Consider the following 51,000-nt stretch of genomic DNA (forward strand, 5'->3'; position numbering starts at 1 on the left):
AGATTGGGCGGGGGCGGGAATCGGGCCGCGCCGGTTGGTGGGACCCCCCGCTCAATTCTCCGGCCCGGATGGGCTGAAGTCCCGCCCAGAAATTGCCTGTCCCGCCGGCGTAAATCAAAGCTGGTATTTACCGGCGGGACCAGGCGGCGTGGGCGGGCTCCGGGGTCCTGGGGGGGGCTCGGGGCGATCTGACCCCGGGGGGGCCCCCACAGTGGCCTGGCCCGCGATCAGGGCCCACCGATCCGCGGGCGGGCCTGTGTCGTGGGGGCATTCTTTCCCTTCCGCCTCCGCCATGGCCTACACCATGGCGGAGGCGGAAGAGACTCTCCCCACTGCGCATGCGCGGGAAACTGGTGGCAGCCGCTGACGCTCCCGCACATGCGCCGCATTTCCGTGCCAGCTGGCGGGGCAACAAACGCCATTTCCGCCAGCTGGCGGGGCAACAAACGCCATTTCCGCCAGCTGGCGGGGCGGAAATCCCTCCGGCGTCGGCCTAGCCCCTCAATGTTGGGGCTCGGCCCCCAAAGATGCGGAGCATTCCGCACCTTTGGGCCGGCGCGATGCCCATCTGATTGGCGCCGTTTTTGGCGCCAGTCGGCGGACATCGCGCCGTTGGGGGAGAATTTCGCCCTGGGTTAGTTTCCATCATTACACAGGCAATTTACAGTTTTGTGTTTCCAGCAATTGTCTTAACTCCTCCACTCCATCTGTATGGTCAGGTGACTTGCCCAACATTCAGTACTGGATGACTTTCAACTTCTTTCAGCTAAGACTGTGGAGACCAAAGTAATTGTCAACAAGTGCAGCCACAAACTCCTCTCACCAGCCATTTTGCCTCAGATTAAGCCAGACATGTTTGACCTAACACCACATTTACTCTATCATAAGGACTACCAACCTCCACCTCTGGTTCATCATCTGCATTAGGACTGATCTCATACATCAGCTTCTAAAACCTCAGTGCATAGCCTCATCACCTCCAAGCTCCATTTTTCCTTTTCTTGCCTTGTTGTCCACCCATTATCCACGCCTTATGAACTCTTCTTCATTCAAAGCTTTATTGCATGTATCCTAATCAGCACCAAGCCCTGCACAACTATATCCTTGTTATGGATACAGATTTCCATCCTGCTGCCTTCAATTTAAATTTTTTGTCCTTGCCTTTAAATCCCATTATGGTTTCAACCATCCCTATCTCCATAATCTCCTGCTATTAACCTCCCTCTCCCCCTCACACAACCACCACCAACCCCCCACACTAATGCTGCAGGATCCCCATTCCTCTGAATTTGCCTGTTTTAACCCTCAGCTCTCTTCACACCACAGCTGATAACTTTATTTTAGCCACCTTAGTCTGATTCTCTCGAATTGCTTCCTTAAACCTTCTCCTCCATGTCACTTTTTGGAATTGACCTCTCTGATCAACTGTTTGGTTATTCTCACCAACTTATTCTTTGGTTTTGCGTCCTCATGTGCCTGTATAGTTGTGCCCTGAATTAGTTATATAGATTAAATGTATAAAAGTAGGTTGCTGCCATTTTATACCACAAGACTGACTTAATTGAGAGGCCATAAATGTCCTCCTAAGCTTCCACTCAGCTCTCATTCTAATTCTCTGTCCCCTATCACTTTGACCTCTCTGTTGATCTTCTAAGCTGTTCTAATGAAGCTCAAGGTCAGCTCAATGAACAGAACTACATCTTTCAACTAGGCACTTTACCGACTTCTGGAGTCATGTTATTATTCTGCAGCAGCAGTTGGTAATGATTCTGCTCAATCACTTAAACCTTCTCAAGACCGTCTTTGTTTCTTTACCATCTATACCCATGACAATCTCCGACTGCCTTGCACCATCACCCCCTTTGTTATTTCATCTTTCCTGCCTTCCACCTTGTCTTCTTTTTTTCCCTACCCATTTTCCCATGAATGGCTTTGTAGGGAACTTCCACCGTGGCGGTGTTCCCATGTGTCTGCTGCCTTTGTCCTTCCAGATGGTTGTAATAATAATAATAATCATCATTTATTGTCATAAGTAGGCTTCAATTAAGTAACTGTGAGAAGCCCTAGTCGCCACATTCCGGCGCCTGTTCGGGGAGGCCGGTACGGGAATTGAACCTGCACTGCTGCCATGTTCTGCATTGCAAGCCAGCTATTTAGCCCAGTGTGCTAAACCAGCCCCTTCGTGTTCATGGTTTGGAAGATGCTGCCTTGGCGAGTTCCTGCAGTGCATCTTGTAGATGGTACATGCTGTGGCTACTGTGCGTCAGTGGAGGAGGGAGTGAATGTTTGTGGATGGGGTGCCAATCAAGCGGGGTGCTTTGTCCTGGATGCTGACAAATTTCTTGAGTGTTGTTGGAATTGTACTCATCCAGGCAAGGGGAGTACATGTGATCACACTGACATAAGGTAACTTCAAAGATGTTTTGCTTGAAAATTTACACTGTGACACAAAATAGACTGTCTGACAAGTCTAATAATAAACAAGAAGAGTATTTATAATGATAAACGTACATGCTAGTTGATTGATAGGTACAGCGCAGTGATGCATCAAAATGATGACATCTCCATGGCAAACAATTTGTAAAATTGCAAAAGAAGTCAGTTTTATTTTCTAATTATATCTTATAAAAATGGAAAATGTGGACTGCAATTTATAAAGAGAATGTGCCAGTCTAATGAAGAAAACAAATGAATTTCATTTCCATTATTAAAAATATCACAGCTCCCCAGGGTCCTTATTGGGAAGATTCAATGGATAATTGAGCAATAGTGACGAGGAAAGTTCAATTCATTGGGTGTGCTAAGTTAACTGTTCAGGAATAAGGGTGTTATAAAGTTGGTCTCAGAGAAAGAAAGAGAAAAAATACTCCTCTTCTGACTACCCTATAGCCACCATGGATGTCAGGATAAAAATAGAAAATTCTGGATAAACTCAGCAGGTCTGGCAGCACCGGTGGAGAAAGAAACAGAGTTTAACATTTCTAATCCATATGATCCTTCTACAGAACTGGGAAAGGAATAGAAATGTGCTTATATACTTGAAGAGGGGGGTGCAGAATGGGAAGTCAGAGATGTGTCACAGTTGAGGAGAGATTGACCAAAATGACAAAGATAGAATAAAATGTTCCCCTTAGTAGAGGGACCAATAACCAGGAGGTGTAGATTAAAGGTAAGGGGCAGGAGATTTTGAGGGGATTTGAAGAAAATCTTTTTCACCTTCAGGGTGGTGGGAATCTGGACTCACTGCTTGAATGGGTGATAGAGGCGGGAACCCTCACAACATTTAGGTGAGCACTTGAAACGCCATAGCATGCAAGGCTGTGGGCCAAGTGCTGGGACATGGGATTAGAATAGATAGGTGCTTGATGGCCAGCACAGATGTGATGGTCTGAAGGAGCTCTTGCTGTGTTGTAAACACTATGATTTAGATGTTATGGACATAAGACAAAGGGACTGTTAATGGTACCATTAGGGACTGAAGAGTGTTCATAAGGGCAATGGTAGGAGAGCAGAATATGTTAATAGGAAAGCAAAAATAATTGCTTAGTGGGAGCAAACCTGAATAACAAGGGACAGTGCCCATGTGGGGGAGGGATGGGGTGTGTTGAGACAGGTCAGGGAAACTGAATACAGTAAACAAAAGTGGGGAGTCAAGATGAAGAGGAAAGTTCACAGTCAAAGCATGTGATTAATAACATTTTTTATCCCGCTTCTGTTCTGTAGAACAGTCATCTGGACCCGCGATGTTAACTGCGTTTCTCTCTGCACAGATGCAGCCAGACCTGCTGAGTTTACCCAGTATTTTCTGTTTTTATTTCAAATTTCCAGCATCTGCAGTATTTCGCTTTTATATGGATGTCAGGATGCCTGGTGAAGATCAATTGAACCCAATTGTCTCAATCAATAGAAATCCTGACAGACAAATATGTTGTAGGTGTTATCACAGAAAGAATATTTGCAAAAATTTTGACCTTCAAATTTAAGAATATTTGCACATGAACAAGGTTTAATCTGCCCTTAAGGGAAAAAGAAGCATTCACAATGTTGAACTCAAGCATTGACTGACATCACAAGCCCAATGTAAAATCACACAAGAGAAAGTACTGATCAGGGTCAGCAATAAAACAATTTCCTGTACATGTTAGCAAATAGAAAATCTCAGCACACAGCAACTTCACATCAACCAGTTATGAATCCTTGCTAGATGTGTATAATTTTAAATATATATATTTAGACTACCCAATTCATTTTTTTCCAATTAAGGGGCAATTAATGTGGCCAATCTACCTATGCTGCACATCTTTGGGTTGTTGGGGTGAGACCCACACAGACTGCTGCCCCATAGCACCAAGGACCCGGGTTCGATCCCGGCCTCGGTTCATTGACCGTGTGGAGGTTTTACATTCTCTCTGTGTCTGAATGGGTCTCACCCCCACAGCCCAAAGATGTGCAGGGTAGGTGGATTTGCCACGCTAAATTGCCTCTTAATTGGAAAAATTAAATAAATAGACCAGCATAGCTGAACTATTAAGATATCAATATAAATATTAAATTATTGATTTTACTATTAGGGCTCCTTTCTATTTTTGCCTTCTACAGTAAGTACCAGTAAGGATGCAAAATCATGGTCCAGTAACACAGGCTGCAACCTATTAAGAGTATCTTTGTTGAATGCGCCACATGGAAACTAGGCCCTGGAATGTCAGATCAAGTATTTTGTATATTAGATCCCAATTCATTGATACTTATGAAGTGCTGCCAATTGCAGTTATGAATCATTGACCTATGCTTGGCACAATGCACCAGAAAAATTGAATAGTTGTTGTTAACCTGATGTGACATGCTGTCATTGCCAAACAAAACTCCCATAGCAAAATGTACTCTTGGTATAGTAAAAGGAAAGACATGCTGAAGGTCAGTAATGGCCAAAAAGCATGATGACACAGTTCAGTCTTGTCGGGGCATCTTCTGTCTCTGTCGTTAAGTAATTATTCTATGGTCTCATGGTAATTAAGGAAGTGTCAACAACCTGACAAGCACATCCAATATGACTGAGCTGCATCAAAAATGCATTTACCATTGTTGATTTAATGCAGTCGAATTATATTAAGGTACAACCATCACATTGAATAATAGCAAAATTTTAAAACTGAATTTTCACTTAACATCTACAGGAATGTTTTGTTTGCATAGCTCATTACTTAGCTTTACTCAAATGCATAAAATGAGCAGATGTTATAGTAGATATTGTGGTGCAATGATTAAGATTTCTCTATTCTCAGGCTTTAGCAGTTATGTATAATATGTACAATGTATAATTGGGAAGTAGGGTAGGATTCGGGTGATGACGTTTGGGGGCAGTGTCAGGGGGCAATTTCGAGGGCAGTACTGGGGAGGTTCCCTGTGTCCATAGGGGTGGGATCCCTGTATCCGTTGTGTATGGGGGGGGGAAGGGGTTCCTCATGTCCATAGCAGGGGATTCCCCGTGTCCATGGGGAGTGGGGGGGGGGGGATTGTTTCCTTTATCCATGGGGGTATGGAGGCTCCCTGTGGGGGAGCTCTCCGTGCCCGTGGGGGAAAATCCATTCTTTTCTTTGCACTTTTTTATTAAAAGGGTTAAAGGATCTCTTTAAAGCCAAGTTTGCTGGCAGGACCTCCTGAATAATTTTTAACTAAGTGTCAAAAATCATGGCAGAATAAGCCGGTCGCAGAGTCGGAAAACAGTACACTGCTTTTCTGCCTGAGTTAACACTTAATTTTAAAATTTCCAATTCAGGGGCAATTTAGCATGACCAATCCACCTACCTTGCATATCCTTTGGGTTGTGGGGGTGAGACCCACACAGACACAGGGAGAATGTGCAAACTCCACATGAACAATGACCCATGGCCGGGATCGAACTCGGGTCCGCGGCGCTGTGAGGCAGTAGTGCTAACCACTGCCACCATGCAGCCCGTACAGCTACAACATTGGTATCTACTCTGTCATGTGGTCAGATGTGGAGATGTTCGCTGATGACTGCACAATGTTCACCACCATTCCCTATTCCTCAGACACTGAACCAGTCCAAGTGCAATAGCTCGGCTTGGGCTGACAAATGGCAAGTGACGTTTGCACCACACAAGTGCCAGGCAATGACCATCTCCAATAAGAGAAAATCAAACCATCGCCCCCTGACATTCAATGTCATTACTATCACTGAATTCCCCACTATGAACATCCTGGGGGTTACCATTGATCAGAAACTGAACTGGACTAGCCACATTAATACTGTGGCTACCAGGGCAGGTCAAAGACTAGGAATCCTACGGTGAGTTATTCACCTCCTGACCCCCCCCCCCCCCCCCCCCCCCACCACGTGCCCCCCCCCCCCCCCCCCCAAAGCCTGTCCACCACCTACAAGGCACAAGTCAGGAGTGTAATGGAATACTCTCAACTTGCCTGGATAAGTGGCGCTCCAACACTCAAGAAAATCTACACCATCCAGGACAAAGCAGCCTGTTTGATTGCTCCCCCTTCCACAAGCATTCACTGTTGTGTGTACTATCTATAAGATGCACTGCAGGAACTCAGCAAGGCTCCTTAGGCAGCACCCTCCAAACCCATGGCCACTACCATCTAGAAGGACAAGGAGAGCAGACACATGGGAACACCACCACTTGGAAGTTCCCCTCCAAGTCATTCACCATCCTGACTTGAAAATATATCGCTGTTCCTTCACTGCCTCTGGGTCAAAATCCTGGACCCCCCTCCCTAATACACAGTACCTACACCACATGGATTGCAGCAGTTCAAGAAGGCAGCTCACCACCACCTTCTCAAGGACAAATAGGGATGGACAACAAAGCTGGCCTTGCTCGCGAAGTTCACATCCTGTAAAAATTAATTAATGAAAACCTTTAACCATCACCCATTGTCATTTAATTTATCCTGCTTTCCACCCTCTCCTCGACCTTGTTGTTTCCTCCTCAGGATTTTATAAGCTCTTGGGGAAGGTTTGGGAGGCAGGTGGGATGGCACTGGAAAGCATCTAGAAGGCAGCCCAATGTCATCTCCCAGCCCCCCACTCCTCCCACTACAGCATATTAGCAACAGAGAAAACATGGCTGTTGCTGGGCAGCCAACTGTGCCAGCTAAGTGCCATGTTAAGGTCTACCACCAACTGCTACCTTCCCCAGGCATTCTACCATTAACAGGAGGGGCCACCAAAGAAAGGGGGGACTGCCAGGTGAACCTTGGCTCCCCCAGCAGGTTCCCACAGTGGGAGGGGCGGAGGGTGACTTCATTTTGGTTGATCCATGGCCCAAAGGAGGGGCCCCTGGGCAGTAACAACCACCCTTGTGGCTATGAGAATGGCGCTGGTACATCTCACCCACCTACTCTGATCGCCAGGGCCTGCCTGCCTGATCCAATCGATATAGGAAAAAGAACTTAGCATGTCTTCATGGCCACCTCCACATGGGGGCACCTGATCCTCCTTCTTGCATCCTCTCATTGGGCCAGCAGCAGCCTGTTAATTAGCCGCCATCTGTGAAATGCCACCCTGGGTCCTGCTGCCCGGCAGCACATGGGTCAGGTCCTGATTTTGGTTCCAGCAGTGAGATTTCTTATCTTGTGAGAAAATTCCAGCTGTTAACTCAAGCTCTCTCTCCACTGGTGCTTCAGCATTTACTGACCTTTGTTTCAGATTTCCAGCATCTGTAGCATTTTGCTTTTGTTGTACTCTGTAGGATCCTCCTTAGCAGGACTGTCATTCTTTTGATACCGAATAAAAAGAAACACAAATTTTGAACAAAAACTATCCCCAGCCACAACTGAACTTCTTTTCCACTTGAGTTAAATGCTCCAGTATTATTATTTTTATTTTAAAATAAATTTAGAGTACGCAATTCATTTTTCCAATTAAGGGGCAATTTAGAGTGGTCTATCCACCTACCCTGCACAACTTTGGGTTGTGGGTGTGAGGCCCACGCAGACACGGGGAGAATGTGCAAACTCTACACGGACAGTGACCCAGAGCCGGGATCGAACCTGGGACCTCGGCGCCGTGAGGCAGCAGGGTTAACCCACTGCGCCACCGTGCTGCCCAATGCTCCAGTATTACTGGTGGCCGTTGAAGTTTTCACAATTTATTTAGCAGTGTTAAAAGGACAGTAGACTAAATTCCAAAAGATTGTGTTTTATAATTTATCCTGGTTGGAGGAGTAAAAGAACTTGAATTTCCTGGGTGCAGGGTCCCTCAATCTACACGGGACCCTCCCCATTAGTCAAATTAACACCCAGGCCCTCATCAGCAACTTCCCCCCTCCCACTTATTCGGAGGAGATTTTACTGCCAACCATAGACTGACACAAGGCGTCTCCTGTAATAAGTGGGCCCAGCCACCATATTTGCGGCCGCAGTGTATTAAATACAGACCGGTATTTCTTCATTTGCAGTCTCTTCTTCCTCTTGGACAATAGGCTCCCACATCAGTTCTTGACCAGGTGCCAGTTCTTGGGTATCTGAAAGGATAAATGTACAAGGGTACTATTGGCATCAGTGAAAGCAGGAAAAGCAATAGGTAAATGCTCACACCATCTTCACCATGAGGGTGAAGTGGGATGTGAGAAGGTGATTCAGTAAGAATATATAATTATCCCCTGTAGTTTGAGCCCCCTGTGTCCGCCATGATCTTCTCTTTTTTCCTTATCCAATCCTGTATATCCCTTGACATCCAGGGGTCTCTGGAATTTTTGGTGCCACCCTTTACCTTTATGGAAACATGATGACCCTGTACTCATTCAATTGCCACTGCTCCCTGCTGATTTTCCTGTAAGTAGCTTGTCACAGTTTACTTTGGCCATATCCTGTCTCACTGTATTAAAAACAGCCTTCCTCCAATTCAGAACCTTTATTTCCAGTCTATCTTTTTCCTTTTCCATGATTACCTTAAATCTTTCCAAATTATGGTCACCATCACCAAAATGCTCCACCATGTCACTTCTACTACCCGCCAGGCTTCATTCCTTTGTTATGACACCCTGGGCTAGTGCAGCTCCATGTGCCCAGAGTCACAACACAAGTGAATTACCCAATAAAAATACCCAAAGTTTTGGCCCTTTGCTGCCCAATAATTACCGTCGCCAGATTTGTAAGTTTAAACACAATTACTGTTTATTTATAACAAGAACTATCATGAAATATGCAGTAAATACAACTGGTTAATGACAAGCCAATACGTACTACCCGCTTTAATAACCCACAGACACAAGACAGACAAACACAGAGGGCTGGAAAGGGGTAAAGAAGTATTTGCTTCAGATGATGGCTTTTTAGCACCCTTTCTTCGCAGCACTCAAGATTAAAGTCCTTGGATTGCAGTTGGTCATGGATTTCTTTGGGAGAGTCATTCATTCATTCATTCATTCATTAAGGGGCAGCACGGTAGCATGGTAGTTAGCACAATTGCTTCACAGCTCCAGGGTCCCAGGTTCGATTCCCCGCTGAGTCACTGTCTGTGCGGAGTCTGCACGTTCTCCCCGTGTCTGTGTGGGTTTCCTCCGGGTGCTCCGGTTTCCTCCCACCGTCCAACGATGTGCAAGTTAGGTGGATTGGCCAAGCTAAATTGCCCTTAGTGTCCAAAATTGCCCTTAGTGCTGGGTGGGGTTACTGGGTTATGGAGATAGGGTGGAGGTGTGGACTTGGGTAGGGTGCTCTTTCCAAGAGCCGGTGCAGACTCGATGGGCCGAATGGCCTCCTTCTGCATTGTAAATTCTATGTAATTCAGGGTGCCTGTAGTTTAGAAAATGTAGTACTCACAGGCAGCAGGCTTCCTGGTGAGACACCTTGGGCGGGATTCTCCGTCCCATCACACCAGATTTCTCACACGGGATTCTCCGTTTCGCTGGCTTGTCAATAGGGTTTTCCATTGTGGGGCAGCCCCACATCATCGGGAAACCCTCGGGCTGCTGGCAAAACGATGAATCCCGACAGAGGAGAATTCAGCCCCTTGTTTCTCATCAAACTGATCCTTTAGCTCGAAGACCACATTCAGGCCTCTATCTTTCTGGAGAGACACTTTATTTCACATCCTAGTTTGCTCTCAGCTCATGTTTGACTTCAGGCTCTGCTGTTTCGAGAGTACAGCACCCATAAGCTTTCTGGAGAGAAGGTCACTCCTGACAATGGCCTCTGGAGAGTATTAACTGGATCTTTTTGCTGAGGGTTCATTGGATCGCTAGTAGGATACCAGAATCAAAAGTGAAATTAAATTCAAGCCTGGGCAATCTGTAAAACATATCAGTGCGATTTGATCCGGTCACTACCTGTTACCGGGAAGAGCGCAGCCTTTTATGCCAATTCATTGGTCACCAGACAATCAACCAAACTGAGTCCTCACTGATGCTGCCCAGTGTGCAATCACCAGTTTAATCCAGCACACCCTCTTGGATTCTTCTGTTTGAAAGGTCCAGATTTCTTCTAGGTTGCTTGCCTTAAAGTGAAATGTCTAGCAATCATCCATAGATCAAAAGTGCAACAGCAAAATAAAAAGGGAACTAAGGGAATAAATAGGGAATAACACCCAAAAATAACACCCTAAAATTAGATCATGAACCCCCCTTTCTCTTGTAGGTCTTTCTACATGATAGCTCAAAAAGCTCTCCTGGCTGCACTTTAAGAATTCCACCCTCTCTAAGCATTTTACACTTTGCCTATCCCAATTAATATTGGGGTAGTTGAAATACCTTACTATCATTACCCGATTATTTTTACATTTCTCTGAGATTTGTCTGCATATCTGTTCTTCTACCTCTCCCTGTTTAGAATAAAGAACAAAGAACAATAAAGCACTGGAACAGGCCCTTCAGTCCTCCAAGCCTGTGCCGGTCATGATGCCACCCTTGGTAAAAACCCTCAGCACTTACTTGTGCCGCATCCCTCTATACCCATCCTATTCATGTATTTGTCGAGATACCTTTTGGACGCTGTTAATGTATCTGCTTCCACAACCTCCCCTGGCAACGCGTGCCAGGTACTCACCACCCTCTGTGTAAATAACATGCCTTGCACGTCTCCTCTAAACTTTGCGTCCTGGTGACTGACCCCTCCACCCCGGGAAAATGTACCTGTCCATCCACTCTATCCATGCCCCTAATAATCTTGTAGACCTAGATCAGGTTACCCCTCAATCTCCGTCGTTCTGATGAAAACAGTCCGATTCTATTCAGCCTCTCTGCATAGCTAACACCCTCCAGACCAGACAACAACCTGGTAAACCTCCTCTGCACCCTCTCCAATGACTCCACATCCTTAGAGGCCTATAATACACTCCAAACAATGTTATTACTCCCTTTTTGTTTTTAAGTTCCACCCATATGTCTTCAATTGAAGAGCCTGTTAAGATATCATCCCTCCTCACTGCAGCAATTGATTCTTTGATCAATATACCAAGACCAACCTCCCCCCCCCCCGAAACCCAGTCTCGTCAGATTGCACTTTGTCTTTAAGCGATGCAGGCTAACTTCAAGTCATGCACACTAGTTTCAAGTGCACAACTACCTTGCATCAAGCTTAGCGCTGGGCTAAAACATGCACTACTGTCATTAGCAGGCAGCGCCAAGTTGCATCATTGCAATCGTATATGGGTTATCGCATTTGCGGTCCCTGTGCCCAGATAACAGCCTAATTCAATCTTTCCCCCTAGATTTTAATAGAGTTGGCTTTGTAATAGTAAATGGAAGAAAGCATTCCTCTGCAATGCCACTGTAAATAAATAGAAATTACCATGTCTGATGGAAATCTAGGTCAATTCGATCCATTTCAGGATGTGACACAATTAGTGTGGAAGCAGAATTTGCCCAAATTGAATGGGTTAACAGACTCTGCTATAGTATCCCAGCTGCTCCTGAACGTACTGCCTTTCTTCCTCACCTCAGCTATCAGCTTCTCATTCTGTTTTTAGGCTCAGCAGTTCTCGCCACCTTACCTACCAGATTTCCTCTGTTACACCTGCCTGCACTAGAAGCAACAGAGCCAGGAGTTAAGAAGGAAATTGCTACTCGGGGGGCTTGGGGGGGGGGGGGGGTAAACAAAATGGTGACAGTCAGGAAAGGGCAAAGACATGCATTGTAGTTAATTTGAGCAGAAACAAACAGCTATTTTGTACCTCAGAGCCATACAGGATAATTCCATGAACCAGCAGACAACAATTTCATGGGTTCCAGCATCCTGAATGCATTCATAATATTCTTGAAATATATATTATATATATATGTGTGTATGTATATAATATATTTGTTTTCTGAGCTATTTATCTTCTGTGAGTATTACAACTTAAAGTCTTATTGCAGCTGTTCAAACAAAATGTCAAATTTTATTCAACATTGAACCTTTCACGCATTTCTAAAAGGAATTCTTGCTAGATAATTCAATGGAGATTTTTAAAATGCTTGACAAAATTGATTAATTGAGATATCTAATTTTAAGTATTTTTCTATTTTAAATCCATTTCAGTGACCATGCAGACAAAGAAACATTCGCACATCAATCTATTTAAAAACATTCCGAAGCATTTTAAACACAATGAATTGTTTTGGAGTGCAGTGATTGCATTACAGGGGTGCATTAACATTTTTTAAAGTGCCAAGTTGAAAATTGTGTATCATGCTGAATCTGCGATGTTTATACGATAATTGGTACTATGAGCAAATAAGAAAACAAACTTTCTAGTGCTTTGGAAAAAATATGCTTCCCATTTTTGTGCGTATTCATTTATGTTTGAATTTTGTCACCATCTTTAATTTGTGAATACTGTTTGGGAATCACTGCACAGCAAGCATGACTTTTGAGAAGAAAATGTCAGTCGGAAACATTTCAGTATCTGTGCACAGCTGATGCAGAAGACACTGATTTTATGCTCCATGACCTATAGCTGACTCCATTTGTTAGGCATGTAACTAGTTAGCGAAGTGGAAAATGATGCTATACACTTAATAGTCTGAAGTGGGACTCTAGAGATGCGCTATGCCTCAGATGAACAACAGAACATTTTATCCATTATTCTCTTCTCCGCCACTTTTTTATTCCCCGTGTATTGAGCTAATAAACCAAGTGCATAGCATTATCATAAAAGATTATTTTGTTTTCCGCTATCAGTGTTGCAAAATACTGCGTTGTTATATTTATTTTAAGCAAGCAGACTTGATCTCCTATTAACAATAATCTCCTAGGATTGACAGTTGGCTAGAAAAATACAATCCCACCCCAGGCATTTTATATGCAAGTCTCTTTTGGAGCTAGGGACTGAAAAGACAATTAAATTTTTGTGTGGAATGCCAGAAATGCTCGTCATATGGTGCATTTCATTTATTTTGCAAAAATACATATTTTAATGAAATATTAACTTAATGAAATATCACTTAACCATTATGAATATTGTGCACTATTTATTAAGATTTGTACTAACATATTGACATATTAAGTATATGGAATAGCCTTTTACTGTAGCATTTTCACAATAGTCTTAAAAATGAAGGACACAACACTTCAAAAATTCCACGAAAAGGTACTCAGCTTATTTTAAAATCAATTAGCATCAAATAAAGTATCTATGTGTTCCATTTACATGCCACCTATATAGTAATGAAATATTCCGAAGTGGTGGGGAGGATGTCAGTAGGGTCTGGGAAAGGGAAAAGGTTAGGGTTGAAGATTGAACAACAGAAGGTTCAAAGAGATTTTGAGCAGGTTCTAAAGTGTAATATGAGGTGTAAAAACCAAGAATTTGAGAAGAGGTTTACATAGTAAAGCTGTGATAGCTGAAAGCTACCTACCACCTATCGCAAACAAATTGATCATGGGGTGGGAAAATTTGAGGGGGTGGGGAAATTTGGGAGTGGTGGGGGGAATCTGGGTAAAAGAGGAGGTGAGGATGAGGGAAAGAGGTATGTTTGAAAGCCCAGACTTAGAGGGTACAAGATGGAACATTTTCACAGGAAGGGTCAACATAGAAATGGACCTTGTGGCGCATTGGTCTGATCTTTTTATGCGTGAGCTCCCACATCCAATTGAATTCTCCTGCTTGTTGTCCAGTACTACATGCATTAAATTTTCCAAGTACTGTTTAATTCTGCTTTTAAATGATTTTACAAACTGTTTCAATAATGGTATATAGCAGAGAATTCGACATCCTAATTGCACAACTGGAGTAGTGGAATAAAACGGTGATGGACCTTCTAAATTAGAACAAATACTTATACTGAATAAATAGTGTGCAGGTTTACTTACATATGGCATATGGTGCAGTGGTTAGCACTGGAACTGCGGCGATAAGGACCCAGGTTCGAATCCCGGCCCTGGGTCACTGTCCGTGTGGAGTTTGTACATTCTCCCCGAGTCTGCGTGGGTTTCACCCCCACAACCCAAAGATGTGCAGGTTAGGTGGATTGGCCGAGCTAAATTGTCCCTTAATTGGGAAAAAAATAATAATTGGGTACTCTAAATTTATATTAAAAAGATTTAAAGAAAGGTTTACTTACATATTCTATGGAGGGAGAGTAGGTATGTTCATACATAGCTGTAAAAGCAGTACAGGCATGATAATGACAGGAATGTGTCAACATGAATTCAGATGGATGACCTAAATATGCAGTTAACACCAATTGAACGTTTGCTTAAATTAATTGATTCATCAGGAACTATGTGCATCCAGAACAGTGAGGTGAAAAACAATATGTGGTGTTTCTGTCTTTTCATTTATACCTAAATAAACTGCAAAAGGTTGCCATAGAAATTGGGATTATCAGTACATTTGTTTATTTGAAGATTAAAGTTGCCAGCTACAGCTGTTTTAATTTCTCTCTAGATTACCGCAGAGTGGTGATGATTAAGTATGGACAAAGGGTGAATTTGGCAGTATTAAGTGCTAATAGTAGCTTTACACTTGGAAAATAAAATTCAGCAGGAATCAGCTCCTTAAAATGGCCCAAACACAGAAAATCACTGGAGACCAGGACTGCAGAGAGCAGGTATCATGTCAGACGTATTCTCACAGCCTATTCTTATTTCACAAGACTCTGCTGTTCAATTGTTAGAAATGCATTATAAATAGTTAGCAAACTGAAATCCAAGCATTTTTTTAAAAAGTACTTCTGACTCCTGCACTTTCCTTATAACATACCAGCTCAGTATCTCTAAATATACTTTTTAATATTGAATATATTTAATGTAAAAGTTGCACTACCTCTCATTAATGTACGATTTGTGGATTAATGGTGCATTAAAATTTCATTAAATTACAATGCAAAATTAATACAATAGCAACAATGGCAGAAGCACTTTACCCATTTCTAGACAACAATTGTGCTGACGTAAAGATTGAAACACTGAAGCATTTAAAGCAAATACTTAGTTCAGCAAACCATTGGAACATGAGAAAGTAGAAATTAAAGTGGAAGTGATTGTACATCGAACCAACAGCAACGCCTTGCACTTATTTAGTGCTTTTAACATAGTTAAACACTCCAAAGCATTTCACAGAAGAATAGTCAGGCAATAATCAACACCAAGCGAAAGACGAAGATGTTAGGAGGAATGAGCAAAAGCTCAGATGTGCAAAAGTATCAGGAGCAGGAGCAGGTCATTCAACCCATCACACCAGTACTGTCATCAGCTCGTGGCTGGTTTGATTCCAATCTCAACTCCGCTTTCCTGTCCGCCCCCACATGGTCCTCTTGTTGATCAAAAATCTAATTATCTCAGTCTTGAATAAATTTAATGATCCAACCTCCACTGCCCTCTGGGGAAGAGACTAATGACCCTCTGAGAGAAAAAAAATCTCCTTACTTCAGCCTTAAATGGGAGACTCCTAATTTTTAAAGGGTGTCCCCTTGTTCTGGACTGGGTCAGAAGGGAAGCATCCACCCTGTCAAATTCCATCAGGATCTTACTTGTTTTAATAAGATCACCTACTCTAAACTCCAATGAGTATAGACTCAACCTGCTCAAACTTTCCTCTTAGCGTAACCCCCAGGGGAGGGAGAAAGAAGCAAGGATAAAATACAGGGGGCGGGATTTATCGGCTGTTCATATCGGCGGGAAATTTCGGTCCCAAGCCGGTGACGAGGGGTGCTGTCAACCGGATTTCTCATTGACAACGGCTGGACTGGTGGCGGGCCTCCTCTGCCGCTGAAAAACACCCGGCGGGCTGGTGGGAAAATCCCACCCAGGATATTTGCGTACCACCACCACCTGGGAGATTCCTCCAAGCCACATACCATCCTGACTTTGAACTTTATTGCCATTCCTGCACTGTCACTGGGTCAATGTCCTGGAACTCCCATGTAACATCATTGTGGGTGTACTCACACCACAAAGCGGGTTTAGCTCAGCCGGCTACACAGCTGCTTCATGATGCAGAGCGAGACCAACAACGCAGGTGTAATTCCTGTACTGGTGAGGTTATTCCTGAAGGCCCTGTCTTCTTAACCTTGCCCCTCGCCTGAGGTGTGAGGATTGTTATGTTAAATCACCACCAGTAAACGGGAAGCAGCCTCTGGCCATCTGGGACTATAGCGACTTTACTTTACCTTAACACTGTAAGGATAGCAACGGTTCAGGAAGGCAGCTCACCACCATCAGAAGGCTGATTTTAATAGGTTAAGATGGGATCTGGTCAAAGTGGACTGCAAGCAGCTACTTGTAGGAAAATACATATCAGAGCAGTGGGAGTCATTCAAAAAGGAAATAGAGAGAGTACACGGCCAACATGTTCCCGTAAAGGTAAAAGGTGGGACCAGCAAGTCCAGACAAGGGTGGCACAGTGGCACTGTGGGTAGCACTGCTGTCTCACAGTGCCAGAGATCTGGGTTTGATTCCAACCTCGAGTGACTGTGTGGAGTTTGTACATTCTTCCTGTGTCTGCGTGGGTTTCCGCCGGGTGATCCTGTTTCCTCCCACAGTCCAAAGATGTGCAGGTTAGGTGCATTGGCCATGTTAAATTGCTCCTAGGTGGGATTACGAGGATTGGGTGGGGAATTGGGCCTAGGTAGGGTGCTCTTCCACAGGGCCGGTGCAGGATCGATGGGCCGAATGGCTTCCCTCTGCTCTGTAGGGATTCTATGATTCGACGAAACCCTGGACGTCAAGGGAAATACAGGATTGGATAACAAAAAAGGGAGGCTCATTACAGATACATGGGGCTCGAAACAGTGGATGCCCTAGATCGGTGTTTTTCAAGTGATGGGTCACGATGGTGTAGAATGGGTCACCAAAACTGATCCCCAAAGATCGCCTGACGTTTTTTCAGGCAAATTCTTGCTGAAGTAGAGCCTGTGACTACATGAGGCTGATGTAGAAGCTGGTGCCATGGACTTTCTTGCCTCCTTGGGTCACTGTTACAGTTGCCGTCACCAACACGGCATCCAGTAATGACTTCCATTTCTGCAGCAGCTGATCGACCAGGTTAGTCAGCACCTGCAGCAGCAACTGAAGAGTTTAAAAGAAAAATCGATTCTCTTTAAATTTATTTCCTGAAGATAAATAGAGTTAGTTTCCTGTAGTGCTTTGCATTCTTTTTTCCCAGGCCTGCATCTCCCACCCAAAGCCGATGACTGTTTACTGGAATATGTTTCCACAAGTACCCCAGTCAGCAACCCATTGCCAGAGAACTCTCATATGCAAGATTCAACATTGGTGGGAAAAATAAAGGGAAATCCCAAGGTGTTTTATTAGTATATTAAGGGAAGGAGGATAACCAGGGAAAGAGTAGGGCCCATTCGGGATCAAAGTAGCAACCTGTGTGTGGAGTTGAAAGATGTGGATGTGATATTAAATGAGTATTTTGCATCTGTGTTCACTGTGAAGAAGGATGATGTAGAAAGCAAGGAGAGGGACTGTGATATAATTGAGCAGATTCGCATTGAGAGCGAGGAGGTGTTAGTCATTTTAATGGGCTTAAAAGTGGATAAATACCCAGGTCCAGAACAGATGTATCCTAAGCTGTTGTGTGAGGCAAGAAAGGAGATTGGAGGGGCTATGAAACTAATTTTCAAATTCTCTCTGTCCACAGGGGAAATGCCAGAGGACTGGAGGACAGCTAACGTGGTACTTTTATCCAAGATGGGATGTAGGGAAAAAAACAGGTAATTACAGGCCACAAAGTCTATCGGCAGTGGCAGGGAAATCATTGGAAAAATTCTGAGGGACAGAATTAATCTGCACTTGGAGAGGCAAGGATTATTCAAGGATAGTCAGCATGGTCTTGTCAGGGGGAGATCATGCCTAATATATTTGATTTAATTTTTCAAAGTGGTGACTAGGTGTGTAGATGAGGGCAGTGCAGTTGATGTCATCTACATGGACTTCAGTATGGCTTTTGACAAAGTCCCGCATGGGAGACTAATCAAGAAGGTAAGAGGCCATGGGATCCAGGGCAATTTGGAAAATGGATTAAACATTGGCTTAGTGGCAGGAGACAGAGGGCGTTGGTCGAAGGTTGTTTTTGTGCCTGGAAGCCTGTGTCCAGTGGTGTGTCGCTGTGATCAGTGCTGGGTCCTTTGCTGCTTGTGGTGTACATTAATTATCTAAATGTGAATGTGGGGGGTATGATCAGTAAGTTTGCAGATGGCACAAAAAATGGTGGTGTTGTAAATAGCAAGGAGGAAAGGCTTAGATTACAGGGTGAGGTAAACAGGCTGGTCATATGGGCAGAACAGTGGTGTGTGGAATTTAACCCTGAAAAGGAATACACAATGAATGGCAGGGTGCTAGGTGATACAGAGAACCAGAGGGATCTTGGGTTGCCTGTTCAAAGATCTCTGAAGGCAGCAGGACAGGCAGATAAGTTGTTACGAATGCATATGGGACACTTGCCTTTATTAGTCAAGGCACCGAATATAAGAGCAGGGAGGTTATGATGGAACTGTTTAAAATGCTCATTAGGCCACAGCTAGAGTACTATGTGTAGTTCTGGTCACCACATTATAGAAAGACTGTGATTGCACTAGAAAGAGTGCAGAGGAGATTCATCAGGATGTTGCCTGGGCTGGAGCATTTCAGCTATGAAGAGTGGCTAGTCAGGCTGTTGTTGTTTTTCTCAGAGCAGGAGAAGCTGTTCACCAGAAGGACGATATTCCATGGGCTAACCTTTGACAACTAGTTTCACATTTTTGCCTCCCTAATGCCATTTATTGCTCTTTATTCATATAGACAGACATTTTCCATTTTAATATGGCATATATCTGGTGTTAGGAAAACAAAGGTAGTTTTAAGGGATTTATATTTGTTTGGGAAAAGATTAGAAATAAGGTACAGATTTAAATGTATTTAATGTAATGTTTCTGTACCTGGAAGATTAAAACCTTTGGTTAGATTCATGCTGCACAAAGGTGTTTGGATGTGTGGGAGTTGGTTAAATTCCAACTGTGTTTCTATTGTGCTTAGAGAGGGCTACAGTGTGAAGAATAGATAAAGGCATAAGCATATAGGAGTTGCTTAGCAACTGGGGCCTTGTAAAATAGAGAAGCTTTTAAGTTTTAGTTTAGCTAATTTGATTGCAGTTGGAAATAGGTATTGAGAAAGAAGGCAGCTCTCACAGCTCTGCTTAGAAAATCAGAAGCACAAAGGGACTTGGGAATACTTGTTCACAATTCTCTTAAGGTTAAGAGGATCAGGAGTTATGGGGAGAAGGCAGGAGAAGGGGATGAGAAAAATATCAGCCATGATTGAATGGCGGAGCAGACTCAATGGGCTAAGTGGCCTAATTCTGCTCCTATTTCTTATGGTCTTAATGTTCAGGTTCAGTCGGCAGTTAGGAAAGCAAATGCAAAGTTAGCATTGATGTCAAGAGGGGTAGATTACAAGACCAAGGATGTACTTCTGAGGCTGTATAAGACTCTGGTCAGACCCCATTTGGAGCATTGTGAGCGGTTTTGAGCCCCGTATCTAAGGAAAGATATGCTGGCCTTGGAAAGGGTCCAGAGGAGGTTCACAAGAATGATCCCTGGAATGAACAGCTTGACATATGAGGAATGGTTGAGGACTCTGGGTCTGTACTCGTTAGAGTTTAGAAGGATGAGGAGGGATCTTACTGAAACTTACAGGATACTGTGAGGCCTGGATAGAGTAGACATGAAGAGGATGTTTCCACTTGTAGGAAAAACTAGAACCAGAGGACACAATCTCAGCCTAAAGGGACGATCCTTTAAATCAGAGAGGAGGAGGAATTTCTTCCGCCAGAGGGTGGTGAATCTGTGGAACTCTTTGCCACAGAAGGCTGTGGAGGCCAAATCACTGAGTGTCTTTAAGACAGAGATTGATAGGTTCTTGATTAAATTGGGGATCAGGTGTTGTGGGGAGAAGGCAGGAGAATGGGGATGAGAAAAATATCAGCCATGTTTGAATGGCGGAGCAGACTCGATGGGCCGAGTGGCCTAATTCTGCTTCTATGTCTTATGGTCTTATGGTCTTATGCTAGAAGCAGTTGGTCTCAGAAGGCTAAAGAGTGAATATCTCTCTCAGCCTTGCTCAAAAAAAAGCCATACCATGGAGTAATGGTTAAGAAAACAGATGCCGAAACTCTAAAGTCCGGTTAGTTGAGGAAACTAGAGAAATGAAGAGAAGTGTCCAAGAAGTCTGGAGTTAAGCGAACAAAGACCGAGCTATGGTTTAGACGAATTCAAGGAAGAGTAAGCAAAGTGTTCTGAGTGAAATAGACAATTGCAGTAACCAGATTTAAAGTGCAACAGAAGCCTTCAAAGGTAAATCAAATGTCTGATGCCATTTTAGTACAGTATGGGAATCGAGAGTTGAAGCAATTGTGAGCAGTTTGCACGGCAATCAATATAAAGAAATCCTCAAGGGATTGGTCTGAAATTCTGGACTGGATTCACTGTTGAAAGTGAAGTGGAAGCTTTATTTTAAAGTGCCATTTGAAAATCCTGGTCCGGATTTTGGAATGCAAACCATTAAGGGGAAGCATAATTATGAGAGAAGATTTTAAAGCATGTTCTAGGGAGTGGTGTTTGGAAACTGTCATGTGACAATCATCTCGGGGGATTCTGAGGAGACATCCACAAAAACTCACTTGGGGTTCAGAGTGGATAGTGTATTTGCGTATTGTCATCTTGTGTGCTTAAAAGGGACTTTGTGTTAATGAGACCATTGTAGGTTAAGATTTCCTTTGTAATCCATGTTGATCCTAAAATCTGTGTGCAAATGTTAAACTAAGGGGGGGGTGTAAAGGAGTATTCTATCCAGATCCCCAGCAACGTGTTTGATTCTTAACTGCCCCTTCAAGGGCAATTAGGAATGGGCAATAAAATGCTGGCAGAACCTGCAACGTCCATGTCCCATGAATGATTCAAAAATAAAAATAAATAAAGTTTGGAAAGATGCTGAACACCCTACAATCTGACCAAGGGACATGAAAACATATTACTTATTGTTTCAAATATAATGCTGAACACAAAAACTGTCACAAAATAAACAATTGGTGCCCAATGATTCTACCACAGCTTCAGAGTGATGGCATTTAGAGCCTCTCAGACAAAATGTTACCTGAATCAGGTATCACTGGTGACATATAATTTGACAAAAAATAAAATACGGGAAATTGTGAAGTTTGATTGCTTTGAAAGTATGTAGAATACCTGTGCAGTTAAGAAAAGCCAATGCTGGAAAATTGGCAAAATGCAAGAGGCTAACAAATTCAGCTTTTTGCTCTGTTTAGTTGTATGGAACATGCATGGAGAAAGTTCAAATCAGTAAAAGAACATGCACAGAAATGTAACGCCAACCCTAACTCAGTTGAAGAGCTGAAATTAGGGACAGCCTTAAAAAACACACTGGAGCATGGTACACTGGAACATAGGAAGAGAAGCAGATGTAGGCAATTCAGCCCTTCGAACCTGCTCCCTCATTCATCAGATCATGACTGATCTCTTCCCTGTACCAAATCCACCTCTCTGACTGTTCCCCATATCCCTTTAACCCGTCTGTAAAATCAGAAAGATATCTATCTCCTTCTTGAAACCATTTAATGATTCAGACTCCACCATGGGGTAGCCAGTTCCACCAATTCATCACCCTCTGCAAGAAGTAGTTCCTCCTCATCTCAGTTTTAAATCTACCATCTCTCAACCTATATCTGTGACCTCTTGTTCTAGATTGCCACTCATTCTTCTGATCTCCAGCGGGTATAAACCCACACCGTTCAATCCCTCCTCATACATCAACCCGTTCAACCCCGGAATCAATCTGGTGAACCTCCTCTGAACTAGCTCCAATGCTACACATCTTTTCTCAAATAAGGAGACCAAAAGTGGACACAATACTCCAGATGTGGTCTCACCAAACCCTATACAATCACAACACCTCTCTACTTTTATACTCCAGTCCTTTTGCAATAAACGCTAACATTCCAATTGCCTTTTTTATTCCATGTTGTAACTGCATATCGACTTTCTACGATTCATGAACTCTGCCCAGACGCATTTTGAATCTACTTTCCATTTAGATAATAATTTGCCTTTCTGTTTTTCTGGCCAAAATGGATAACCTCACACTTATCCACATTAAACTCCATCTGCCAAAATTTGGCCCATTTTCCTAACCTACTTATATCATAGAATCCCTACATACAGAAGGAGGCCATTTGGCCCATTGAGCCTCTGAAAGAGCACCCTATCTAGGACAAATCCCCCACCTTATCCCTGTAACTCCACCTCAGGGCAATTTAGCATAGCCAATCCACCTAACTTGCACATCTTTGGCTTGTGGGAGGAAACAAAAGCACACAGAGGAAACCCACGCAGACACGGGGAGAATGTGCAAACTCCACACAGTCACTCAAGGTCAGAATCAAACCTGGTCCCTGATGCTGTGAGGCAGCAATGCTAACCACTGTGCCACCGTATCTGTAAACTCTATATGTCCTCTTCACTGCCTGCTTTCCCACCTATTTTCAGGATCATCTACAAATTTTACTGTGTTGCACTCTGTACAAGCTTGCGGATCATTTATATAGATTGTAAACTGTTGCAGACTGAGGACTGACTCCTGCAGCACCACGCTAGTTATAGTATACCAGCCAGAGAAGGACCTATTTAACCTGACCCTCTGCTTTCTTTCTGTCAGTCAGCCAATCCTCAATCTTCAATGAGTGCTCTACCCTCAATCCCCTGCAATCTCGCCTTCTGGATCAGTCTTTTATGCGGCACTTTGTCAAACATCTTCTGGAAATCTAAATATACGACATCCACAGGTTCCCCATTATCCACCTTAGTGGTTACATCCTCAAAGAACTCAAGCAAGTTTGTCAAGCATGATTTACCCTTCATAAAAATATGCTGACAATGGTGGATTGAGCTTTGTCTTTCCAAATGTTCAGTCATCTCCTCCTTAATGATTGATTCTAGCAACATCCCCACCACAGAGGTCAAGCTAACTGGTCTATAGTTTCCTACATTTGCCTCTCTTCCGTTTTGAGCAGGGGCATCACATTAGCCAATTCCTAATCCATCGGGACCTTTCCAGAATCCAGTTGAACAATCAGCCACCAAAAGTGACATGAAGGATATATAGTCCTGGTGCTTGCATACCTGCACTACTGCAATGGGAACTGTTTGAAATAACAGACAGGGTGGCATGGTGGCACATTGATTAACACTGCAGCCACATAGCACCAGCGACCCAGATTCAATTCCAACCATGTGTGACTGTCTGTGTGGTGTTCGCACTTCCTCCCCGGTGTCTGTGAGGGTTTCCTCCAGGTTCTTCAGTTTCCTCCCACAGTCCAAAGGTGTGCAGGTTAGGTGGCGATAGGTGGGAAGTGGGCCTTGGTAGCGTGGTCTTTCAGAGAGTCGGTGCAGACTGAATGGGCCGAATGGCCTCCTGTACAGTACGGGTTCTATGAAAACATTGTGACATTAATAATGAAGTGGAGATGCCGGCGTTGGACTGGGGTGAGCACAGTACGAAGTCTTACAACACCAGGTTAAAGTCCAACAGGTTTGTTTCGATGTCACTAGCTTTCGGAGCGCTGCTCCTTCCTCAGGTGAACATTAATAATGAACAGTAAGGTATACATAGAATCCCTACAGTGCAGAAGGAGGCCATTTGGCCCATCGGGTCTGCACCGACCCTCTGAAAGAGAACCCTGCCAAGGCCAAGCCCCCACCCAGGCCCCATAACCCAGTAACACAACCTAATCTTTTGGACACTAAGGGGCAATTTAGCAAGGTCAATCCACCGAACCTGCACATCTTCGGACTGTAGGATTAAACCAGAGCACCGGAGGAAACCCACGCAGAGACGGGAAGAAAGTGCAAACTCCACAGTCACCCAAGGCTGGAATTCAACCCGGATCCCTGGCACTGTGAGGCAGCAGTGCTGACCACTGTGCCACCGTGTCGCCCACATGTGTCAAGGAAAGCCAACAAAATGAACATTGATTTTCTTTTAAAAACGCATTTTATTCAAACTTGTATCAAAGTAGGTTACAGCAAATAAACACCCCGGGAAACATTCTTCCCAACAATCAACTATACAGTTTGCAGAGATTTTTCTCCTTTTTCACCCCCCGCCTCCCCATCACCCACCTCCCCACCCCCTGCGACGAACAGCTCCTCAAACACGGTCACAAACATCCCCCACCTTTTCTCAAACTCCCCTGCTGAGCCCCGTAACTCATACTGTATCTTCTCTAACCGCAGGAAGTCATACAGGTCACCCAACCATGCTGCTACTCCCGGTGGCGATGCCGACCGCCACTCCAGCAAAATTTGTCGGCGTGCAATCAGAGAGGCGAAGGCCACGACATCCTCCTCTCCATGAGCTCCGACTTCTCTGAAACCCCAAATATCGCCACCAAAGGATCCGGGTCCACTTCCTCCTCCACTATCCTGGCGAAGACCCCGAACACTCCCGCCCAGAATCTTCCCAATTTTTCACAACCCCAAAACATGTGCGCATGATTCACTGGCCCCCGCCCACACCACTCACACTCATCTGCTACCCCCTGAAAGAACCCACTCATTCTCGCCTGAGTCATATGCACCATGTGCACCATCTTAAACTGTATCAGGCTCATCCTTGCACAAGAGGAGGTCCCGTTTACCCTTCGCAGTGCCTCACTCCATACTCCCCAATTGATCTCCATTCCCAACTCTGCTTCCCATTTTTCCTTGATCTTCACCACCCGCTCGCCTCCCTGCTCCCCCAGCACTTATATATATCCCCAATTCTTCCCTCCCATTCCACATCCGGAAGCAGCAGTCGCTCCAGCAGGATGTATCCCAGCAATCTAGGGAACCCCTTCCAGACCTTTTGTGCAAAGTCCCTAACTTGCAGATACCTGAACTCACTATCCCTCTGTAGCTCTCCCCTCTCCATTGGCTCCTCCAGACTGGCGAACCCTACCTCCAAATACAAATCCTTCATCTTGACCAGCCCCACTTCCCTCCACCTCCTGTACACGCTATCCATCCCCCCCCCGGTTCAAACCCATGATTCTCACACAGCGGCGTTAGCACCGACATCCCTTCCACCCTAAAATGCCTCCTCAGCTGATTCCATATCTTCACCGTGGACTGCTTCACTGGGCTCCCTGAATACCTACTCGGAGCCACTGGCAATGCTGCCGTCACCATAGCCACCCCTTCTACTTCCCACTGCCGCACCTTGTCCACATTCGCTGCCCAATAATAATGAAGCAAGTTTGACAACGCCAACCCCCCCTGCTGTCTCTTCCTCTGTAGCAGGGTCCTCCCCACCCTCGGCACCTTCCCCGCCCATACAAAGTCAGAGATGATTGTGTCCACTTTCCGAAAAAAGGCCTTTGGTATTAAAGATCGGGAGAGCCTGAAAGATAAACAAGAACCTCGGCAGAATATTCATTTTCACCACTTGGACCTTCCCCGCCAACGTTCAGTGCAGTGTATCCCACCTCTTAAGATCCTGCCTGGCCTCCTCCACCAGCTTCGTTAAGTTCCACTTATGGAGCCCCGGCCATTCCCTCGCTACCTGAATCCCCAAGTACCTAAACCTATCCCTTGCTACCGTAAATGGCATTCCCCCTCATTCACCGGGAACACCTCGCCTTTCCCTACATTCAGCTTGTATTCCGAAAACCCTCCAAACCTCCCAACAGGCCCATAATCCTTCCCATACTCTTCAACGGATCCGAAACATACAGCAAGAGGTCATCGGCATAGAGCAACACCCAATGCTCCCACTGTCCCCTCATTATCCCCTGCCATTCTGCCAACCTCCTGAGAGCCATCGCCAATGGCTCTATGGCCAGCGTAAACAACAGCGGAAACAGCGGGCACCCCTGCCTCATACCCCTGTGTAAGTCAAAGCTTTGTGAGCTCATATCATTCATCCTCACCCTCACGCTTGGCGCCACATACAGCAACCGCACCTATGCCACAAATCCAGGCCCAAACCCAAACCTTCCCAAAACTTCGAACAGGTACCGCAACTCCACCTGATCAAATGCTTTCTCCGCGTCCATGTACACCACCACTGATTTGTTATGTTCTAGGTGTAACATAAGCGGCTTCCTTGTGGTGCACTTGACAAAGGAAGGTTCAGACGTGGAGATAACTTCAGCACGTTTATTAAACTATTTACACTTCTATTACTTGGGTTCGACACTACTGCTAATCCTACTATAGCTACCCAGGCTGACTAACCAGTTGCTGCAATCCACGTGGTGGGTGTAATATTGAATCAACCCTGTGTCTCTACTCACTGATTGTCTCCACTGGAAAGAGGAAGATCATGTGTGCAGTGTCCTTATATATGGGTTGGTGTAATGCCCCCCTGTGGTAGTGTCACCTCTGTGTGTATCGTGAATGTCCATTGGTCGTGTCCTATCTAACTGATCTATTGCTTGAGTGTGAGTGTGATGTTTCTGGTGCTCCCTCTAGTGTCTAGCTAGCCTACATGCATTTACATTGATGCACATCACTATATCCCCCTTTTTTATATGTTACATATTTTCGACACATTTTGAGAAAATTGAACAAAAAAATTGTAGATAGGTTAAGGTATATACAAGTGATGGGAACAGTGATTAAACAATAAGTCCAAATCATTTGTCTGAGTCCAAAAACCATCAATCGTCATGGTCAAATGTCTCTCTTGGTTATGAACGCCATCAACGTCCCTGTGCCACAGGAACCAAGAAGTGGTCAAATCACTTCGCTGTCTGATTTGGAGTCCCTTTCTTTTTTCGATGTTTGTGATGGTGCTGTCGGATGGCATCTTGTAGCTGATAAGGTGTTGATGTTGAAGAGGTACCATCAACAGTATCATTCGAGGTCATGGATGTGCCATATACTGAAGTTGGATAAGACTGTACATACTGGTCCTGGCCACGTGCTGTGCTGGAAGGGTGATCCTGCTGAGAACCGTTGAAGCTTGTCGAATTGGAAACAGAATTGCTGCTCGCATAAATACCTGGTGATGGGGTGAAACTAGAACCTTGCATCTGATAGGAATGTGCCGTCTGGCCAGGCTGGGGTGCAGCAAATCCTGGGCTGTAACTAAGGCATCCAGTCTGTAGTGCAGATTGCGCTTGCGGTAGTCCTCCTTCGGTCTTGATTCCATGAGTGGGCAATCCGTAGTGCTGGCCTGTTTGAGAATATGCTGCATAGACTGCTGGCTGCTGCATGCCTGAATACTGGGTTTGTCCAGCATGAGTTGTCATTGGTTGCACTGCTGGTGTGGAAAAAATGTGTGGATATAGCTGTGGTGAATATTGGTGTATTCGTCTTGGACTGTAGCCGCTGCTTGTTATTACTGACCCAGTGTAATTGTTAAGTGATCCATCTCCTGTCGTTGTGGCATCTGCTGTTACCCTGAGCGTGCCATCAGTGAGGTTGCGGCACTCCCTGTCTGGAGTAAAGTCCGGCTTACGTGAATCAGAGTCGGCGTTTGGTTGCTCCCCATCTGGAGTCTGGTCTGTTTTAACTGAGTCAGTGTTAGTTTGTTGATGCTCCCCATCCAGAGTCTTAGCAGGTTCACTGGAGTCAGCTGAGATTTCTTGAAGCTGCACGTCTGGAGTCGAAACATGCAGGAATGCATTGACTTGTGGAGAGGTTCGAGCGAATGAGGGTGGAAGTATCGTGGTGTCACCGGAGTCACCAGTGGTCCCACAGTGATCGTCGAGTGCCTCTGTACACACTCGCTGAGGTCTGTCACTTTGCACATCTTGCATGGGAAGTGGGATGCTGTCGTCACTCGTCTCACATACCGTGGGCAGATCCTCAGTAGCTGCTTGTTGTTCACTTGGGTTGGGTAAATTGTCAGAGTCTTCATCTGATGGCGCAAACAATATGGGTGGACTGTCATTGTCTTGCTGTTGTCCTTCATTTGGGCTTGGACTGTCATCGTCGCTTTGTTCTTCACTGGAGTATGATAGACCGTCATGGTCGTCCTGCTGTGCACTGGAGCGTGGTACAAAGAACAAAGAACAAAGAAATGTACAGCACAGGAACAGGCCCTTCGGCCTTCCAAGCCCGTGCCGACCATGCTGCCCGACTAAACTACAATCTTCTGCACTTCCTGGGTCCGTATCCCTCTATTCCCATCCTATTCATGTATTTGTCAAGATGCCCCTTAACTGTCACTATCGTCCCTGCTTCCACCACCTCCTCCGGTAGTGAGTTCCAGGCACCCACTACCCTCTGTAGATTGTCATAGCCTTCTTGCTGTTTACTTGAGCATGGCAGACTTGCATCGTCTGCTGCTAGTTGGTCAGAGGAGGTTGCTAGACCCTCATGGACTTGTTCCTGCAAGGACTGCGCGTCGGAGTCTTGCGTTGCTTCTATCGTGGAGGCTGTCCACGAGCTCGATGCGGAGGCTTGTGACACTGGGGTCACGTCTTGTGTGTGCAAGGACTGCGCTCTGGAGTCTTGCGTTTCTTCTATCATGGAGTCTGTCCATGAGCTCGCTGTGGAGGCTTGTGACACTGGAGTCACTTCTTTTACGTGCAAGGAATGCGCTCTGGAGTCTTGCGTTTCTGCAATTGTGGAGTCTGTCCACGAGCTCGCTGTGGAGGCTTATGACACTGGAGTCACTTCTTGTTCATGCAAGGACTGAGGTGTGGAGTCTTGCGTGTCTTCTTTCATAAAGTCGGGAACCCTGAGCGGTGCGTGGACCATGCTCTGTGTGGCAGCAGGCCGCTCTCTGTGGGCTTGTACCGCTCTCTGTCTCTTGGTTTCAGGTCGCAGCATCATCCTGCACTCACGAGTCGGGATGTCATATCTGCTGGGCTGAAGATCCTCAAATCCGAAGAATTCGTCGTTGGGATCGTCAATGTGCAACACGTCTAGTGGCGGATCGGTTTTGGTACTGGGGTAGCCTCTCAAGGTGAAAGGTTCGTCTGATGAGTTGTAGTCTTCTAGGACCATATCATCACTGTTTGCGTCGGAGCTGGCATTGGGCTCGCGTGGTCCAGAGAAAATGTAAAGGTCGGTTTCGAAGTAGTCAAGGTTGGAATCATCGGTTTGGGCATAGGTAACTGCTTGTGCAGGGTTCTTCGGAGGTTAATTTCATTTCCTGGTTCAATTTGAGGCATTGTGCTGTCATTCCAGGTGAAGGAAGATTGTTTTACAGCTTTAAAAGATTTTTTCTTTGATTTGGGACGTTTCCCCTTTAAATGGGCGTGGTCCGGGGCCTCTGACATCATGACGCATGTGACATCATACGTAGGAAGCGTTTGCGCATGCAGAAATCGCTGTTCCTGTACCGGGGGCCGTGTTCGTGATTGCGCATGCGCGCGTCTCGCAACTGCGCAAGTGCAGTCCCTTTAGAAAGATGGCCGCCAATCAAAATTGTTCTCTGCTCCGGGACCTCAGCCTCATGGTGAGTACTGGCGCTTTTCTTACCTTTTCTTGCTGGTTGGAGTGTGTTTTCCTCACAGTATTTGCCGAATTTGTTCAGGACTGCCTGGAAGTCGCTCCTGTTTTGCCCTTTGGAGAAACTTGAATTTTTTAAAGATTTCTTCTGCTCTGGCACCGGCGATGGTGAGCAGAAGCTCTGTATTTTCAGCATCAGCCATGTCTTGTAGTTTGCCTGCCACCAGGAAGATTTCAAACATTTGCCAGAATACCCGCCAGTTTTCGCGGAGATCGCCGTGGCACTGGAGCTGCTGCGGAACCCGGATCTCGAACATCTTGCCTGAGTATCGTTGCTGGTTGTCACTGAACGCTGAGGTATGGCTATATGGATTGAAACAGTTCAGTCCTGGTACCATGGTTTGTTATGTTCTAGGTGTAACATAAGCGGCTTCCTTGTGGTGCACTTGACAAAGGAAGGTTCAGACGTGGAGATAACTTCAACACGTTTATTAAACTATTTACACCTCTATTACTCAGGTTCGACACTACTGCTGATCCTACTATAGCTACCCAGACTGACTAACCAGTTGCTGCAATCCACATGGTGGGTGTAATATTGAATCAACCCTGTGTCTCTACTCACTGACTGTCTCCACTGGAAAGAGGAAGATCATGTGTGCAGTGTCCTTATATATGGGTTGGTGTAATGCCCCCCTGTGGTAGTGTCACCTCTGTGTGTATCGTGAATATCCATCGGTCATGTCCTATCTAACTGATCTATTGGTTGAGTGTGTGTGATGTTTCTGGTGCTCCCTCTAGTGTCTATCTAGCCTACATGCATTTACATTGATGCACATCACCATAAGCACATCTGGTACCAGAGCTCTCGGCAGATTCATCACCACATCCAACAGCTGTCTCATATTACACGCGAGCTGCCTGCCCTTCACGAAGCCTGTTTGATCTTCTGCAACCATCCCTGGGACACAATCTCCCATCCTCCCCGCCAACAACTTAGCCAATACTTTCACATTCGTGTTCAATAGTGATATGGGTCTGTCTGACCCACATTCCACCGGATCCTTTCTTTTTTGGGGATGAGTGTGATTACTGCCTGCTTCATCGTCTCCGGCAACTCTCCCTTCTCCGGTGCTTCATTAAACGCCCCCAACAGATGTGGTGCCAGGTCCCGCCGCAAATTCCTGATAAAATTCTGCCGGGTACCCATCCGGCCCAGGGACCTTCCCCGACTTCATACCCGTGATACTATCCAGCACCTCCCTCAGCCCCAGGAGCTCCTCCAATGCCTGCCTCTTTGCTTCCTCCACCTGGGGAAATTCCAGCTCATCCAGAAACTACCCCATGTCCCCCTCCTCTCCTCCTGGGTCTGCCTCATAAAGTCCCTGGTAATACTCTCTCAATGCCTCATTTATCTTCCCTCGCTCTGACACCACATCCCCAGCCCCAGTCCGGATCTTCAATATTTCCCTGGACGCAGCCTGCCTCCGCAGCTGGTGCGCCAGCAGGCGGCTCGCCTTCTCCCCATACTTGTATTGCACCCCTCTTGCCCTACGCAGTTGCCCTACTGCCCTCCCCGTTGTCAGCCTGTCAAATTGCCCCTGCAAACTTTTCCTCATCGCCAATCCCTCCACGGTGGGCATCCTCGAATATTCCCTGTCCACCTCCACTATGTCGCTCACTGGACGGTCATGCCCCCCCCCCCACGCCCCCCCCCCCCTCTCGATCTATCCACCCTCGGCTCCAGGACACAGTTAAAATCTCCTCCCATGATCAACTGGTACGTGACCAAATCTGGGATTGCTGCCAGCAACCCCTCATAAAACCCACATCATCCCAATTTGGGGCATACACATTTACCAACACTACCGGTGCCCCTTCCAATACCCCACTCACAATCACATATCTCACACCTGGATCCCTCACCTCCTTCGCACTCACAAATCCCATTTTTTTGCTCATTAAAATCGCCACAACCCTCGATTTCAAATCAAACCCCGAGTGAAAAACCTGCCTAACCCACCCCTTTCTTAACCTAACCTGGTCCTGCACATGGAGGTGTGTCTCCTGCAAAAAGATAACCCCCGCTTTCAAGCTCCTGAGGTGCGCGAACACCTGCGACCTTTTAACCGGCCCACTCAGTCCCCAGACGTTACACGTTACCAACCTTACCGGAGGCTTGCGCATCCAATCCCCTCTACCGTCCGTCATCTTCCCCACTTAACTCCTGTCCCTTTAATTCCACTCTGTACCTAGCCAATCCCAGATGGCTTCTTTCTCCGCCCGTGACCATGTCATCTCTCACCCCCTACTGCGTCGTAGAAACCCCCCCCTCCGCTTATCCCCTTCCCCTTCTTCCCCCCCCACTTCCCCTTTCCCCCCTCCTCCCAGCCACCCCTCTTGGCCTTCTCCCCCACCACCTCACTTCCGTTCACCAGCATAACCTGCTAGTGCGACTGCCCCTGCCCAAAGGCACATCCTAATGTTCTCCCCCTCCCTCTTTCCCCCCCCCCCCCCCCCCCCCACTCCTCAGCTCAAATAAGAAGGCCTCCTGCTGGCCTTACCCTCCCCCACCCAAACAAGGACTTCTCCTGAACTCCAGGTAGCCTTGTCCAAAAGCTAACAAACAGATGTTGAACACAAACAGTCCCATAAAACAGGAGGGGGGGATGGGAACATCCATCCCCACATAAACTTTTCACCCCTACAACTCCTTACAATCTCAACATTGAACAGAAACCGCCGCCCCACAAAAAAAGGCTAAAATCCCCTAATCCCTGCACCCACTTCAAACATGCTCCCGACCATTACATAGTGCAAGCCCCCCAGTTCCCAAGCATTGTCCACTCAGTTCTCCCCCAGTTTATGCTCCTTAATGAAGTCTTCGGCCACTTCTGGGGTCTCGAAATAATACTCCCGGCCTCCAAATGTCACCCATAATTTCACCGGGTAGAGCACCCCAAACCGGATCTGCCGCCGGTACAGTACCGCCTTGGCCTTGTTGAAACCTGCCGTTTTGCCAACTCAGCTCCGATGTCCTGATAAATCCGGACGTTATTTCCCTCCCAGTCGCAGCTACGCCTCTCCCTGGCCCACCATAGAATTTTCTCTTTCTCCACAAATTTATGGAGTCTCACGATCACCGCCCGTGGCGGCTCCCCAGCTCTAGCCTTTTGCCTCAGAGACCTATGCGCTCGGTCCACTTCAGGTGCCTTATCTCGCACCTCTTCTGCCACCAGTCCCGCCAGCATCCTCGAGACCATACCTCGTGGCACTCACACCTTCCACTCATTCAGGCAGGCCTACTTTTCGCAGGTTCTGTCTTCTCGAGATTTTCTCCTGCTCCTCAACCTTTGCTCTCAGCATTTTACAAAGGTCTCCTAGGAGCCCCACCTCCGCCTCCAGAGCCACCACACGATCGCTGTGGTCCGAGATCACTCCTTCAATCTCCCGAATCTGTGACCCCTGCACCTCCAAACACCTCTCCATCCGCTCCAAAGTACTCTTCAGGGGTGCCACAGCTTCTGCAATGGCCTTTCCATGATCCTCATGTATTTCTTTCCTCTGTTTATGGAATTCCTCCTTGAGAAAAGTAATCAATTCCTGTATCAGGGGCCTTACAGCTTGCCCCTCCGCCGCCCGCATGCTGGAAGAGACTGTCTGTGAAGCACAAGACTGTTTCAACTTCCCAGCCAAACCTCTCACTGTTTTCTGCTGGGTCCGGTGATCAGAAGACCTACCATTCCAGGGGTAAACTACTCCTGTAACATTCACCTACGCCTTTTCATCAAAATTCCACCCGGATCTGGGTAAAAGGAGCCCTTTTCTGTGACTTTGAACAGGAACAGCCCTTTATGTGACCAATCACTCCATGGTCACAAGCGGAAGTCCAAAATGAACATTGATAATGATCCCTGATATGTGCATATTTGAGAATTTAACATGTATATAATATAGCTACTGTATAGGACCCGAAGAATGTTGATGTTATGGTTTTGTTGTTGAGTTTTGCATCTTGGAATCAAGGACTGTTCCTGATGTTAAAATGTTGAAGGATGTCCAAAAAGGGTGACAGTTCAGAATTGGGAAATTACAGACCCATTAGCTTGATGTCAGTTGTAGGAAAGCTACTAGTAAGAATCATAAGCAATACCTTGTCTGACCATCTTGACAAGAAGAAAAATATTCTAGACACACAACACATCCTTTGTAAAAGGTCATGTCTTGCAAATCACATTGAATTCTTTGAAGAGGTTACACATTGATGGATTATGGTGGCTGGTAAACATTGTTATATTTGGACTTTCAAAAAGCTTTAGATACGTTGTCTCACAATAGGCTGCTATGATCTAATTGTTCAGAACTTGTTGTGGATTGATTTCAGTGCCATCAGTGTGTCTAATCAAAAGTCAAACCTGACCTATTTACAATGGACAAGAATCGTGATTCATTTCAGTTTTTTCAAGCCAAGTGTACTTACCTGAATTTTTGCCACATGAGTTATTCTACATGACTACCTCAAATTGTGACACTGATGTTTCTGCCCGAGAATTGCGTATTACTGTGATTTACAAGTCCTACCCACAGATGCATTAAGCCTGCATCATCAATAAGTGTTACAGCCTTGTGTGATCTAGGGCATCAGTAAAAGATAATATTCATTTCGATGAACAGGAATATATTTCAACAAATCTCCTTTATTGTAATAGCAGTCCACTCAAATCAGGACCTTGCCACATACTCTGACTAGGCTCACACTCTAATACAGTCTTGCTAGCATGTTGGAATCTTTTAGACTCGGGGCACGATACTCTGGAAAAAATTCGAAGTGTGGTAGCGAGCAGGGATTCCCGGCGCTCGTCCCAGTGAGGCTGGCAATGCAATTTAACGTTAATATGTTCACTTAACGAGGCCTCATGGATTTCTCGCCGCAAATGATGGCTTGCCAGGTGATTCACCGGGACCACGCTCGCCAGCCCCCCACTAACAAGTTTGAGCAGCACTTAAGCTGCACTTGCTCAGTCAAACCCAGTCAGCTCGCAATATTGGCACAGAGGAGACCAGCCCAGGATTTGGGGATGCTGACCTACGGAACCCCTGGATGCGGTGGAGGCCAGGAGGGATGTCCTGTTCCACCGAGGGTCTCGGAGGGTGAGCCACAGGGCAGTCAGTGCTGCCTGGGATGAGGTGGCGGTAGCCGTCAGCCCGGGAGTGTGACCAGGAGGACTGGCCTTCAGTGCCGGAAATAGGTCAACCACCTACACTGGGCAGTGCGGGTGAGTAGACATCAACGCAGCGTCCCCCCCCCTTCCCGTCCCAAGGGAGTATCCATGCCCCCCCCCAAGCGACCTCCAGGTGGCCACCAGCCCTCCCTCCCCCCTTATACACCCCCCCCAACTTCAGACTCCCTTCTCCCACCACTGTGATCCATGTGTGTGGCTAACGATGCCCTCCCTGTGTCTCCGCAGAAAAGCTCACCCACAATCAGTGGGAGAGGGCACAGACTGGCGCCGGAGTACCGGACATAAGAATCCTCACCTCCTTCGAGGAGCGGGCCCTGAATGTTATTGGTGTGGCCGAGGACGGGCGGTCACCAATGCGGAAGCTGGCGGATGCCGCATAAGTGAAGAACCACCGGGCTCCACCAGGAGACCTTGTAACAATATGTATATTGTATGGGAGGTAGAGTTAACAATTTAATGTAAATACTTCTTACCACTAGATGGTGATCAAGAGCAGTCACATTTATATCACGTGACGACCCTTGATTCGGGGAGAAGGTGTTTAGGCATGAGAGAGATTAGTTGTGTAGAACATAGAACATAGAACATTAGAGCGCAGTACAGGCCCTTCGGCCCTCGATGTTGCGCCGACCTGTGAAACCACTCTAAAGCCCATCTACTCTATTCCCTTATTGTCCATATGTCTATCTAATGACCATTTGAATGTCCTTCATGTTGGCGAGTCCACTACTGTTGCAGGCAAGGCATTCCACACCCTTACTACTCTCTGAGTAAAGAACCTACCTCTGACATCTGTCTTATATCTATCTCCCCTCAATTTAAAGCTATGTCCTCTTGTGCTAGACATCACCATCCGAGGAAAAAAACTCTCACTGTCCACCCTATCCAATCCTCTGATCATCTTGTATGCCTCAATTAAGTCACCTCTTAACCTTCTTCTCTCTAACGAAAACAGCCTCAAGTCCCTCAGCCTTTCCTCATAAGATCTTCCCTCCATACCAGGCAACATTCTGGTAAATCTCCTCTGCACCCTTTCCAATGCTTCCACATCCTTCCTATAATGCGGCGACCAGAATTGCACGCAATACTCCGAATGCGGCCGCAACAGAGTTTTGTATAGCTGTAACATGACCTCATGGCTCCTAAACTCAATCCCTCTACCAATATAGGCTAACACACCGCACGCCTTCTTAACAACCCTCTCAACCTGGGTGGCAACTTTCAGGGATCTATGTACATGGACACCGAGATCTCTCTGCTCATCCACACTGCCAAGAATCTTACCATTAGCCCAGTACTCAGTCTTCCTGTTATTCCTTCCAAAATGAATCACCTCACACTTTTCTGCATTAAACTCCATTTGCCACCTCTCAGCCCAGCGCTGCAGCTTATCTATGTCCCTCTGTAACTTGTAACATCCTTCCGCACTGTCCACAACTCCACCGACTTTAGTGTCATCTGCAAATTTACTCACCCATCCTTCTACACCCTCCTCCAGGTCATTTATAAAAATGACAAACAGCAGTGGCCCCAAAACAGATCCTTGTGGTACACCACTAGTAACTGGACTCCAGTCTGAACATTTCCCATCAACCACCACCCTTTGTCTTCTTCCAGCTAGCCAATTTCTGATCCAAACTGCTAAATCACCCTGAATCCCATGCCTCCATATTTTCTGCAGTAGCCTACCGTGGGGAACCTTATCAGACACTTTACTGAAATCCATATACACCACATCAACTGCTTTACCCTCATCCACCTGTTTAGTCACCTTCTCAAAGAACTCTAAAAGGTTTGTGAGGCATGACCTACCCTTCACAAAACCGTGTTGACTATCTCTAATCAAATTATTCCTTTCCAGATGATTATACATCCTATCTCTTATAAACCTTTCCAAGATTTTTCCCACAACAGAAGTAAGGCTCACTGGTCTATAGTTACCGGGGTTATCTCTACTCCCCTTCTTGAACAAGGGGACAACATTTGCTATTCTCCAGTCTTCTGGCACTATTCCTGTAGACAAAGATGACTTAAAGATCAAGGCCAAAGGCTCAGCAATCTCCTCCCTAGTTTCCCAGAGAATCCTCAGATAAATCACATCCGGCCCAGGTGACTTATCTATTTTCACACTTTCCAGAATTGCTAACACCTCCTCCTTATGAACCTCAAGCCCTTCTAGTCTAGTAGCCTGAATCTCAGTATTCTCCTCGACAACATTGTCTTTTTCCTGTGTGAATACTGACGAAAAATATTAATTTAGCACCTCTCCTATCTCTTCGAATTCCAAGCACATCTTCCCACTACTGTCCTTGACTGGCCCTACTCTTACCCTAGTCATTCTTTTATTCCTGACATATCTATAGAAAGCTTTAGGGTTATCCTTGATCCTACCTGCCAAAGACTTCTCATGTCCCCTCCTGGCTCTTCTTAGCTCTCTCTTTAGGTCCTTCCTAGCTAACTTGTAACTCTCGAGCGCCCTGATTGAACCTTCATGTCTCATCTTTACATAAGTCTCCTTCTTCCTCTTGACAAGTGTTTCAACTGCTTTAGTAAACCACGGTTCCCTCACTCGACCACTTCCTCCCTGCCTGACAAGTACATACTTATCAAGGACACGCAGTAGCTGTTCCTTGAACAAGCTCCACATTTCCATTGTGCCCATCCCCTGCAGTTTTCCTCTCCATCCGATGCATCCTAAGTCTTGCCTCATCGCATCATAATTGCCTTTCCCCCAGATATAACTCTTGCCCTGCGGTATATACCTATCCCTTTCCATCACTAAAGTAAACGTAATCGAATTGTGGTCACTATCACCAAAGTGCTCACCTACCTCCAAATCTAACACCTGTCCTCGTTGGTTACCCAGTACCAAATCCAATATGCCTCGCCTCTCGTTGGCCTATCTACATACTGTGTCAGGAAACCCTCCTGCACACATTGGACAAAAACGGACCCAACTAATGTGCTCGAACTATAGCGTTTCCAGTCACTATTTGGAAAGTTAAAATCCCCCATAACAACTACCCTGTTGCTTTCGCTCCTATCCAGAATCACCTTTGCAATCCTCTCCTCTACATCTCTGGAACTTTTCGGAGGCCTACAGAAAACCCCTAACAGGGTGACCTCTCCTTTCTTGTTTCTAACCTCAGCCCATACTACCGCAGTAGACGAGTCCTCATCAAACGTCCTTTCTGCCACCGTAATACTGTCCTTGACTAACAATGCCACCCCTCCCCCTCTTTTACCATCTTCCCTGAGCTTACTGAAATATCTAAATCCCGGCAACTGCAACAACCATTCCTGTCCCTGCTCTATCCATGTCTCCGAAATGGCCACAACATTGAAGTCCCAGGTACCAACCCATGCCGCAAGTTCACCCACCTTATTCCGGATGCTCCTGGCATTGAAGAAGACACACTTTGAACCACGTTCCTGCCTGCCGGTACACTCCTGCAACTTTGAAACCCTACTCATGACCTCACTGCTCTCAACCTCCTGTATACTGGAGATACAATTCAGGTTCCCAAGCCCCTGCTGAACTAGTTTAAACCCTCCCGAAGAGCATTAGCAAATTCCCCCCCCAGAATATTGGTACCCCTCCGGTCCAGGTGTAGACCATCCCGTTTGTAGAGGTCCCACCGACCCCAGAATGAGCCCCAATTATCCAGAAATCTGAAACCTTCCCTCCTGCACCATCCCTGTAGCCATGTGTTCAACTCCTCTCTCTCCCTATTCCTCGTCTCGCTCGCACGTAACAACCCAGAGATAATAACTCTGTTTGTCCTAGATCTAAGTTTCCACCCTAGCTCCCTGAATTCCTGACTTATATCCCCATCCCTTTTCCTACCTATGTCGTTGGTACCTATGTGGACCACGACGTAGGGCTGCTCCCCCTCCCCCTTAAGGATCCCGAAAACACGATCCGAGACATCACACACCCTGGCACCTGGGCGGCAACACACCAACCGTGAGTCTCTCTGGTTCCCACAGAATCTCCTATCTATCCCCCTAACTATGGATTCTCCAATGACTAATGCTCTACTCCTCTCCCCCCTTCCCTTCTGAGCAACAGGGACAGACTCTGTGCCAGAGACCTGTACCCCATGGCTTAACCCTGGTAAGTCGCCCCCCCCCCCAACAGTATCCAAAGCGGTACACTTGTTACTAAGGGGAATGGCCACAGGGGGATCCCTGTACTGACTGCTTCCTCCCAGCCCCTCTCACCGTCACCCATCTATCTTTATTCTTCAGAGTAACTACATCCCTGAAGCTTCTATCTATGACCAACTCTGCCTCCCGAATGACCCGAAGTTCATCCAACTCCAGCTCCAGTTCCCTAACGCGGTTTCTGAGGAGCTGGAGATGGGTGCACTTCCCACAGATGAAATCAGCGGGGATACTGACGGCGTCCCTCACCTCAAACATTCTGTGTGTTGAGAGATCTGTAGTTAGAGATAGCATAGTTTATTTCAGCAACCTTATATTTAGGAATAAGTTTGAATCTTATTTAAGTAGTGTTAATAAATCAGCTTTGTTAATTTACTTAGCTTGATGTTCTTTGTTCAACACTATGCATTTGAGACATCCAAACAAAGAAAACCGAGAATATCATAGACCTATCAAACGTGAGTACTGATTGGCTAAAAGCAAAAATATTGCGGATGCTGGAATCTGAAACTAAAAGAGGAAATGCTGGAAAATCTCAGCAGGTCTGGCAGCATCTGTAGGGAGAGAAAAGAGCTAACATTTCGAATCCAGATGACCATTTGTCAAAGCTTTGCTTTTGACTCCAGTTTCCTTACTGACTGACCCATCCTTTCCACTGATCGCATGTCCATACTCCCGCAGGTCCTCCAGCTGACGGAGCCGGCCTTTCCCGGGTGGCCCATCCTCCTGGCTCCGAAGAGAACACTGCGGAGGGGAGCTCCGAGGAAGCAACTGTTCTAGTCGTGGCACAGCTGTAATCCCCACCCTCTGCCAGAGCAGACACACACACCTCGGTGGGAAATACTCGTAGTCATGCATCTGGGGCACAATCTGGTGAACACAGCACTGATGATGATGGACATCTGAGGGAGGCAGGAACCTCCAGTCAGAGGTCTGCTGACCCCCAGGTCCCAGCTGGATCCCAGCCTGATGCTGAACCTCTGGAGCCCCGGAGCTGATGGAGATGTTAGGGAGTGGCTGGGACATTCAAAGGGAGATGTCAGCATCGCTCCAGCAGATCCATAGCCTCTTGGAGGAGTCCCAGAGGCTACGAGCGCAGGAGATGGTGTCAGCAATGAGTGGCACCGAGGCCAACACTGCCAGGATGGTGACCACAATGGAGAGCCTGGTGCACGACATCGGCACCATGAGTGAAGGTGAAGGCGTCGCGTGGTCGGTGACGGCCATGGCTGAGGGCCTCGGCAGAATGACCACCTCGCTGGGGATGTCACCCAGTACCAGGCCAACATTGATTGCGTTCTGCGGGACATGTCCCCTCTCAGATGGGCATGGCCGAGGCGCTGCAGAGCATGTCCCAGTCACTGAGGAGCATCGGCAAGGGCATTGATGCCATGGTGCAGACATTGGGGGAGGGGGGCACCACACCACTGGGAGTGGGGTATTATGATGCCTCTGTCACTTTCTGCTGCAATACGGACTAAACCGCATGACCATTCGCCCATCTCGCCTGCAGCTATGTGCACTTCAAAAGCAATTAAAAGTATTAAAAGGGCATCCCTCGAGACTAGAGACAAAGTTCTTGACAAGCTGGGGGCAGAGCTTCAGCCTAAGTGCGCGCCTGAAGGAATAGAGGGAAAGAAAGAAGGGAGTAGGGTTGCACAAGGAGCAGCAAGTTCGAGACTGCTGAGTCGCTGCATTAAGGAGCCAAGGCCACAAATATGCCTTTGACAAAGGTTACAGAGCAGGCAAGTGGTAGCAGAGCAGGTAAACAGCAGTTGGAGATACTGCCTCGACAGCAACCCTGTGTTCAAGAAACCACAAGGGGAGGGGAAAACCTCCCTTTCTGACCAGGATGCAAGATAACCAGGTTCATGGGGTCAGTTGCAGCCCAAAGTGACCTGAGCACTTAAAGGTCGCTTCCTGCCCATCCTCAGTTTTGACACTGGCAAGATTAGTTCAGGGGCAGAGGGAAGCCCAGCAGATTGTCCAGCATCTCTCTAAGGCAGCACTTCCACCTGAGTGAGGGGCAGAAGTCCCACCTCCAGCCAATTATCTCTTCTTGGATAAATGAGGACTGCCATGATCGGTGGGATGTGTTCCCTGCTATCTGAAACATCCTGCCCAAAGAGCAGGAATGTTAGTTAGTTTGTGAGGAGACAATTAAAGTGGGAAAGAACCAGATGCACCAATCACAGAGCAGAGATTATTTTCTCAAAGTCCTGCAGACTACTCAGTAAAGTATAGATATAACATTGGATAAAAGTGAGCTTTGACAAAGGGTCATCTGGACTCAAAACGTTAGCTCTATTCTCTCCCTACAGTTAGTTACTGCCAGTCCTGCTGAGATTTTCCAACATTTTCTCTTTGGTTTCAGATTCCAGCATCCGCAGTAATTTGCTTTTGTCCAGTGTTTAACACACTGCAACCTCTCTCCCAGGAATGCCTACCCTGACGAAGTGCTGCTCTTCTCTCCGACAGGATTTCCATATGTCCCTCCCCCACTATCCACCTTCACTGCTTTCCATTTCTCTCTTAGTGTTAGACAAGGTTTGCCAGCTTCGACAAAGGATCACCTGGACTTGAAACGTTAGCTCTTTTCTCTCCCCACAGATGCTGCCAGACCTGCTGAGATTGTCCAGCAGTATCCCTTTGCATGTTCGAAAACTTGCATTTAGAACATACAATGCCGAAGGAGGCCATTCGGCCCATCGTGTCTGCACCGACCCACTTAAGCCCTCACTTCCCCCCTATCCCCGTAACCCAATAACCCCTCCTAACCTTTTTGGTCACTAAGGGCAATTTATCATGGCCAATCCACCTAACCTGCATGTCTTTGGACTGTGGGAGGAAATCGGAGCACCCGCAGGAAACCCACGCAGACACGGGGAGAACATGCAGATTCCGCACAGACAGTGACCCAGCGGGGAATCGAACCTGGGACCCTGGCGCTGTGAAGTCACAGTGCTATTCACTTGTGCTACCATGCTGCCCTTGGTTATAGCTATAACAAATCAGCAGTGAGCTAAGCAAGCAAGTCCAAATGGTAAGGGAGTCGGGGAAGTAAAGAAACAGGGGAGCGATTCACATATGCATAGAATGCGAAATAAATGATAGAGAGAGAAAAATATGCTACATTTGCAAAATTACAACATATACACACTCTGCAACAATCTTGAGAGGAGAAAAAGGAGTCAACACCTCCGTCTCAGATGCCCGCCAGTACTATCCTTGGATGAAGGGTCCTTGACCATAATGTCAATTGCCTCATTTACTACTCTTTCTTCCATCCCATGATTGGTTGAACATGTTTCACTTGCATTTTCTGTTACAATTTCACACATGCTACAACATACAGTTTTTATTAATCCTTTTGTATTTCTCTATACTTCTGTACTTGAACCTCTCTTGTACCTTTTCACCTGTTCACCACCTCACTCCCAATTGCAAGTTCTTTTGTGCTCTCGATATGTCTGCATTGTCTCCTGGATAATCTTTCATCTCACCCTGCCGCTTTCCATTAGGCAGTTTGAAAGTTATTTCACATACGGACTCCCTCCGTGGTCAGTGTTTTGTTGGTTCTCTTACCTCGCTCCCTCTGCTGCCATTTCCCAATCTTACAAACTGCCTGGTCTTCTCCTGCACCTCAGTTTTGATCGAGGGTGCGCACCTAAAAGGCCACAGCCATCCTCCCGCTTTACAGAGGCTGACTGCATGGGGCTGAGATCTCTTTCCGATATTCTGTTTTTAATTCAGATGTCCAATATTTTTTTTCCAGTTTCTTTTACTGTAGGAACCAAAGTTGCTTCCTCTCTACCTGAGCATCAGTACTACATGTGAAGGACTTCTTTGTAATATAATATTTATAATATTGGATAATCTAACTCCGTAGAATCATTCACGGCCATTTGTTCTTACCTGTTTGCCCTTACTTGATTAATAGGTTCTAAGCTAAACATATCTCTGTGAACCAGAAAGCAAGGTGAAATCTTGTTAATGAGGCGTATACCAAAAAAACAATCTGGGTGGGTCAGTCGTCGGAATGATTTTAAACTAAAATAATTTTGAAAACTTTTTAAAAATACATTTAGAGTACCCAATTAACTTTTTCCAATTAAGGGGCAATTTAGCGTGGCCAATCCACCTACACTGCACGTCTTTGGGTTGTGGGGGTGAAACTCACGCAGACACGGGGAGAATGTGCAAACTTCACACAGATCGAACCCAGGTCTTCAGTGCCATAGGTAGCAATGCTAACCACTGCGCCACCGTTCTGTCCTATAATTTTGAAAACTTATCTACAATGCTTTAAAAGCAGTAATGTAAAAGAAAGAGCTTATATTAATATAATGGCCGTGATTTCCCCGCCTCGCCCACTGGCGGGATTGTCCAAACCCGCCGAAAGCCTGTGGATTTTCGATTGGCCAACCCACCCCCAATGGCAGGTTTGTGCCAAGTCGGGGCCACTGGAAAATCCCGGCCTATGGTTTTCACAACTTCTCGCTATGCCGAAACACTTTACACCTTTGGTACTTTTGAAATGTAGTCATTGATAGGGAAATACTGCTGCCAAATTCACGTAACACAAAGGTGGAACTGAAGGCAGATAACAAAAATAATCTTTATTGTCACAAGTAGGCTTACATTAACCCGGCAATGAAGTTACTGTGAAAACCTCCTAGTCGCCACATTCCGGCGCCTGTTCGGGTGCACGGAGGGAGAATTCAGAGTGTCCAAATGACCTAGCAGCATGTCTTTTGGGACCTGTAGGAGGAAACCGGAGCACCCGGAGGAAACCCACCGTAGACACAGGGAGGACGTGCAGCATCCGCGCAGACAGTGACCCAAGCCGGGAATCGAGCCTGGGACCCTGGTGCTGTGAAGCAACAGTGCTAACCATTGTGCTACAGTGCCGACCTTGTTTTCCCAGATTTTGATTTGGTTCAGTGGACGCATCCTTAATATTAAAAAAATCTTGAATTCCGAGATTAGGATCATTTCGGTTGATTTTGTGAGAAGGGAAGCAAACGTACCGCTCGTCTGCTTTCATAGGGTTAAGATTAAGTGCTTCATTTAACTCTCGATGGCCCAATCAATAGATTTTCCATGCGAATAATGAAGCTGCTGAGAACATTTTCTGTGCTTCTGGAAGATAAGAGATGCATTGCACAATTGCAAACAAAAACAAATGCCACCAACTGCCGAACAGAATTGGAACATTAAAAAAAATTCCACTCCGGTGCTCGGCAGGGATTCATCCACCCTGCTGTTACCTCATGGGATCAAAGGTCCAGGCGCCATATTTAAATGGCGCGAGCACAGGCATTCATTCACTGCAGGCCAGGCGTGTTGTGAAATTCCGTGCCACTTAAATGCTCCACAGTTCAGCAAAGCCTTCCTGGGGATTCTCCTCCACGCTGTCCAGGAAAGGCAGTAGGTATCCCCCGAAAGATGCCAGAGTAAGTGAAATTCCTACTCACTCCAAGCTCACATCACAAGGGAATCAGGCTACAAGGCTTAGAGCCCACATGGATGTCACACACTGCCAACAGATGAGACATCAGCACTGAATATTTGAAAACCACTTTAACATTGCCATCTCATATAAGTTCCTTTACAAACGGGATCTTAATCCTTTTCTGGGAAGGGATCAGCACGTACAACAGGGTGCATGTTTTTGGAAAGCTCTTTCATCCGTAGTGCTCCCAGCCATCTGCCTTTATTCAGCACAAGGTCTCCCACAACCGACAGGAGAGATCAAAGACCAGAAGGGGTACCCCGGAGCTCAGGATACTCTCCTCCCACCAGGAGCAAATGACAGAGTTTGCAGGTGAGGAGAGAGATTGCTCCTGCGCGGAACATGAGATTGGACTCCCCTATCAAGCCAGTGAGGGTCTAACCAGTATTTGTTGACAACATGGGGACAATGACTTTGAGTGACCAATGAAATTGGAGCCTGTCTAGTCAATCGCAATCTCTTCTCTCTATTTCAGACAGCAGCAAGAAAAGGCAGAAGAAGACAACAAGCAAACATTTTAGCTCCAGCTCCCACAGCAGCTCAGATGAGGAGGCAGAGAAAGGACCCAAGGAAGGTCCGTTACTACACCCTCCACCTATATAGATACACACACCTCGGTGGGTCCCTGTTCTAGAGTAGGCTCGGGTTTGCAACCTGGTGATCGCCTCACAGATAGCAGACGGAGACAGTGGCAGCCAAGATCTCTGATGCTCGTTTTGCTGCTGGAAACCAGGCCCCTGCTGACTCCAGATCCAATTGTGAGCCTCTGCTGTTGGTCCTGGGAGAAATGTTGGAGCTGCAGAGACAGGCAGCGGAACATCAAGCAGAGTTGGCAAAGGCCATCACCAGACCTGAATGAAAGATGGATGAGTCTGTCCACATTCTGCTTGATGTAATGGTGCCAGATACAGAATCATTAAAATCTTCATGGAAAGGGTGATGGCTGCCTTGGAGACCCAGGTCCAGTAGTTTCTGCTGGTCTTGTGCTCAGATTTGCATGCCATCATTCTACCCATGGGTGCATTCTAGCAGTGGCCAGGTAAGAGGACAGGGGACTTTGACCTCCTTGCAGAGGTCCTCCTCCTCAAGGAGACAAGGAGGGGCCCTTGGGCTCCCAAAGGGAGGAAGCACACCAGACAGGCATTTTGGCGGCATCCACCCAGGATATTCCAAGGGTGTCGTGCTGCTCCAAATCTCCTCTGCCTGTGACTCCATGAACCCCAGTAGGTCAGGGCGTGGAAGGTGAACTTGGCACAGAGCAGGGGACCTTTAATAGGCCAGGGCCGTCCAAAGCTCAGGTCTCCAGAGGATGGTGACCAAATTAACCACAGACAACAGGGGATAACAGTCAGCAGGCTGACTCCACCTCCACTGCAGATATCAGGGCTGCACCTAAGCATAGGGGTAGAGTTCGGAAAATTAGAGAAGGAGGCCATTCGGCCTATCCAGTCTACACCGACCCTCTGAAAGACCACTCTACCTGGGCCCACGCCCTCACCCTATTGCTGTAACCCCACCTAACCTTTGGACACTAAGGAGCAATTAGCAGGCCAATCCACCTAATCTGCACATCTTTAGACTGTGGGAGGAAACCGGAGCACCCGGAGGAAACCCACAGAGACACGGGGAGAACATGCACACCCCACACAGACAATCACCCAATATCAGAATCAAACCCGGGTCCCTGGCACTTTGAGGCAACAGTGCTAAGTTTTGAATAAACAATGGTGGCACAGGTGTTCATTCTCTGTCTATAAGCTTCAGTAGTGCAAATATATTTCATATTTAACCCTCTCCAACCCTTAGGCATTGAATGGCTGAACAATGTGATGCAAGGTCCCACATTGATTCAAGAGTACAATATGAGCACCCCCCCCCCCACCACCCCGTCCAAACGTATCGCCATCTTATCCCTCATTCCCACTAAGTCTCACACAATCTCATTACAGTGATTCACCTTTAGTTCTACATCTGCGACATGTACAAAGGCAGTTCCTATATGAAAATAATGGCTGGACAATGCACATTTAACCCTTGTATCTCAGGTGGGCACAGCTTGACCTCATGAGAACTGCTCATCACGTTTCGCGATTATCCTGATTCTGTCAGCTCTGAAGTTTGTCGTTTGTGGATGTTATGAGTGTTTGTCACAACCAACGTTGGAGCCTTTTCAGCAATGGCTGTGATGTTTTTGGAATAATAATGTTCATTGTCGAGTATCATAGGCTTTCAATACTCCCTGCAGCATTTTTTTCATCTCCGTGTTTAGAGCTGATTAGATCCCACTCCCCCCACACATGAGGCTGAGCGATGGAAGTTGGCTCTGCTCCATGACATTTGAAATGTCTGCTCGCGGAGAATGTGTGTGTGCTGTTCGAGGTATGTGCTCATCCTGATTAATCCATCTACTTATCTGTAAGGATCTTACTTTGCTCCTGAATGCAAATCTGTTTGGAATTTATTGCGTGACTCTGCACTCATTGACTGAGGGTTCATAGAGAAGATTGGCTTTTGTGAGATGGACAATGAGGATGACTGTGATGCTATGAAAACGATACTCCAGCACATCTCTTGAGTGCTCAGCAATGCCTGTGAAGGGAAGAAGTTGTCATTGAATTCATGGAAATCCATAGAAACCCTACAATGCAGAAGGATGCCATTCGGCCCATCGAGCCTGCACCCACCCTCCGAAAGAGCAAACTAGTTAGGCCGACTCCCCACCCTATCCATGTAAACCCATAATCCCACTTAACCTACCCATCCTTAGACACTAAGAGGCAATTTAGCATGGCCAATCCACCTAATCTGCACATCCTTGGAATGTGGAAGGAAGCAGGAGCACCCAGAGCAACCCATGCAGACATGGGGAGAATGTGCAAATTCCACACAGTCACCCAAGGCCGGAAGTGAATCCAGGTCCCAGGTGCTTTGAGGCAGCAGTGCTAACCACTGTGTCAGCGTGCAGTGTCAGTATGGACTGGGCTCATCTCCCAAATGCCAAGGAAATGCAGGCTGTAAATTCAGGGATGGTTTCTGACAAATGTAGGGTTATGAGTGTTTATTAATAATCAAACAATGAAGCAGTCTCTGTGAGAACAATGCAAATGTGACTCACAGCTTTGGGTGCATGCTGTCGACTTCCAGGTCATTGCATCCTAATGTCTGGTGGCATCTTGGGGCTAAGTATCCAGATGTAGCCTCTGCATTAATCATGCATGAGATCTGGTGTTTGGGGAGATGGTGATGTCTTGGTGTGTCTCCTTCTTGAGACGGTCAAGCGCTAACCATTGACGAATGTTTTACGTCTTCCAGCCATCTTAATAAGTTGCTGTCATATTTGCATGAGTGTATCCTGTGTGCAATAGCACTTCAGCATCTTGAAGGATGCAATGCCACAGACTTGTCAGTGCCATGGTTGGAAGGACTGCACCATGTGTAATTGCTTAAAGATGTGCATGAGTTGAATGCTTATCACATTCTACAGCAGCCACATGGTCCCTTCTGAGATCATTGGAGTTGAAGGTGACTTATACTTCCTCCATGATCATTGCGTGTTTGACAATATATTAACGATGCCAGTAAAGTTGTTGTTGTGTCCCCGCATGGAAGCAAGAAGATATCTGTGACTGTAACAACTTGTCTTCACCTTTTTCCTCCTGGAATCTTGTACCTATTAGGTTGTTGTGGGCATATCTGCCATGATGGGACATGTGGTGGCATCCTCATGTGGCTCATCGGAATCTTCGTCCCCTCCATATTCATCCCCTTTAATGGCTTCCTCGTCCAAGGAGACGTCTAGCTCCTCCCATGGCTCCCTATGGCAACCCATCCTCCTATTGCAGCACTAAGTTGCAATGAGTGCAGCAAACAACAATGACTCAGGCAGTCTCTTGGGGGAGTATTGGAGAGCCCCATCTGACTGGTCCAAACACCTCAAACGTGGTCAGTAGTCTGCTCTATTTGTGGCTGAGTATGCAATATTGTATGTCTTCTCAGATTCAGCCAGTGACCGTGAACGTGAGACATTAGCCATGTCCCCTTGGTACTTTTTATTATTGAAGAGTTAACCATCTAATCACCATGTTCCCTCAAATACCTCTGGCATCTGGAAATGACACAAAATGTACAAGTCATGTGAGCTTCTCGGTACCTAGCATAAACATGAGAGGTTGTTCAGAAAGTGTAATCGTTTTCTGTTAATGGACCTCCCAGGCTGCTGCCAGGGAGCTCGCAAGGCCACACTTGTGCAGTTCAATGATGCCCTGCACTTGCAGGAAGCCTGAGTTTGCAGCAAATCCTACTCCAGCAACCTTGTTTGCTTCACCCATGCAGAACTGCACATAACGATGAGCTTTATTGAAAAGAGCATCTGTCACCTTCCTTATGAATTTGTTTTTGCCAATTGTGAGATTCCGCAAAGGTCCCCAGTGGAGCCCTGGATGGATCCACAGGTAAAACGTTTCAGTGGGGGGCAACATTCAAAGCAACCAACATTGGATACCCTCCAAGTCTATGGAGTGTGAGTTCCTCATGGATAATGTAGCAAATATGAGTTACCACATCCCCGGGCAAGTGAAGGCATCTGCAGCACTGTCTTTCACTCATTTTCTACGTCTTCTGTAGACCATTCATTGTACTGAGTATCTTTATGGATTTGCTCGCTCCTTGTTGGCATCTGGGCCTTCCTAGGGCACTGCTGACATCCCTGTGCTGTGCCAATCGGTGATGGGCCCTTCTTCTTATTCTAACCAAAGCGAATAAGAAGGCTGTGTTGCTTGCAGCTGCATCCTCAATTCCTCCTTATTTCTGTGAATGGATACAATTGGGCAATCAATGGCACTTCGCGTGGAATGGCCTCTTCCTGTATACAAGGGAGGAGTGCAGTCTCCATTTCTTGACTTGCCTTCAGTCTGCACATCCCATGCCAAGGCCATCCCTTGCAGGCAGATATCATCCTGGAGGATGTCACGTGGTTGAGCTTTGCCCTCAGATGTGATAGCTCATTCATAACAAGGATCTTCAAATAGGGTCAGAATACTCAAGCCCCAGGAGCCAGAGTTAGCCTTGAGCTTGTTATGTTGTCCTCCGATGACCTTCGCAATAACTGTCGATACACAATCTTTGCACATATGACTGGAACCATGGTGCCTTGAATGCCATGAATAATGCACTGGGAACATAGAGGCTTGTAAGGGCCATAGTGCCTCTGACATGGCTACTGATGTTTTGACCCTGCATCCATTCTGACAAAGAATTGTAAGGATCAGATGCCAATTAAAACCATACGCACCGCAGAACCTAAACATAATGGATTCTTGCCTGAATGGGCACCATTAGCAAACGAGCCAAGTTCATTTATTATGAATTAGACATAATAAATGTCTAATTTATTGGACACAATGAGTTTAGCACTCACCTGATCCATGCTCTGGTTTGAGCAGGGCGGTTATAGGATGTCCCTTCAATTGACCAAGAATTGCTGTGTTTAACACTTCCCTCACACGCTGAGACAACCCCCCCCCCCCCCCCCCCCCCCCCCCCGCCCCCAGTCAATTTGTTTTCTAGTTTGCTTTCCGAACAGTGTGTGATGAATGTAGGAATTTCAGATATATTGTATTTTATGTATTTGGTGCAGTAAGGGTTAAAAGCCTGGGTTAGCGTGCGTATGGTGGCTGCCACAGTGTTATTTAAAATCCTGGTTTGCAAGACAGCCGGACTTTTTGGAGTCAGGAATGTAGTTAAAGACTTGGTGGCGTGGGATTCGCGACGCCCGACATGCCTCGTGAGATTCAACGAACCTCTCGAGATGTCGTGATCTGATCAACATATTTAAATAAGCCATTAGGCTCATTTAATTTTGCTTGTGCCGAATTCTCCCGGCGCCCAGGAACTAACGGGCCTCCCGAGCGAGGCCTCATCCAGGCACCGTTTAGTACTGGTTAACACAAATGTGAACCAAGTGTAACGGCACCTGGGGGGTTCTGCAGACCATTGGAGACCCCTGGATGGATGGGGACAGGGCAGTGTTTACCCTGGTTTGCCCTCTGACACCTGGGCACCTTGGCACTGCCAGGCTGGTACCTTGGCACTGCCACCCTAGTACTGCAGAGGTTCCCGGTTGGCACTGCTAAGGGTCGGGCCTGAGGGGCCATGCCCATGAAAGGGAGGATGAGATGGGGACATGTATGGTTAAATCGTGCCCATTGTGTTCAGTTTAGTAAGGTGATGT

At 46.4% G+C, this 51,000-nt stretch overlaps 1 long non-coding RNA gene across 1 annotated transcript; it reads right to left on the reverse strand.

The window, feature by feature from the left end:
* Positions 1 to 7,705: 7,705 nt before the first annotated feature.
* Positions 7,706 to 14,440, reverse strand: LOC140407276 (uncharacterized). The gene is made up of 3 exons (XR_011939573.1): positions 14,269 to 14,440; positions 8,419 to 8,504; positions 7,706 to 7,755 (listed from the first exon to the last, which is right to left on the reverse strand). It is a non-coding gene; the product is annotated as an uncharacterized lncRNA (long non-coding RNA).
* Between the last annotated feature and the right edge of the window lie 36,560 nt (positions 14,441 to 51,000).

The sequence above is a fragment of the Scyliorhinus torazame genome, unplaced genomic scaffold, assembly GCF_047496885.1.
Source record: "Scyliorhinus torazame isolate Kashiwa2021f unplaced genomic scaffold, sScyTor2.1 scaffold_1404, whole genome shotgun sequence".
In the NCBI taxonomy this organism is placed as follows: domain Eukaryota; kingdom Metazoa; phylum Chordata; class Chondrichthyes; order Carcharhiniformes; family Scyliorhinidae; genus Scyliorhinus; species Scyliorhinus torazame.